At 43.1% G+C, this 72089-nt stretch overlaps 2 protein-coding genes across 7 annotated transcripts; one reads left to right on the top strand and one right to left on the bottom strand.

Moving 5' to 3' along the window:
• Nucleotides 1-13414: 13414 nt before the first annotated feature.
• Nucleotides 13415-62772, bottom strand: IFTAP (intraflagellar transport associated protein). 6 transcript variants are annotated; one of them, XM_081155616.1, is made up of 8 exons: nucleotides 62721-62772; nucleotides 61794-61904; nucleotides 46310-46465; nucleotides 31230-31387; nucleotides 29643-29714; nucleotides 28172-28238; nucleotides 20351-20490; nucleotides 13415-15025 (listed from the first exon to the last, which is right to left on the bottom strand). In XM_081155616.1, exons 3-8 carry the CDS (start codon nucleotides 46440-46442, stop codon nucleotides 14861-14863), a joined length of 735 nt encoding a protein of 244 aa, XP_081011742.1. In that variant the 5' UTR covers nucleotides 46443-46465; nucleotides 61794-61904; nucleotides 62721-62772; the 3' UTR covers nucleotides 13415-14860. The 6 variants fall into 6 exon arrangements, with proteins under 6 accessions (XP_081011742.1, XP_081011744.1, XP_081011740.1 ...); XM_081155617.1 differs by having other exon boundaries at nucleotides 13421-15025; nucleotides 62628-62765; XM_081155618.1 differs by lacking the exon at nucleotides 61794-61904 and having other exon boundaries at nucleotides 62628-62765.
• RAG2 (recombination activating 2) lies at nucleotides 61845-64743 on the top strand. The gene is made up of 2 exons (XM_081155613.1): nucleotides 61845-61909; nucleotides 63072-64743. The coding sequence occupies exon 2, from the start codon at nucleotides 63100-63102 to the stop codon at nucleotides 64681-64683; it is 1584 nt and encodes a 527-aa protein (XP_081011739.1). The 5' UTR covers nucleotides 61845-61909; nucleotides 63072-63099; the 3' UTR covers nucleotides 64684-64743.
• Nucleotides 64744-72089: the final 7346 nt, after the last annotated feature.

Genomic DNA, 72089 nt, shown 5'->3' with positions numbered 1-72089 from the left:
GTCTCAGGACACACAGGGACAGCGGCCACAGGGGCAATAGCAGCTCCGTGATATGAAGAGCATTCCTTCGATGGAATCTTTTTGTATTTCCTGAGTCTTTTTCTAGGAATAAAGTCTTATAACTGATAAAAGTTGTGGACATTTTAAAGTAAAAAGAAAAAAGAAATCAAATTCGACCAGCTTGGCTTCTAGAGGATGCGTCTCTGTGGCCACAAGAGCCAGTCTCTCAGGGCTGCCATTCAGGAGCCGGTCAAAGTTGAAGTACAAAAGCCGTTTTCCCACGGCAGGCTCCTTCAATGAGAAAGTTCCAGACTGCTCCAGATAACCCACCTCGGTCCCCATGCTAGAACTTCAGCGAGGTTTCTGAAACTTTGTTCTTTGCGGCCTACGTCCCGGGTGGGGTCCTGCTGAGAAGGTGGGGGTCCTGCTGAGAAAGGGGAGCTCACTGCCCGGGCTGCTCACCTGAACTCGTGCCCCAAAGAACCCCACTCACATCTTGCCCGCTGTTCTCAGAGCCTCCCCTGCTATGTCGGCTTTAAATATGTCTTCAGGTGATTCCAATTTGCATCCCAAATTCAGCCCTGATAAAGAAGAGACTTGGGCCCAGGAGAGAGCCAGGTGAACTTAAGAAAGGGTGCATGTCAGAAAATGGTAGTCATCTCATTTGCCTTGCCTCTTGGGGGGCTTTACTCAGTTTGGGTATTTTGTGATTTGCCAGAAAATCAGGGACTCTTCATATTTTAAACTAGAGAACGCACTCTAGAGACAAGCGAGCCTAAATGTTGGTGGGCGTTTTTCTCTACAGGGGTGGGCAAAAGTAGGTTGACCCTTGTTTGAATGGAAAAAGCCATGCAGGTTATGATTATGACAGTAGCTCTGTTAACCCAAAAAGCCTGTCACGACGGCAGAGTGTGACTCACAACTGTAAACCTCCTTTTGCCCTCCCCTGTATAGCTCATGCCTTTATTTTTGCTCCCCTCTATTATGGGAGTCGTTCAGATTTGACTGTCTTGGCTAAACTGAAGTTGATCTGATATCTTTGCATCAGATACCTTAATTTCTTGCCAATTAATCGAGGGTAGCATGTGCAGGCAGAGCAGCTGGAGGGCTCTCTCATGCAAACTGCAAATAGCTATTCATTCAAGTGCAATGAAATCTTTCTCTTCCCCCAGGTCCTTAAAGAGGGCCTGCTGTCGACAGTCCCCTAAGATTCTCCAGCTTCAGGGAACATCGGTGTCACCGGGAAACTGGTTGCTGGGCGCCATCCCCAGCCTGTCTGGATAGGCAGGGCTGGGCTGGGGTCTGAGAACGTAAGTCTCTATGGTTCCTATGTGATGTCGATGCTGTTGGTTTCAGGGTAAATACAAATTGAGAAACGAAGGGAAAAATATAATTCTCCCCAAGGTGAAAAAAATAAAGAGAGGCCTCTACTACTGTCTTTTTTCTTTGAGCTTTTACCTTCAAAAACTAGTCACTTACAAGCTCTTTCCGTGTCCCTTTGAAATGGTGTAAATCTTTATAAAAGCTAAGCGACAAGAAAAAGCATTCTGAGATGTTCTAAATTAAAATTACAGCGCCAGGGGAAGGAGAGAAAAAAAACCTATTAATAGCTGCAGGCCTGCTCCGAGAAAAGACTGCTCGCACTCCTCGGTGTACGTTGGAACTTCAGGTTCATTTCCAGGCGGTGTTTCCACTATTTTCTAAAGTGGGAACAGTCAGGCCCCACTTTGAAGCCGCGGAGCCTCTGCTTCTTACTGGCACATGGACTTTCTGGACTTGCCCACAGCCTGTGGGAGGAGCGCGCACTCCTTCCCTGGATTCTGCGCCTGCCCCAGGACTATGGCTTCACCTCCCGTCCCCGTTGTCTAGAGCTAATGTAAATTCTTTCAGGACTGACGTCTTTCTCCCCCTTACTCGATGTATAAAAAGGCTTGTAAAACTCTGGGGCAACCAACATGCCCTCTCTTCTACCTGGCCAAGCTGCAGCCGGGTAGGTTTCATGCCCCAAGACCCATCTTCTTTTTTGCTAGCAAATAAACCCCTTCTTTTAAAGACACTTCCAGCTACGGGTGTTAAAAAACGTTCGTTTATCATCAGGCTCTTGCCAATTTTATAACCCAGAAATGTTTCCTCAAGGACAGGGGAGCCATCTCTTTGAAGTGTAGTCATCCAGAAAGATAGTGCTCCAGTCTCTCAGCGTCCTGGGAGGACAGGAACCCAACTTCCCGGCCCTATGGCAAACCTGCCTCCTGTTGTAAAGACGTGAGAGATTTACTTTTCCTCTGGATACAGGCAATTCAGCAAGCACAGAATGTCACCCCGTTGCCAGGTGGATTTAGGAAGGACCGTGTGGCAAACAGTTCTGCGGGGCCCTCTCAGCTGGGGAACGGGTACTGGTTACCTTGAGAAGGTGTGTGTGATGGGCCGTATCTGCTGGGCTATGGAGACGTGTGAGGTTTGTTTCCGTCTTTGTCATCTCTTAGCGGGCTGCCTGTGACCCACGTCCCACTCTGGGTGAGCGCCTACTCAGTGATGAAACAATCTTTCTCTTCTGCCGCGAGGAGAGGGCTTCTGGGTTGGCAGGTTTTTGTTTTCCTATGTGGTTTTTGTATGCTCCAAGTTTTCTGTATTAAATAATTATTACACCTGCGATACTATGCCATGGAATTAACATGAGGATTAAATCTATCTGAATGCTATTTAGTTGTCTTGGATTTAAAGAAACAAATAGGAATTAAGTATCAGGAAGGAGGGATAATTCTGGAATATTCTGAGTAATCTTTAACACAATTGATCAACTATTGTAGGCCTTGGGTTCTCCATCGGAAAAATGAGGATTATGTAACTTGTATATTAATCAGTTACAGGTTTTGGAAGATATTCAAACATCTTTTCAATATGTCCCAAAATAAGGTACACATCTGACTTAATCACACGCCTGTGTCTCCACGCCCGCCTGCCTCCTATAAAGCTTTCTTCATATGAAACTAAGACTTCTTCTTTTCAATCTATGCCTCTCTGTTAAGAACACATACACACACACACACACACACACACACATTCAGGACTTTTCCTGTGATTTCCAAGTAGTGAGAACACAAAGAGTAAAGAAATGGGGATGGGTCTCTTTGACGTTGGTATAAAGACACCACCCTACCTCATCCGCATTACCTGTTTTATTTCTATCAGCAAAATACTCAAAGACCTGCTCATTGAGCATGTTAATTTTATTTTTTAAAATACACAATGTACTTCAAATCCTACAAACAAATATTTTCTACACTTTTACTTACATTTGAAGAATGCCATAGCAATGAATAATGGGCTCGTAACAAAGATCGTTAATACTTTTCATTGCATTAAATTTCCTATCAACCCTAAATTCAAGCCGGGTCGTGCTAAGATAACCATGAGCAAAGGGAACAAGAGGCTATTTGGTATCTAAATCCCTGCATTAAAACTCACTATTAGACTAAAACATTATATAGACCTTAGAAGGTAGATTTTGTTACTTATGCCACTTAAATTGAGACTAATTTTACCAATTTAGTATTTAACATTAATCACGCAAGAAGCCCCCAAACTCCTAAGATCCTAAGACCTGGACAATTTAACAGCATAGATCTGGATAAACAGATCTGGCTTTAAATCCAGGCTTAACCATTAACCAACAATGCAAACTAGGCCAGGTTATTTAACCTCTCTGCAAAGTTTCCTCAACAAAAAGTGAGTTAAAATTAAATGAGATAACACTCTCCGTGAGGAGTAGCCATTAGATACTGTTGTGTAACTGTCCTTTCCAGCTCTGTCATTCTCAGCTCTCAGGGTTCTAAGCTTCGTAGTTGCCAGTGTCTCGGTTTAAGACCTTGGTCATTTGTTTTGTCTTGTTTTTCAAAGAAAGAAAATAGGGGAAGTTGGCAAAATGCTCTCAGAAATTATCATGCAATCAAAAGCCAGACTTCCAAATAAGGCACAGATTCTTCAGCGTGTCCCTTTAAGAAAGGAGAGTTCTGAGTCCATCACAGCCAAAAATAAAACCAAAACGCACTGCAGCTCGTTCCTATCAGAGAGACGTATTGCTCTCCACACAATGGATCACCCTGTGGTACAAATCAGCATCACTGCAGCGCGCTTCAAAGTAATTAAAAGGCATCCCTTTCCATCCAAGGTGTAATCAAGGCAATTTACTCCCAACCATAATCAAGAAATTATGTAAAGGTAGATTAACGTTATGAGCAACTTTTTTCATATGTGAAGATAATTTATTTCCGTACCTTTTTTTATGTTTCAAATGAGGATTCTAAAAGACAAGGTTTTCCAAAATACCTCAACTCAGCAGAGTCTTGAAATATTGCAAAAGAGATCAAATTTTCCATCCAAAGCAGCTCCCAGGCTCCAGGGCGGACGGGGCACCTTGTGGATTTATGGGCCTGCAGCCGCGTTCGGAGCGTCTGGAGCCCTCGGGCAGCGTTACTTCTGAGCACTGGGAAGAGGTCAGGAGGAGTGATGAAGACGTGATGGCTCTTTCTTTCCGTAGAGCTTGGAGCCATGTATTTCAGTCCAGGTGAGGACAAGATCTCTAGCAGCTCTTAGAGCAGGAGAGCAGAGGGGAGGAAGAACGGCCAGCCATGTGGTTCATCCCCAACTTTCTGGGGGGAATCACTGTCCCCTTGCAATGCTCACTCCCATGAAGAGGCTGGGCATCCTCTGCTGAGAGCCAGGTAGGAGCCTTATTGAGACGGTAGACACAGCTGCCCCATTGTAAATGGGGGTTCTGAAAGGTTTCCTGGGTCCCACATCTCTACGCTAGCATTCCCCTGTCCCTTACATTGGCTCTGAGTCACTCCAATCAACCCCCCCTCTGATATGGAAATATCACAGATGGGCAACTTGAGCAGGCACGACCCACATTTACCCACTATCTTCACGACTGAGGATCCTTTTATCATGTGCTTCTCCACACCTCCATGGAGTCTGTGTACTGAAAGATCTTGCCAATCAAAGTTAGGGCATTTATTAACCATCCTTTGATCCCATTGTTTGCACGTATGAAGGGCACAGAAAATGACAGGCCCTGGTTGGCACGGGGCTACCAACATCATCACTACAGTGAGTTGATAGAATCCCGGCCGATAGTAAGAGTGGTTTGGAGCCCAGACTCTGGAGCCAGAGCACCTGGGTTAGAAACTCAGCTCTGCCAGTTGCCAGCTGTGTGACTTTGGGCAAGTTATACAACCTCTCTGTGCCTCCATTTTCTCATCTGTAACATGCTAGTAATAACAGTCCCTACCTGTAGGGTTGTTGGAGAGATACAGGAGAAATAAGTTAATTTACTTGAAGAACTTCTAACAATGTCTAAAATATACTAATTGCTAACTTATGATGGCTTTAATTTTTTTAACAGTTTAATTTCTAGAAGTATCTCTAGGAATCATTCCTGGAAACTTATGTCCCTGGATGTTTGGACCTAAGTGAAGAACTTCAAGACCTTTTAAAATTTCATCTTGTTTTCGTGTGGCCCACAGTTCAGCTCTCACCACTATAGTTAATCATAGCTTTAATACCATCCTTCTGCACGAAGCGAGGTGAAAATAAAAGTTATCTGTGATAGACTGTGTCAATAACACTAAACTCTATTTCTTTTACAATTACTGTTTCTTCATTTATAAAGTGTCACTGGGAAGTACAGATTGTTTCCCTTTCCCCCATTTTATTTGAAAACTCAAGATATGAGCTTTTTTCTGACAGAAGCCAGGGACTTTGAGGAGTAGTGGGTCATAGGGGGACAGGAGAAGTCACGGGTTCAATCAGAGGTCTGAGGAAAAAAGCTAAAATGCCCTAAATGGAAAGCTGTATCACTATGCCCACATGAAACGAAGAATAGGGGAAATTTTGGCATAAGGAAAATGGCACTGGCCCAATCTTTCCAGTGCTGGAATGGATAACTACCCAGAGGGTGAGAGAGCCGGGCTATACCGTGCCCCCACCGCCGTCCTCGGGGCCACCAGCACGTGGGACCCTGTAGACAGACGCCCCCTCCCCCATCGGTGCCAGTATTAGCTCTGTAATCTTGAGAAGTGACTCTGTGGCTCGATGTCCTCATTAGTAAAATAGAGATAACACCTCTCCCTACCTTACAGGGTTTTATCAGGCTTAAGTGAGTTAATGTATGTAAAGCTCCTAGAACGGTGCCTGGCACAGACTGTGTTACATAAATCTAAATTATTGTCTTTATTTTTTTTATTTTTTTAAATTAATAAAAAAAAATTTTTAAAAACACACAGGTTCCTAAACTTCCCAGTCCCAGTGAGTCAGAATTTGTAAATCTCCCCCCAGTGATTGGAATACAAGTCCCAACCATGGCCAAAATGTCATACAGTCTCTGGATTCCCCCCAACTGATCACCTGACCCCAACAACCTTTGCCTCCCTCGCCTGCCCTCGTTACACTCCAGCCTCACAAGCTTTCCTTTGTTCCTCTGGTCGCCAAGCCTGCTCCCACCTGAGGGCCTGGGGCCCAGCTACTGGCTCACCCAGAAACAACACTCTCTCCAGGTCATGGCAAGCCTGGCTCCATCTGGCCTTTCCGGCCTCAGCTTACCTGAAATGCCCTCAATAAGTTCCACCCTTGGCACCTAAAGGCTGTCTTGTACTCCGCCCAGACCGGAGTGCATCACGGCATTTATCGGAAGTATGTGCTGGGTCTCGGTCAGAGCGCCGGGGCCTCGCAGAGCATAAGCGCTCAGTGAATATTTACTGTCTACGGAAAACGCTCAACACTGTGCAGACGGCTGTGCCGAGCTGCTACTTAGCAATATGAAAAATAACTAATTCGCTTCAAACAAGGGGCAATAAAAGAAGCTGAGGGCTTTGTTTGCTGACTTACTTGGGATTTAATTACGGGGAGGATTTTGATGAAAAGAAGAAAGACTATTGTAGTACATTATGGTGTTAATGTGTGGGAGTTTCATTGTTTACCCTTGTCTCCTTCCTAGGGTTTTATTAATGAGCCAACTATCTTGTAAGGGAAAATGTATTACAATGAGCTCCATTTGGTTGTGGATCAAGATAAAAATAACACAGTGTAATTTAAACGAAACGATGTTTGCTTGGTGAGTGGCAGACCCATTTAACACTAGCTTCTCTTCTTCCGAACTCCGGCTGTGCACCCCCCAAGCTGAAGGGACTCGGCCTCCTTCCCGTCTAGCTTATGAGGGGGGAGATGAGTCAGCTGCTCAACAATCTAAGTTGACCTCTGGGGGGGAAAATCAAGGTGACCCCTCGAACAGCCACCCTTTGCAAAGACTCGCCACCTTGCCTGGCAGCTTTTGAATGTTGGTGGGTCTTCTGACAGCCACCTCTGATTTTCTGGGCAGGTATTCACCACCTGGTGGCTTCTTGGAAGCAGCTTCATGGACCAAAGCAGGGCACTGATCCCAGAGAGGTGGCAGAGAGGTGGCATTCCCCTTCAGCAGATACCCTTCAAAAGAAGGGCAGCACCTTACGCCCACCTGCGTTAACTGTCAGCTGCCCACAACAGAGCGCGCAGCGGTGGGAATGCCCCTGTTATCGCCGGCTTTCATCGCTGTGATAGAGAGAGGCCGCTCTTGTGGGCTGAGAGGCATAGATTTCAAGGGTTTCTTTGCCTTTGATGTCAATCTTTCACCACCACAAGATGAACATGTGCCACCTGTGGTGTAGCAGAGTGTCTGCCAGGGGAGTGGGACAGCAGGGGAACGCATACATGTACAGGTATTTGCCATGGGTGCTACATCGACGAGATGAGCCATCTCTCCCCCAAAGAACACTGAGCTCAACTTCTAGAAAGTATAAAGGATGTTAATGGACCTCTCTTTGTAGCTATTAAAGGTCAATACTTTCTTTGCACCAATGAGTGTAGCTGGTGCATGACTAGGTCACCACTGGGTTCCCTGGGATATTGCACTGACATCTCTTTCCTGTGTCCAGTTTGCCTCCCTCTGATGTTGTCCTTCACCCCATCTCACCAAAGATGACACCAGACATGGGACACTCAGTCGATGCTCAGTATGTCCTTAATACTTTGTTTTGATCAATTATTGTCCAAGATGTAATGACTGTCAGATTTTGGGGAAATGAGCACGCGAGCACACTTCACAAAGTGCATTTTCTCGTCCTGAACGATCGTGATGGCACTGGACTGGCTATTTGTCGACACGCAGCACACTAGAGCTTAATTTCAGCACAGTGAGAAGTGATCACTTTGGGTACCAACTATGTAAAACCCTTTTGTGATCCTTGCAACCTGAGGACACGAACTAAGATTCAATGGGCTCATTCATGCTGACAAATGCAGAAGCCATGATGTAAGTAAAGGAATTTTCCAGAAACACTATGACTAGCATTTCACACAGCCTCTGACATGTAAGGGACACACGTGGCACTATTGGTTTTTGAACACAGAAGAATCTCAAGTCCTACACCCAAGCCCTCATCCACAACATGCATAGATTCTTCTCTTTGTCTTAAATGAAAATGCCTTCTCCGGAGTTCTGTGCACCTGCCTGTGAGCAGCCAGGTGTTCAGCTGTTTAAACAAAAACACCAGCCAGCGTGCATCTCTCTGCTACACTCACACCTGGTGCATGGGGGGAGGCAGAGACCGGTGCTACAGGCAGAGCCCACGGGCCAGAACAATAGAAGGAGAGCTGAACAAAGACAAATGCTGCACTTTTTTCTCTGAGAAATGTCAGCAAACTCAATTTCAACAAAACAAAAAGGAGATGCAAGCTTAGCTAATCTATGAAAGTTACTCACATTTGAAAATAAGTTGGAGTCACTGAAAAATAATATAAATATATTTACACAAAACATATATATATATATTCATCAAAAATCATTAGAGTCAATGCATCAGTAACAGAATGACACTATAACCAAAACATTTAAAGAAAGGCATGAACTAGTCTTCAGGAACCAGTCTCTTCAGGCACTAGCTGACGTTAGTTTCCCAAAACTAAGCCCCCTGCAAAGTCGCAGACACTAGCCTACTTAAACCCAAGGGACTTAGAAAATCATTTTTGCAAAGATATCTGATACAGTGGCGTTTTTGAAGTCCTGATCCATCTGATTCAAATACTTTTGAAGGGAAGAAAAAAAAAAAGATGAGAACAATTAGGTTTTCTTACTGCCTGCCTGTTAAACACCCTAATTACTTCAAGCACTATTACCGCCACTTGAACATAAGCCATCCTTTGAAGCTACTTTTCAATCTAAACTGAAACTGATGCTAAGTTCTTCGGAGAATATAGCCAATATTAATACAATTTGGAGAGTTACTGGATTTACTTTTTTATCTTAACGGGAATGTCAATGTTCTAAGTGCACACAATGGAGATAATCTACTACCATCTGAAGTGGAACCAACACCACCAAAGACCTCTTTAAAAAGACAGCACAATTTATTTTACAAACATGAAAAGTATTATAATTATATACCATGTACCATAACTTTTATTACTGACTGCCATTACTTTGACACTAAGATGTCTTTCTATATCCCTTCATGCAAAATTTACTTACAGGAGAATTACACTGCTGGGTCTTTCTTCTCTCCTACTTTTGTACTGGATAGAATTACATTTCCTTCTGATTATTAACTCAATAAATCATTCTGGGGCAGCTTGTGCAGACATTTTTTGCATTAGTTTCTTTACCATAAATCCAATGGGCTAATAAATCATGGCATTAATTATTTGTTTCTAGAATAAACCAGACACTAGATACATAGGGGTTGAATACGAAACTGTCAACGTGACCCATTTCCGTGGCTCTCCGCCCAGATTCTGCAAGAGCAGGAGGTCAGTGGCAAGAACCATAACGTGCAAGAGACAGTGCTTAGCGCACGTTGTAAGAACGAGCGAGACGCGGCGCGTGCCTCAGGGTCGGGTGGGAAAACATGGGCACGAATGGCTATGAAACCAGGCGGAAGAGGGCGGGGAGCAACGGTGTTACCGAACCACAGCAAGGTTCTGGGGAAGATGAAACTACAGCGGGTTGGGGGGATCAGGAAGGCTTCCCGCAGGAGGTGGCCCCTGTGGTACATCTTAAAGGGCGAGTGGAAACTCACTGGGCAGACTTGAAGGGTGATCATCCGGAACGAAAAGAACAGTAAGGAGGAAAGCGTGAAGGGAGAAGGCGACATCCGGGAGCCACATGTGCTCAGTGTTGTCCGTGTCACGGGGTCCACGGCAACAGGGCCTCGAGGGCTCCGTGGGGAAGTTTTTAGAAATGCAACGGACAATGAGCAGCGAGCGGTGGCCTTGAAACAAGACAGCAACGGGAAGATGAACATGAAAGCAATGAGCCAAACAAGCTAGGATGGAGAGAAGGGAGGCGTTTGAAGACTAAGTGGGAAGTAAGAAGGCTCCCAGGAGGGGCTGAGCAAAAGGGAGGCTCCGAGAATGGCAAGGGGAATGCAGGGGAGACTGCAGTCAGGCGTAGCGCAGAGACCCGGCCAACCAACCGGCGCCGTCAGCGGCAGCAAGCGCATCGGCAAGAGAAGGACCTGCTTCTGAGGAGGGAGCTCCTAACACACGAATGCTCTGCGTGCACCAAAGGCAACCAGCCAGAGACTCTCCCCTCTCTGCGTCAGGGGTCCTAGGGCTCACCCAGCCATCGCGTATTCGCACCGGGCTTTCCACCACGGGGCAGAATCTGCAAAAACCTCTTGACATCTCACTCCAGCTCCTGTCGCTCGTTTATTCAACGGAGAAAACCCGAGTGCCAATGGCCATCAAGAGGCACCACCTCAACATTCTCGAGGGCAAGACCCTCCCGTCACCTTCACGGTCTAATGGTCCCACCCTGGTGCAAGGCTGTAGGGAAGGGTGCATGTGTGTGTTCTCCTGGACATTTCTTTACTGTTTTGTAGATTTAAAAATAAAGGAAATAATACATTGCAATAAAAATGGGGAAGATAAAGTTGCAAAAAATCTTAGAAAATAGAGGAAAGATAAAGGGAAAATGAGAGAGGAGAGTGCAAAAGCAGCAGAGTGGCAATCGCAGAAGTTCAGCATCCAAAGAAGTGAACATTCTAGAAAGGGGGGGGGGGGAGAAAGAATAGGAAGAAAATCATCAAAAAAATCCACAATAATCAAGACAACTTCCTAGGATGGAAGGACAGAGGTTTGCAGATGAAGTGGCCACTGTGTGCCCGGCGCAGAGAAAGGAAACAGGCCTCTGCCAACAAGTCCCTTTGTGAGTCGAGACTCTCTCAGTTCCCCGCAGGGTTATTATGAGAGAAAGGAACCCGCCGAACACGGGACAGTTCTACCGGTCAGGCTCGGCTCCCCAAATTGGCACTGGCCCTCAGAGTCCCAGGAGTCTAGGGAGTAAGAATGTACGGGGGCCCTGAATAACATAAAAAGTGCACAGTGTGTATCCAACCAGACTGAATTGATGGAGTGGAACCCCGGGTTCTTCTTATGTTTTCAGGTTTGATTCACTTGGTAAATATTTATTGACACCTACTTTATTGCAGGCACTTTGGGTGTTGGAGAGGAGGCAGTGAAAAGACAGGCTCGGTGAAGGCCCTCTTGCAACTTACGTTCTAGAGAGCGAGTCAGATAATAAACAAGACGAGGCAGGGTCACGGGAGGCACAGAGACGGGGCGAAGGGCTGTGAAAAGGGGGTTGACAGGTGTTCAGAGACTCGGGGGAGATGCTTTCCACCTGCGGCCTGAACAATGAGAAGGATCCAGCCTTCAAAGACCAAGGAAGACCAGGCACAAAAAAGCAAAGGCCCTGTGGTAGAAACAAGGTGGAGTGTTTGAAAAACAAGAACAAATACAAACTGGTCAGAACATGATATACAATGAAGAAGGTATGTTGACACTGGAAAGGTAAGTAGTGGCCACATTACCTAAGGCTGGACAGGCCACAGTCAGGTATGGATTTCTCTTCCTCATATTGGAAAATATTTTCCTAGAAAATTCTCAGTAAGGTTGCCTCTTTCATGTCATTTCCAATTCTATTGTCTTCATTTACCATCAACTTCCAAGTAACAAGCAAATGAAACGAAAATGGATTCTCTTTTTCATATTTTAATTTGACTATGCAGTCACCCACACATAAGGAACATTTCTTTATTTAAATGAAGATATAGTTCTATCTCTTTCATGGAGGGGAAAAAATTCTTGATAAGGAAGGAATCAAGGAAATTCAATACCAGGTCGGTATGTTTTCTCTCAGGTTGCTCAGTGTGCCACCACTCTCGGTGTGGCCGGCCTGACACCTTCACTCAAGCTAGTTTGTGCAGCAAATGCCACATTGTTTCAAGACACTTTAACATTTTCCACGTCTTCCCCTCCCACGGTGGTGCACACACACAGGGGCGCCCTTAGCTTCTGCTCTGCGTCAGCCTTGCCTCGATGGCGCCGGCGACTCCGCGCGAGCATTAGCCATCACCATGCGCGCAGGCTTCTCCTAGAGGCGCTTGGCCAGGGTTTGCCAGGCAACGTAAAACAAGCCATTTACATCGATTCAAGGGATCCATAAAGCTGAAAGTCGTGCAGGAGGAGCTGCTAGTTAGGGCGAGAGCAACGATACAACTGAGACAAAACTATTTCATTGAAAGGCTTTGAGGGACCCATTTTCCAGTGTCACTTTTGCTGTAACGCACAATTGCCCCAAATAATGCAGGAATCAAAAACTGCCGAAAGGAACAAAGCCTAAACACAGTACACCAACTCTACAGGTGAAATGCTCTGCAGTAACATTCACCTGCCGACTACCCGGGCTAGTTAATGAACTATGACACTAAAGTGTCATGCTTTTTAAACACTTAGAAAGACGGCTTTGTTTCTTCTATTAGAAAACTATTTCAGTCCATAAAACTGAGTCTTTAAAATGGTGGTGTCTTTTCTTCATTTAAAATACCAAAATGCTGTGTATTGATTGAGTCACAAGAGAGTCTCTGGCCTTGGGAACGATTATATCACAATGTGGTTGTCTCAAGTTGGTGCGTTACATGGATTGCATGCTAAAATCTTAACCTCACGATTGCTCTCTCCTTCCCACATTGCATCAATCAACAATCCTTGCTAGTTCTAAGTCCAAATCTCTAATCAAATGCATGCTCTCCACTTCCACCTACACTGCTTTAATTCAGGCTCCTATCATCTCCCCAGACAAGCTCTTCTAATGGCCTGATTTCTTCCTGACCACACTCAAATGCCACCTCCTCTGTGAAGGCTCCCAGCTCTCCACGGCACGATTAAATCACTCCAACTTGCTTTGTCCCAGGAGCTCTCGGTACACAGGACGCTTACAGCACAGATTACCCTCTACCGCAGAGCTGCAAGTAAAAATATGCAGGCCACGTGTGTGACTGCAAATGTCCCAGGAGCCTCATCTAAAAGGTAAAAAGAAATTGGTGAATTTAATAATACATTTTATTTAACCAGGTATATCCAAAATATTATCATTTCAACATGTAATTAATACAAAAATATAACAAGACATTCTACAGTTTTTCATATTAATCCTTTGAAATCCAATGTGTATTTCACATTTGTAGCATATTTAAAATGTAGACATAAGCTGTTGTCAAAAATAACTGATCTGCATTTAGATGTTATAAAAGTTACCGTTGAAAAATTCCCAAATTGTTCCAAATATACTGGAAACTTTTATAATAACTGCATCAAATATCAACTTTTTTTTAAATTAAAATAAAATTAACATTTAAAAATCAGTTCCTGTCTCACTGGCTGCATTTCAAGTGCTCAACAGCCACATGCATCCAGTGGAGATTCTACCGGGCAGCATAGCTCTACGGTGATTATTTGTGTATACATCTGTCTTCCCCACAAAATCAGACCATGTCTAATTCATTTGTGTTCTCCCCATTGCCTTGGCACATGCAAGGTGTTTTATGAAAGTTTGTTGACTAAATAAAGAAAAATAGATGTGGAAGTCACCTGATTCCACTGTAATGTTAAATCAAGAGAATTCTTTTGTAGGGAATATAAATGGCCATTTTTCTGAATACATATACACACATACACAAGCACAGGCCTGCATGAAAACTAATTAAGACTAAGTACATTTGATCTGTCACCGACTCCTTCAATAATAAAACTGACTTCATACAGACTATTTCCCCTTCACCTGCGCCTTCATCCAGCTACTCTCCTTTCCTTAACGCACGCCTGGGGTACTCTACACAATTAGCACTTCATATAAGTTTTTACATTCTCTAGTTGCTTTCTTTCTCTACGTCTTCCCTTTCCAAATTCTATTTTACGCTTCTGCAGATAGAGATCATTCCTTGTTGCCCTTTGAAGCTATTATCGCAATAACAAAGTACAGGAATTTAATACATGACATAGAATCGCTTCTCCGATGCCTCCTCCCAGCCAACCCTAGAGCCCAGCCGCTCAGCATTCAGATTCACGCCAACATGTCAGGATAGCCGGGGCCAGGTAACCTCCCCACGTAATCAGTACTTCTCCATGTGCTACAGTGTGTTTTGCAAGTGCAACTGTCCTTCACCCCCCACAAGGTGGGATGATGATTCCAGTCTTTGTTACAATGCCCCGCCTCTCATCAAAACGGACGGACCCCTGCTGGGCGCTGCTTCCTGCCCCGCTCGCGTCTCCATCGCCCCCTGCCGGCCGTGGGCTGCAACAACACGACAGAGGGAACCGCGGGGAGAGATCTCTGCGGTCTTGTTAGGAGCATCTCCCTACAGGCAAGTAACTCTGATAAATCAAGGCACACATAAACTTCCACAAAGGGAATTACAGTGGGTTTATCATTTATTCCATTTTTGCTTAAATAAGAACAAAATAAAAGTAAACGGAAAGATGCCTTGGAGAGTCAGTCGCCGGGTTCCTCCAAGTCTGTGCTGGTGTTCTCTCGCTTTTGCTTGGACAGCTCTCTGATGGCTTCTAGCTCTGCAGGAGTGAACTTGGGAGTGAGCATCACAGCGTCATAATCAAATTCTTCATCAAGTCTGAAGGGCTGAACTTCATCTCCAAGTATCTACAGGACGTAACAAAGGAGGAAAATCATTTACAATCATTGTAAATGAAGATAAAGTTGAAAACATAAATTCCCTATTAATATTTAATTAAACTTTTTTTTAGACTTCAGCTCTCTCGGCTGATTAAGCTCTTTTTAAGTAAAGGAATAAATTCAATTATTCAATTTGACCTAATTTAAGCCCCTTAATATGCCCCATTTGTACCGTCCTGCCTCTACAGGAATATCATTAACTAATTCCACCCACGGCAAGAATTAGAAAGTCTCTCTTGCACACATTCACTACATTTTTACCACCTGTAGTGTTAGGACTAGAAACATACAGAAAAATGAAGAGTTATATTAAAGTGTGGAAAAACATGCCTTAAAATTTTGATCAACCTCGAATACATTTTCACCATTTACTGTAAAAGACATTTTCAAAGTTAAAAATACTCTGCACTTAATGCATTAACTTCAAATTATACCTATAATTCCTGGTCCAATAACAGTAGGAATTAAAGCACATAGTCTCGCCTTAAATTAAAAAGCCCAGGATTCCTTTGTCCTACCAAGAATTTCTAAAATACTATAGAATTTATCTACAAGTCAGAGAAATTCCAACGAGGTATAATAATTTTGTATCTATTTATTCATAATCTGTGTTTTAAACATTTCCTAAAGGAAGGTAGATTTTTTTAAGCATATTTGCCAATAAACAAGAGAGAATGCCTTACCTCTCACAACCTCACCCCTTGAAGAGCCCCCCCAGAGCCAATGGCGTGTGCTACAGCGAAGCCTCCGTGCGGCTCTGTAACATGTATGGCGATGCTGAGATAATTGAAAACTACGGTTTATGCAAGAACAGGGGAAAAAATGGCCTGAAGCTATAATCAGCTTTAAATATTATTGTCTGGAAAATGATTTCATTGAGTGGATTTTGCAGTGTTCTTGAAAATGGAGCGTAGAGCTCAGAAACCGTGCTGTTATTAAAAGCGGAAAGAAAAAGAAAAACCACCATGGAAAGTACGCATGTCCTGTCTGTTCGGCAGGTTGAATCTCAGTCAGGGGTGCGGGGTTCAAAGCAAACACCCAGCCATTTATCAGCCTTTCTTAGTAAAACCAGCAAGAGAACCAATTTCAGAGACTTGCTTGTTTACTCCTTAATAGAAAGTGCACGCTTTCCTGACAACGGAGTGGTCACTGACGGAGTTCCCACCGAATGCCAGCCCCAGTGCCAGGAGCTGTGTGGGGTGAGCAGTGATCTTCGGACAGCCATCTCAAGAGGCGCTGAGGGGCTGTCCCGTGCCCTAGGCTGCACGGCCAGGAAGGAAGAGAGGGGACATCTGAATCCAGGGTCATCTGCTTCAGGTGAAGCTTCACCTCTCAAACATCACCAGCAAAAATCCACCTGGGAGTCTTCACGGAGCCGCGTCATCGCTGCCTGGGAGAAAGGCCCTTTCCTGAATGAGCTAAACAAATCCCGTCGCTTATAACAAACAGCACACGAGGCTCCGCCTCATACCCTGACATCTACGTGGAGAGCAGCTGCACGCGGGAAGCAAGTCAGCCCGCAGGGGGGCTGATCCATCAGGGCCACCTTCTGAGGTCAAACTTATCATCGCCACAAAGGGACGAGGGGTTGCCCTGTTGAGAGCAGCTCCAGCGAAGAAACATGCACACAAGGACGCGGGATGTTCGTTTCCTGAATCCTAAGCGTCCCCGCAGTCTCCAAGTCTCCTGGGCAATGCGCGCCGAGGCTGGCAGGCCTGGCCCCGCCCTGGGCCGAAGCCAACGGACACTGCCAGGGCCAGGGGGAGTCCCATCGTGCCCATGCACCAGCTCATGGGATCCTGGCTGCCCTTTCATACCTGGTCAAGGGAAGAATGCATCACGTCTTGCTCCTGATATTATCCGACCCTGTGCTAGGCAGAGGCGGGCAACGGTGCCAGAATGTACAGGCCACAGTCCCGGCCACCAGGCGTTTACCGTTACATGTCATAGGAGCACATACAAGGTGCAGTGGGGTCGTAGAGGGGGGCACGAACCCCAGCCTGGAGGCCAGGGAGACCCTGTGGGAGTAAGTGATAGCTAAACTGATCCCAGCTCTGAAAGGACTAGCAGAAGCTAACGAGGACAGGAGAGAGTGAGCCTGAGAGGACAGAGCGGACAGAAAACATTCCCAGCAAAAGAAAATGAGTATCTAAGAACTAAGGGCAAGAATATAAAACCATTTTAAGAAATTGTGAGTATGAGAAGTGAGAGCAAATGTTAACACAAAAAATGAACCCAACTGAAGATAACATTGACTTCTTACTAAAGTTAAGGTGTCCAACTTATTTTAGGACTTGGTTTATTTTACTATATAATTTCAAAAGTAAACGTTCTACCTAATATTCTTGAGAGCATGCACAAACATACACATGCAAAGAGTGGCTGGGGAAGGGAGGTGTAGATGGACTATTTGCAGGGCCTCGAAAGTTTAGCATACGTTTTTGTGCATTTGGGGCTTTTCCCCAAGCCTCTGCCATTATAATTTTGTATTAACTTATTCTTTTATTAACTGTAAGTATATTTCAACAGCTCTCACAGACTGAATAGAAATGAATCCATTCTTAGAGCAAAGTAATTATGAATACGTAATTAGGAATACCCTAGTATTTATAGATTTATAATTCAACACAATACTTAGAAATTTATAAACCAACACATGACTTAAAAGGTAACTATTATTTTACTACAGGGTGTCCCAAAAAAATGTATACATACTTCAACAGCTGATAGCTCAAGTGATGTTTCTTTCTTTTCAGTTTTAATCCATTGGAATTAATAATGTTTAATAAGTGTACATACATTTTCTGGGACCCCTATATATACGTTAACGATGCCATTTAAAAACTCTAAATATAAAGTATTGCAGTTTTTTATTTAGTATTTTTTACTATACACCCCAAAATGATAAATTTGACTTTGTAAGTTAGATCTCAATAAACTTAACTTTAAAAACAACAAAAAAGAAACAACTAGATACACACTGCAACTCAGAAGACATCACTGTGAACTTCGAAATGACAGCTTTCAAAAGACTGTAAAGTAGCAATTCTATTTATGTATTTCAGCTGTTGGCTACTGGCACACTCGGCGAATTCCCTTCTTTCAAGTTAGGTTCATTTTAAGGTCTTGAGCTAAAAGACTCCATGGTTTGTAGACTGCTAACTCAAATTCTGATTTATTTCAAAGAGAAGAACTTGTGCAATGGAACACCAAATCTCCCACTATTAAACAGAAAACAACTATGAATTAAGTTATTAACTTGTTATTTTTGCCTAAGGAGCTGAGAGAAGTGTGTGGATTTCAGGTGTCTAACTTCAAATCTAACTGAAATCTTTGTGTAGCCTCTGGGGGAATAGAATTTGTACATTAGCAAAACACTGCTAGATTCCGTAAAATTGCTCATGTGACTTATTCTAAGGGAGATTCTGCTACAAGAGGACTTGTTTTCATTCATACCACCACATAGACAAATCAAAGAAAACAGGACTAATGCTCAAATCAGTAATAGCAGCATTTAGCTATAGGCTCTCTTACAAAACAATATGGTAAATAAACTGTCTTTATAGGTGAAAATTTTTGAAGTCCCAATAGGAATTGAAAAAAAAAACAGGATATCTCCCATTAAAATACTACCAACGTTTCTTCTATGACCTCTTCTGTGGGTTGGGGGTAGGGAGAAGGAACTCACAATTTTTCATCTTCCTAATGTGAATTCCTTTCATCAAAATCAATTAACAAAGGTGAGAAATTATTCACAAATAGAAAGTGGAAGTTTCTTGGAAAATGTTTGATTTTAATGGGGGAAATGCACAATGTATAAAACCAATGATAAAAAAAAATTAATTAGTCCAATCTATACCAGGACGCCATGGATTCTTATTAGGCAATTATGGGAAGTCAGAGTGTCCGGGGTACACTGGCATCCTCTGACACTGAAGTCACAGAAAGCAGCTATCTCTAGCCCCTTGGTAGGTCCTGACAGGACACATTTGCTGGAAGTCGATGCGTAAGTTCTTTTACTGCTACTGGGTGCTTTAAAATACGATTGCTACTACTAAACCACACAGAGTTGGTCCGGTATTAAGATTCTAGACAGTTCTGAAAAGTTTCCCTCACAAGTAATGGTTAGAAATAAAAATCCCAAACCAAGATATTACTCTGGATGTTTAAAAAACAGCAAAAGTTATCCATCTATGTCTTATGAGTCAGCCAACACACACACACACACAAAAATGTTTATATCATTTTGATTCCAACATTTTAAAATGTTCACATTTTCTGGGAAGAAATTTATATTCTTTTTGAGGATACAGCCATATACAGGGTTCTAAAAAGCATCTTACTGGATGTTTGATAGGTTCCAGAAATCATTCAGTGTTTCTTAAAATTTTCAACTGAAATCATTTTACAAAGATTTCTATAATGGTACTAGGGGGCATGACCACTAGTTGGTCAAATAATTTGTATGGTCACAATGGAAGTCAAGATCATAAACAGGTTCTTGGAAAGAAACTGATTCCTGCCAGAAATAACCTTGCAATTTTTGTTTCTTACTATTCAACAAAAGCAATCCGTAATTCAGAAAGCACATAGAAAAGCAGCTGCCCCTACCAGTTTATCTGGTAGCCAATTTAGGGGTTTAACGTAAGCCTGCAGGTGTCCTAGGCATATAGGTGTGCACCCTGCTCTCACCCCTGCCCCTCCAGGGAGGATGGTCACCTCACTTGCAACATGCACTTGAGGACAATGTCCTGAGGCAGAGGGGAGTTCCAGAGAAAACGAGCAGGGATGATCCCAGGGAACCGAGCCACTGCTAACTGTGAAGACCCTCCACAGGCTGTTACAAGAAAGAAACTTCCATCCCCTCCAGCCACTGAGTTATTGCTGGGATTCTGCCCTGCAGCAGCCTGGCCTTACTTTAACTAACACCAAATGTTTACAGGACCTCAGGAACAGTGATACAAAGAAAAAAGGCCAGTTCGGACTAAAAGAGATAAGAAAACCGTCTGTCCTTTCTGCTGCGTTGTCCCCAGGTGGCCCTGGCCCCTAGCATGGCATACGTCATGAAACAAAAATAGTTTCCACACATAAGCATACTCGTTCTGTGTTTAAAAAGAAATATACACATTAGAGATAGATGGCGGTGAGAGGGACCCAGTTAAGCAACTTGAATTCTGAATTTTCCAAAATCTGGGAAAAATGCAAGAGCACACAGGTATGCCAGCATTTCCCTGAAAGCACAAGTTATAAAGGCAGGGCGATTCCGAGCCTGACCGAGCCCCTGTGGAGTACCTCGTCCCTGTGCCTGTCCGCTCCTTTCACCGTGGGCTGGGGCTTCGCTCCAGGGATCCCAGGCCGGGCCACGGGAGGAATGCAGGGAGGAATTCGGGGGCTCAGGTCCTGCTCCACTTCTCCGGGCAGCAGCAGCAAATCTGGTGGATACAAAATATTTCACTTGATACTTTCGAGGAATTTACAGTTGACCTAAATCATCTAAAAGCCCATAGTAGTCAAAAGAGTAAAGCAAACATGCTCAGGTAGAGTAGGTCCATCTCACAACGCTTGTCCTCGTTTGGGATGCCCCTTTCTGGAGAGTACAAGTCCTTGGTGCATCTCTTTTAACCTTCTGGTTGCAGTTAGATTCCACCCAACAGGTCTGGGAGAAATATTGTTCGGGGGTGACTTGTTCATGCCTCTCACCCCGCAACCCAATGTCTACCTCTACAGGAAAATAGGGCAAAAAGATGCTAGTTCTGCCCTATTTTCCCATACTTTCCTGAAGGGTGAAGAGAAGGTAAGTGGAGTGTTTATTTCACCCCATAACGACATGGCAATGTTTCAAAATATATATTTTAAAAAACAATGATGCCAGAAGGAAAGAACTTTAACTTTCAGCAGAAAAATGAACTACTCTGCATATTCAGAACGTGTGCTCTAATTTTCAACACCTGCAAACAAACAAACAAAAACATGTTTCCGGCCTGTCTGACACAATTACAAGAGTTCAATGGCCAGTCCTGGTTTCCTGATCAGCGCATTATAAGGGGACGGGTGCCCTTACTTTTGCATGTGTGAGAGAGCATGGAAGCAGGACAGACAGCCAGTGCTCCTCCACGGCCCCCTTCAAGGAGGAGAGGAAGCGAAGCGAAGCACAACAGGTTTCCCCCGCAGTCGGGGCCTCCAGGGGACCGGGGGGGCTGCTGGGGCCGGCCGGGAGCTTGCCCCGGCTCGGGACAATGCTGCCTCTCCTCAGCGATGACCCCAGTGGAGTCTGCGTTCTCCGTGGAAGTGATTCACTCCCAACAGGCAGGCCTTGGTTGTTGCCAGAGGCAGCATGTACAGGGAGGTAACTGAGCATGATTCGACATTCAAAAACGGAAACTTATCTGAAATACATCTCTCACCACTGTGAGATCACCTTCACAAAAAACATAATTACAAAGTTCGTAAGACTCCAGCCACAGAGAAGGGGGCCTAGAAGCTGAGCGGGGGGGGGGGGGGGGGGGGGGGTGCAGCAAAGAAAGTGGTGTTACTGTGATTAATTACTGAAACCATAAACGGCGACCTAATTAACTAGCAGAAATAAAAACAATGATAATAGTCAACTCTTACGAGCTGACATGTTATATGGGTTATTAAGTCAGCTAATCCAACAGCTCCGCTATTTCCCGTTTTACGGGCCTTGAACTCTAACCACTGAGAGTAACCTCATTCAAGGTGCCACAGCCAGAAAGTGGCAGAGCCGGGCAGTCTGTCTGCAGGGCCCATGATGTCACATTATAAACTTCTTTTAAATAAACATTCCAATTACATGTATTATTTAAATCTATCAGATTAACCATCCAAACCCAGGGCCAAGCAATGGCACTGCAGTAGCTCATTAGCATGGTTCGTCAGTGTTAATTGCACTCAAACATTTTATGCCCAGAAAAGTACTATTTAAACTCAGTACAGTTGGTGGAAAGGTTGCCTTCCTAATATATCTATTTATGAGTTCAAAGCCAAACTCGGTGTAACTGCCTAGGACTGGTACAAGACTGATCTGGGGCCTGCCAACAACACAGGCAAAAAGAGAAAGGTTCAGGCCTCTTAATGTAAAAACCAATATCCACCAGGCCCCCTGACTGCCAGTGCAAACGTGAGGACAAGTGTGAGATAAAAATCAATTCTGCCTTCAGAGCTATTTAAAATCTGACTGACAATATCACGCACCGAGGAGGACAACGCTGCAATTCCTCTGCTAAACCTCTTCACCTCCCTCTCTAATATTTTGCAAAGAATGTTTTCTTTCAAAAAAAATTCTAAGGCCATGGGAACAATTCCCTCAACCCAAGAAGACTCAGAATCCTCCACAGTTCTCTTGCCATTTATTTCTTCAGTGTAAAAGCAAAATGCACAAATGTGTATCCATTGGTGCCTAACACAGCATCTTATAACTAGTGTATTCTCAACACACACTTGGAGATAGGAAATGAATTTCCTGCACCTCCGCTTTTAAACTGAACAGCTAGTGTCAAGCGTCTACCCCCAGCAGGGGATGTAAAGTATGTGCAGTCCTTACCCTCGAAAACTAAACTCTGTTACAGGGATGAGATTTTCACACATCAAATCTGAGGACAGTCAGAACGAAATTAAACAACCTGAACTCTAAAGGGAGCAGATGCATAAAAGAATGAAACCACGATGGAAGAGAATAGTCTGATAAGACGGTGATGACAAAAGCTGCCTCGCTTACACCGGCTATGCTCTCCGGTGGGGAACCGATGGTAATCATTAACAGAGGGCAATGGAATTTCTGAAGTCTGTAAAACTTTCTAAACCCGAAACGTTTTAAGAAACTTAATCCTACCTTAATTGTTTGTGAGACTACCAAAGGCCTCGTTTTCATCGTACTAAATGCCACTGCCTTGGCTGATGTACACTGCAGGGTCAAGGCAACTCTCAAAAACGAGTCTCGATGTTGGACAGCAAGACTGACTGAAATCATTTCAGTCTCTTCTTTCTCGACTACATCATAAAGAATTTCCAACATTTATGAACTATGTGTTCATGCCATTTGTCTTCCTGTATTTAGTCAATAATCACCAAGTCAGAAACTGTAATCATATAACCTAATACAAAATTTAAAAGTAAGCAATCTATCTGACATCTAATAATTTAGATAAGAATAATATTTAATCTGCCTCGCATAGTTATTAAACTAACCAATCTGTTCCTTTCTAGTCACATAGAAATGGCCAAATTTTTTTGAAATTTGGGGTATTCCCCAAGAACAAAAAGGATATGAGTAAAAACAGCTTCAGTGATCCAGGCCCTTTCTGCACACAGCTGCCCGCGATGATAGTCTACCTCAGTGATTCCTATTCTTAAAAATGTTTGAAAATTCCAAAGAACTTTAGTTTACGCGGGTTATATTTATGAATATTTACCATATTAGAAATAAAACTGGGAATTTTTCAAATATTTTTATTTAATTATTTTAAGATATCATTATATATTAAAATAAATATTTACTGAAAATATTTATTCCCAAAACAAAGAAAATAGTGAGAAGAGAAGCATTGTTCTACATTTAAAAAATGTTTTTGTTTTCCTTAAGCAAAGAAAGCTTGGTTCTATTCTATATTTGCTTAAGCATTCAAGTTTGGAATATTGTTTCGCTTGAAGTAAATTTTAAAAATCTAGTCTCACACAGATATGTAACTGGAAAAGGGAGGAGTACTTTAATAGTCCTTCCATATAATCGTGGCTACTCTTCTTTGATACTACTCTAGATCTCAACAAATGATAAAGTTTTAAAAAATAGTTTCAATGTGCAATCTGAAACCATTTCAGTGAATTTTTCACACTGTCATGTTAAAATCCATTAGTCTGTCTTACACAGTGAATGGTTCTTTCTCCTATACATGATTTTCTAACATCATAAGTTGGTCATTTGGAATATACTGATTCACTGTTTTATATAGTTCTTTCAAATGTAGACATAGTTCATTATACAGTATAAAAATCACATTAGTTAACATTGCCAATTTTATCAGAAAAGTCTTTAAATACTGGGGAGGTGTCAAGCTCGCAGTACTGAATATAAGTTTCCAAAAATCTGTTTGTCACTAGATCCACTGCCAATTTTGTCATTGACAATGAATACTATCAGTTGTTTGTCTTAAAGAAACAGGCTCACTTCGTCCACTTTTGAGAACTATAGTTTGTCATTCTTTCAAGTAAAAATGTTGATCCATGAAAGAAAAAAAAACTAATTCAGCACACGACTCAGTTTCCATACAACCATTGTGTTTCAGTATGCAGCATTCGATGTTCAGCATTTAAACAAAAACTGCCAGGTACACAAAGATGTCAGATCAAAAGGGGAAGTTCATAATATAATATTAAAATTATAAGACATGAATTCTAAAATAGCTGATTAATATGACTCAAATAATACATCACAAAAAATGGAGAATTTCAGCAGAACTAAACTCTATAAAAATAGATATTCCATACCTCTTTTGAGAACTGAAATATTTAGGGCTTTATTAGCAGATTAGACCCAATTCAAAAAAGGATTAGTAAACTATAAAATAGAGAGTAGAATATACTCCAACTGAAGCAAGAAAGGAAATAAAAAAGGGTGGCAATGCAGTAAAGAGCATAAGAGATTCATGTGGAAATGTTCAAGCACGGGTAATATTTGAAGAGATAGCAGCTGAGAATTTCCCAACACTAACAGGAATTTCTACAAACTTCAAACAAAATAAATACAAATACAAACAATACCAAAGCCTAGTGAAATTACTAAAAGACAAAGACCAAAAAATCATAAAAGCAACCAAATGAGAGAAAAAATACCATATTGTCCTCAAAGGAAGAACAATCAGATTGACATCTGGTTCTTCAACAGTTTTCAGGAATGGAGATCAGAAAAGAGTGGTATGAGATCTTTAAAATGCTGAAAGGAAAAAATTACAATCCTATAATTCTCTACCCAGCAAAAATATGGGAATATGAAATAATAATACAATAATGCTTGATTAATACAAAATAGGCAACAAAAAAAGAACATATAACTGGCAGGACAAGTAGAAAACAAAATAGTAAGAGAATAAATTTAAAGCCAAATATACCAGCAACTATATTAAAAGTAAATGGACTAAACCCTCCAATTCAAAGAGTTTTAAAATATATATATGTATACATGAGTGTATATGTGTATAGATGCATATGTATAAATGATAGGCAGTTCTCAAGGGACACAAAATTCAGAATAAATAAAAGAGGAAGTGCAAAAGAAGAAAGATAACTGCTCCCCAAGGAGACAGTGGGGAAGATAGGGAAGACTTACTCCAAGGATGAGGTTGGCGTTTGACAACGATAATAAATCATACCCCTCTCCCTCCAAGTACAGAAATAAAAAAGAAAGAAATACAGGAGTCAGAAATATGGGGACCAAAATACGAACTTTTTAATGGATGGAGCTGCACTTAAAAATGCTGCTTGTCCTGAAGTCACAATTGGGCTTCTAATTTTCCCAATCCTGTCCTCCTCTCGGGAATGGAGTGAAAGTTCCCTCATGAAATCATGGGGCCTGGGCAGCAGGTTAGCCCTTGCGGTTGACATGGCTTTCGAGCTAGACCTTAATGAATTAAGTTTGCACATATAAATACTGGAGGAACAGGGATTGAGGAACATTTGGAAGCAAGAATTTTTCCCTGTCAGTGTTTTTAGTGATCTCCTAGGCAACAGAAGAAAGGCTTTAACAGTACTAAGCATAAAGTAAATGAAATGACTAAACTCTAAGTTGGCTGAAAGATGCCATCTCCTAACTCAGGCCCTTTACACATGCTGTTCCTATACTCTCCTACCCACCCCTCAGCCTCACTCCACCCCCTCATATAGTTAAAGGTTACTCATCCTTTAGATCTCAAGTTCTCAGAGAGTTTTTTCCTCTGATCCCACAGACAAATTTAAGTTCCCCTGCCATATGTATATCCTCGTGAGATCTAGAACAATTTGTAATCACATATTTGTGATTATCTGGTTAAGGTCTGACTCTTCCAATAAACTATGAATTTCATGAGAGCAGGAACCAGATTGGTTTTATTTTCCCTTATAGTCCAGGCACCAGTCACAGTTGTTAAATATTTGTTGAATACGGGTCTCAGGTCATTGATAAGCTGCATAAAGCTGCTTGAAGTCACGGATAAGGAAAGAATTCTCTTAAAACAAGGAAGAGCTGACTGATGCCTTTGTGAGAACTGGGAGTACTGGAGAGCTTGAAAGTGAAAATCAAGTAAGACCGCCAGTCTTTGAGCAGGAATTATTTGTCCATTCTTTCCAACACAATCAACCACAAAACAAGTACACCTACTGACTGACTAAGAGAGTTATGCAAGAGAGTATAATTCTGAGAACTAGACCTCAGTAGGTCTCTGTAGCCAACTGCACTCAGCCGGAGAACAGGCTGGGCCAGCCGAGGGGAAATAGATGGCCAGAAGACTCTTTCTACTCTCATGGCCTCAGCACAGCTAATGCCTCTTCCAACTAAATATTTTGCTGGGTAAAAGTCAGCGGTATGATGGTAATTACCCTGGTGGTTAATGACCTTATCTCAAGTTTGAAGGAGGGAAAAGTTGGGTAACTTGATTTCAAATAAACACAGGGCAACGTGGTGGCAACCACCACTGCTCAACACCACTGCACCGAGTTGGCTCCTCCGAAAAACTGTCCACCGGAGCTGCCAAAAAGATAAACCAAATACTGGGAAAGAACCATGTGCCTGAATCGTACAGATTATTTATGAAAGCAAGTAAGGTAAGCAAATGAAGTCAATGGTAGAAAAACAGTGTGCAACTCACTTTCTTGTTGCCCTGGGCAAATCTGTTGCTTAAACAATAACACCAGGATCTAATCAGTAAGCCTCTCAGCTGCCAAAATTATACAAGCAACTCACCTATTTAAAATGTCACATTTCCCATCTGACATAAATATTTGCCTTCTGCTCACATTCCTGAAGAGTAATACAAATTAGGCCCAAACTAAAACTCACGTTGGCACAAACTTTTTTTTTTCTTCCTTTTAAGTGACCCAGACTGTGCATTATGAAAATTGTGAAGCCCTGGTGGTCTTTTTGGTAACTGGAATAGGTCAATGAAGCCAAGATTGCTTCTCAGCTTAGGCTTTTCACATTCTTTTACATATAGGAAGGTACTCACTAGCTCAGGCCTGTGTAGACTAGACTTGGTTCAGGCCTCAGTAACCTTTGTACACAAATGCAAGACTGCCTGATATCTGATTTCTGGAAAAAAATCATACTAGTGAGACTTTTTATGCAATTTTTTAAACTAAAGAAATAGATCTGATTTAAAAAAAAAAACAAAAACTAAAAAAAAAAAACATTAAAAATATAACTTGAAAAAATGTTTAAGGAAAAACAATGTGAAAATAATGGAAAAGGTAAAAAGGCTAATTTAAGAGATTGCTACAACCAAAATCACATTCACTGGCTAAGTAGGTTTATGTCACTGTATATAGTTCCTCTCAGTACTAGCAGGAAGCAAGAAATTTAAACCATCAGAAAAAATGCCCAACCTGTGTATTTTTGTGCCCTCCTATAAGCATTTACAATATATGTTTAGTCTTAAGTGTTGGTTTACATATTTAATAAATATTTATGAAAGCAAAGGTTTGGATTTTGTTTATGATCAATTCTGATATTTTTATGATTTTTATCATCAATTGATATTTTATGTATCATCCCAAAATAATTTCAGTTTACAACATGGTGCATCTAAGAAATTGGGTTTGACTTAAATGACTTTACTTGAGACAATTATCCAAAATCAATCACATGGTAATTCAGTGCGGGGGGGAGGGGGGGCGCGAAGGCATCTTTATTTCATTTAAGGCACAAGACTTTACAACCTTCAACAGGCTTCAACCTTCAGCTGAAATCTTTGTAATTGAAAAAGAAATTGCAGAACTCCCATTTTTTCCTGTCTCAGGGAAGATGGAGGTGGGATTGCCAGAAAAAAAGAAAAGGTGCCTAAAGTCTTATTTGTAGCTTCTAGAAAGAGGCCAAGCAGTATAGAAAGGAAACAGGAGGCATGGAAGTCGTACCCTTGCTCATTCGGGGCTTAATGTCTTCATCCGTGTCCAAATCTTCCATTCCTAGGAAATTATCTACCTAGGAAAGGATTAACATGATTTTTATGCATATTAGACCTAAAAAAAAATGCAATTAAGAATCAATGAATCCACTTCCACAAAACTCAAGTGAGCAACTGAATCCAATTTTCTCATTAACTTTTGAATCCAGGCTAGAGGTCTTTGTGATTACACTGCTTTCCCAGAGACATCTGAAAGAAGCAGTAAATTTGGAAGTTGGCCTGGATTTTGTAGGCACCATGGTAAGATCTTTATACTGAAAGGGGAGAAAAACCATCTGGGGCATTTTTGAAAAGGGACTCTGTTCCAGGCTCTATCTCGGAATACATTTCACGAGCAAGACAGTCCAAAACTGTCTCTGTCTGCTGCTGCTGTTGTTTTTATTATTATTACTGTTGCTGCTGTTGTATTGCTTTTGCTTCTGAAGCAAATGATGGGGGTAGGTCTGGCTATTATCACCACAGCATGCTCTTCACACTGAAGAGCCAGAGAGAAAAAACTAAAGAAAGCAGGAGAGAAAGGTTCGTTCGGAACAAAATCATCCTGCCCCAGGTAAATCACAAGAGAGGTGAGCAGGGCAAAAAATCAAGTGTTCTCTCTTTTGAACAAATAAAACTGAAAATTACTTCACAGGTAAAAAGGAGAGCAAATGACCTTTACAGACACAATAGCAACATTTCGAGGAAAGCCTATTCCATGTGAAATAACTGCTTTCCAAGGCAAGCTGACAATGAGGCGTTTCAGATTAACAAAATGGTAACGGTATTTCCAATACCGAACTAATTCATCTCGGGTGAATATCAAAGAGTGTAAATAAGAAATAATTTCACCACTGGCTCCAAGGAGACGTGGTAAAGGCATAATGTCAAAACGCCTTTTATGCTTATGACCTAAATTATGTGCATAACAAAATACCTTCAAATTGAAAATTTAAATCTCATAATTGGAATTTAAAAGACAGCCTGGGTCTTTTTTCTTTCAGCTCTATTTGCCAGACCACAGTTCTTAGGTAGGAATTAAAAGTGGTAGCTTCCAGTGCTTGTAAGTACAAAACTGCAGTTATTTCCTGGCATCCAAGTGACAGGAAAAATTTATCTTCCATTATGCCAGTTTCAGTACTAAAAAGGGAAACTCTGTTCCATTGCCATTTCTCTTAAAGGTATAAGCTAAGGGGGGCTAGAGTCACGGTTCTCTGTGGAAGCACCCCTTCCATTGATTAAGCTTTGAGGAAAAAATATCTGGAGCCCAGCCAACCGTGGACAGTGTAACTTACTCAAACACCAATTAAAAAAAAAAAAGTGCAAGGACAAAATCTGCTGAATTCTCCAACTTGTATGAGACGGCAAATGAGTCCTGTGGGGTTTTTTGTTTTTATGGTTTTTGGGTGTTTCTTGCCATGGAAAAAAATTAAAGTATGCCTTACCTTCACTTTTCCTGCCCAGTTCAGGTCACCTTGGGAGGAACTGCCAACTTTTTGGCCTTCCTCCAGCACTATCTGAAAAATACAACGAGGACATATTGATGGGAAAGTGAAACAACTGGAAATAAAGAACTGATCCTGTAGCCCTTCAAACAGTAAAGCTCTCCTTCCAGTTTTTGTTAACTAGCTACGCATGAGGAAACCGACCCATCCAATGAACTTTGAAGGATAAATCCAAAAGTCCTAATACAACTTTTTCAAGTTACCAGAAAACAACGCCACTGGACAATCCTTTGCTTCCTAGATGCTGGTCGAAGACTCCATAGATAATATAATTCCAATTGCTAAAGATTGCCAGTAGTCAGTGAATTCACGAGGGGAAAAAGTTTCTGTCCCACAATCGTCGCTCTATATATAGCCTCTCCTTAGCTGTCGTTTTTAACTATCAAGGATAGTTAAAACACATTTCTAATAAACACATTTCTAATGCAGAGATTTTTGTTCCCTTGTATAAAACCACAATCCCAAATACAGTTCTGCCCACAATACCACAGGGATAACATGATGAAATAGAAACCAGAAACTCCAATGGCTTAAAAAGTGGACCATTTTCCATGACTATATCTACTGCTTTGTCTTGATTTATAAGCAAAACATGGAAAACCTACAAAAATGTATTTTGTGGTTTATCTAGGAAAATATACAGAAAGTATTGCTGTTACTTTTAATGAAGAAAATCAATTTTGTACAGTTTATTTCAACCTAAATAAAATGTGACTTTTGTTTTCAAAAATAAGTAGAACGGCTCCCACTTTGATTCCTTGATAGTTAAAAACCACAGCTAAGGAGAACATGACTAGTCTGCTAAGTCTTGAAGGTTAGGGAGAGAGCATGGAATATTTATTAACTAAGTCCTGGAAAAAACAAGGTAACAGCTTCTACTTTGAGTTCGAAAGAGATGAATCCAGAACAGGTCAAAGAAACCCCCATTTTACACAGAAGATTTCAAAAGGAATTCTTCTGTTCCACAGAGGGCAAATTAAAATGTATTTCAAGAAGAATTTGTAGATGGCAGATTCTTAAGAGTTTTTTTTAATTCTTGTTTGTTTGTTTTTTTATTCCTCACTCAAGGATGTGTTTACAGATTTTAGAGAGGGAAAGAGAGAAAGGTAAAGAGAGAGAGGGAGAGAAAGAAACATGGACCGATTGCCTCTGGTACACGGCCTGACCGGATCGAACCCGCAACCTGGGCATGTGCCCTGGGCAGGAATCGAACCCACGACCTTTTTGGTGTATGGGAGGACACTTCAACCAACTGAGCCATACCAGCCAGGGCCATAAGAGGTTTTTAATGAAAATTGGGGATGACCAAGTTAACATCAGAAACGTTGGCTGTTAAAATCATAAAATGTAATCATGATTTTCAATGAAGTATCTCAATGGCACTCCTAGAATTTGGAGTCTGAGTTAATGATCCAATAACCGTCCAGTGTCTCTTATGTTCTACGGACACTTTTTTTTTTTTTTTTTTTTAATTCATACAGAATGTTCTTTTCTCAGGCTGTTTCTGACAATGTGCCGTGGTATTACCTGCTCTTCTTCTGGACACTGTGATGAAGTCTGGAGAAAGACGGCGCTACTTCTCAGGCGGTGACCATGTGGCTCATTTTCATGAGTAAGTTGTACTGAAGTAAATGCGTTTTCTGAAGAACTGGTTCCAAATGCGCCTCTTTTGGTCGCATTATCCTCTGAAATGATAAGTTTCATAATATTGGAAAGCACCCACCACACCCAGTCTAGTTCATTTCCTGCTGAGAATCTTCCTTCCAAACTAAAAAATAATAATAATAATAGTTTTCAAAGACGTCTATAAATTGGATGCACTAAGCACTCTTAACTTTACAAAGTTATTTCTAAAACTGCAAGAAAGATAACACTATTTCATTTACTACAAAAAATATATATATTGTGCTTACTATGTACCCAGCGTTGTTCCCAGTCATTGTTAAAAGGTGGGTGAAGTATAGTATTTGCAAGACTCTGACATTACCTACCTCATTTTTTTTCTAAACTTGAGGGGGATTTTGCCTTATATGGAAGCAATATAACTGGGACAGGTGACCCCTGCCTTTGGCCTCAACAAACTCTTAGTGACTCTGATGTGAAACGCTAGCGGTGGCTGCTGGGGCGCAGGGGCTGGGGGTGCTGAGAAAGGTGATGGGAGTGTTGCTAAGGATACTGCTGCAGTAACCAGCACTATGACAGATCAGATAAGGGAACAGTCTTAGGACTTATCTTCCCTGACATCTTCTCTTTTACGGCCACAAAGACCTCCTGAATCACTCCTAGGGCAGCAGGGTGGGGCGCGATGGGCCTGAAAATGCTTGGAAACACAGACTTATCTGAGAAATGAAACGGTCCTTCAAACTTCATCCAAGTTAGAAGCGAGACTTCCTGTGGCCACCTGCCATCCTTCAGTGCCCTGTTCTATCTAATAAGAGGTGGAATTGTTTCGGTTTCCCCTGCTCATCCTGTAAGTTTTGAACGACCTAAATCTAGTACTTAACTAAGAAAAATACCATGTGCCCAGCACAGCACTATTGTAACAGTCTACTGACTCAAATACTTGAAAAGCATTTAGTCAAACAGATGTTCCATAAGGACAAATTCTATCTGTTCTCATATCACAGAAGGCACCCCTCTACCGTTTCCAGTAAAATAACGGATAAAATAACCAGGGTATCTGACAGGTGCCCAGATGAAACTCTTGGGAAGAAAGAGTAAAATATAATGAAGTCCTGCTTCTGATGCTGATGTTGAACTACTGGTGGGTTCTCAGATCTAATAAAATTTCTTGTTCATGCTTTTAAACTTCCCTCCTTTTGGAAACATAAATTTCATTTTTAAAATATCATGCAGGCAACAAAGGGATGCTGAAATGAACTGTAAACTCCTAACTGGGCAGATCACGGAGGGTAGTCATGCCCAGACCTGTAATTTCTTTAGTGAAAGGTGTGTAAGCCAGCCCTGTCCATTGTTCCTGTGCATCTAGGTCAACACACCTTCAAAATGCCAGAAGTAATACCCCTCAAAGGCATGACTGCCCTCCAGAGAGCACAGAATCTTAACTATCCCGTGACCCATTCCCTGCCTTGCTCTCTCCCACCTTCACATAATTTTCCTTAAGCTCCCTCAATTCCAAATGCATAAAAGAAACTGCAAACTGTCCTCCTGTTCTTCCGAGCACCTGGGATCTTGCTTGCCGGTAACTGTCATCAGTTTGGTTCAAAAAATTCTTATAAAAATTCTCTACAGGTTTGGACGTTCTTAGGTCAATAACCAGAAGATTCGGGAATGAACTTGTTTTCCCTCTGGCCCTACAGTTTGGGAGTTTTTTGTTTGTTTGTTTGTTTGTTTTTAAATATATATCTTCATTGATTTCAGAGAGGAAGGGAGAGGGAGAGAGAGAGATGGAAACATCACTGATGAGAGTCATTGATCAGCTGCCTCCTGCACGCCCCTGACTGGGGATCGAGCCCGCAACCCGGGCATGTGCCCCGACCGGGAATCGAACCTCGATCTCCTGGATCCTAGGTCGATGCTCAACCGCTGAGCCACGCCCGGCCAGGCTGGCCCCACACTTCACATGAATACATACCATATGATATCACTCCCAAGGCCCAGAAGGGCTTCTTCCAAGGCTTTTATCATTTTCATTAAAAAAACAACACATAATAAATCTCTTGGCAGAATGAGATAGGAAAGAAGTTCTTTTTAAATATGATAAAGTCAAAATGAACCCCAAGGGGTCTAAAGCCTGATGAGAGAGCCAGACGCTGTCTCCCAGAGTTGTCCTGTGTCCTGGTGACAGTCCAGATGTGCCGCGCAAGTGTTCATCTCATCTGCTGTTTGTTTCCCATCAGTCCTTTTCCAGCCTTTCAACTTATCCCTAATGTTTCTTGCTTTGAAATAAGCATCAGACCTAATACATTTTAAAAATCGAACAGCAATATTTCAGAGAACAAGTAGGTTGTTGAGACCTGAAAGAGCATTTCTTTGGGCATTTGTGAGTCAAAATTTCAATACAGATGAAACAAAGGTTTTTCTCTAAAGATTTTTCAAAGGTTTCATTATTCTGAAGTAATGGAATTTCAATTTTATTTTTACTTTTTTTATACCAAACAGACAAGCCTCCAACAGGTCTCCCTTACAAGGCCACCAGCTATACCTACAATGTCTAATTTCAGGCCAAAGAAAGAGGTTACGCTCCTTGAAAAGGCTGAAACTACTGATGCCTTGATCAATTAGATACTAATCGTACATTGATTATGTAACTTCCAGATGAGAGTGATCACTTTTGGAAAAGTCTGTTTTGAAAGAAACTCTTTAAAAATTCAACTTCACCCATACAAAAGCCAAACTAGTGCCCACATGCTGAGAATAGTCGCCGCACCTGCAGGAGAATTTTCACACATCACCACCATCATCAGAATTCATGGCCACGTCCTGTCGGCGACCTCTGAGGCCCTGTTCTTCTGCACCGCAGTCAATGGCAAAATAAATCAAGAGCATGCTCTCAGCCACAGAGAGATACTGAGTATGTCACTAGAAGGAACGAAAAATTCATGGGGGAAATTGTGGGCAACGCTGAGCAGTTGCAAAAGACTTTCTGCAAAGAGAACAAGGGATAAGCAATCATGCTTATGACAAGGTTGGGTACTGGGAAAGTCATGGGGTGATTTTCACTTTGTACTCCTAGCCTAGAGCAATGTTTCTCTGGGCAATGATACCCGCTCTTGACTTGTCCAGCCAAACCTCTTGGCTCAACTGCTTCTTGATCACATGCTACTGGATATCTGGCCTCCCCTAGAACAACGGCCATTAGGATTAAACAAGCAATTTAAAAACCAATCAATCACAAATAAGAGAAAATCCCTTGGCAGTGCCCTGAATTCCACCTGTTTTATGTTCTTCACTGAAAGGGCGCCGGGAGAGGGCGACCTCAGCCGGGCCAGCCGAGAATAATCGTGCTTCCCCTGAGGCTGAAGGACAACTGGCTCAGTATTCAGTCAGAGCCCTCCAGCTGCCAGGACGCAAATGCACAGCCCCGGCCCTGAAAACCACATGTCAGATGCCCAAGGTGAGGGACACAATGACAGGAAGTTAAATTTTTCAATGTCCAGTGTTAGGCACTTATAGAGAGAAAGATGTGATAAGTATAAGGTTGCTGAGAGTTTATCTTCAGGAAGAAAATCTGAGTGGTCGTTGAGCTAGGCAACTCTTTCAATCCAACAGTTATATTCCGGGCGACAACTACTTGCAAGGTGACAAAGACGGGTAAGACCCAGTCCTGCCCTTAGAGAATTTACAAACTAGGAGGCTAAGCCAGGTGTGGAAACCAGCAAACAGAACACAACTATGGCAGATGACATATGGGAGGTACAGAGTCAGAGGATGGTGAAATCACAGTGGGCCTGGGAAGTCACAAAAGGCTTCACACGGGAACGGGGAGTCTGAGCTGGGCTTGGAAACAGCTAGAGCCTCAACAGGTCAGCGCCGTGAGGAGCTCTTCCACAAACAGAAAGCCGCACGAGCGAAGCCCCCAAGCTGGGAAAGCACGGAGCCAGGAAGAGTCGCCAAGTATTCCAGGCAGAAGGAGTAACATTTGGTGACACATGGGAGGGCTGACCCTCGAAGAGCCTGAGGAAAACTCTGCACTTGACCCAGGCCCTCAGGAGTCACGGCACTGTGCCCTAAGGGGAAGTGGGTTCAATGAGACAGAGTGGTTCAGAGGCTGGAGGCAGAAAGTAAATGAGAAGTAAAGGGAGCCTCGGCAATGGATTTAAGATGAAGAGTTCGCAAAGTGAGTTCTTTTTGTGTCTCTGAAACAGAAATGAAGACATTGTCGCCAAGCGGTTATGTTCTCTCCCTCTAGATATCTCAGAGTATTAACCTTATCTGTCCACTGCAATCTGTACTATTCTTTTAGTTTAATTTGGCATGACCTAGGTAACTTTTTTTCTTAACAATCTCTGTGATGGTGGAAGTAGATAACACAGCATGTTTGCAACCTGTCAAATGGGTTACAGGCTGATGCAAAGAGGCCACACATATCACCCCATAAGATAAGCTCCTTCCCAGCTGATTCAGTCAAGGCCACAGAAGGGAGGTGGCGCAGGTGGGGGCAGATGCAGCATGTTTCTGCAGCTTCCCTTAGCTCCCAGAATCCCTGAGAGTGACCGCTGCTGGTGACACTGTCCGCATAAGGGGAGAGCTCGCTGCTTCTAAGTAGTTCATTTCGTTTTGTATGACCATTCTTAACTACGTAACACTTTCCAGTCTATCTATGCACAAGTGATTTATTTTCTTAATAGGAAATATTTACAACAAACGGGACCCTCCTATTTCAGAGGCACAAGGCCATGTGCTCACCCGGTGAAGAACACATATCAGTCCCCTCACTTCTTATAGGCAAAACTTAGTCAAATGGCTACACTTAACTGCATGGGAGACTGGGAAATGCAATCTGTATTCTGAGCAGCCACAGAGTAGCTAAAAATTCTATTGCTATTGAAAGACCATGTCCTTTGTTTTGCTGTTTTTATGTGTGTGTTGGTGCCTCTCTCTAATTTCTCTACCATGACCAAAAAATAAAAAATTTATTTGTAGTCTAGGGACATACTTACATGCAGCTATTCCTTCTTAAAAAAAAAGAAAAAAGAAAGGGAAAAAAGGTCTTTCTTGAAAATACTGAAGAAAAAAAATACATATATAATATTTTACATTTACATTTTTTTATATTTTAGAGTCAAGATTCCTTTAATATTTAACTTTGATGTCCCTCTCTTAAATCATAGTTACCCTAATCATTAGATTTTACACTTGGATAAGTTTTTTGAACTCCCCAAGTACCTTCATGTACGAAATATACAGGAGAAAATGTACCAAAAGCAACAAAATTATTGGAGGGGCATTTCCTAGAACTACATCAATAAAGTGCCTCCATAGCCCACATGGTCTTCCAAGACTCTCGCCTGTGCACCTGCTAATGGCAAATGTTCACAAAGAACAGCTCTTCTGGCAACAACAGAATCAGCCAGAAGATTTTCCTGTGATGGAGTAACTTTGGCCTACAAACACGTGAACAGTAATCCTTCAGACTTGGGACAGAATGCATGCTGAAACAAAGCCCACCCTAAAATTCTGTAAACTATTATATTCTAGCCTCTGTATCAGAGATGAACAAGGTCACACAAAAATTATTCCTGTAGCCCATCACACTTTCTCACTGTCAAAGTGCCTTTTAAAAAATATAAAATGGTAACATGAAATGAAATATATATTTATAGTAAAATAACTGTTGTGTGTTTTTAGTTAATTTATCTTTATTGTTGAAAGTTTTACAGATGTCCCCTTGTTACCCATTGGTGGAGAACACAAAGAATTTCACAAAAGCCTAGAAAAAAATGCAGTATTTAAAAAACACAGAATTTTGAGGAATTCCTGCATCTCCCCATACCCTTCCTTGATCTCATTTAGGGGGTACTTCTCAAAGCTAGTCCGAAAGTCAAGATTCCTGGGCTGCACATGAGAACTACGAGATCAGAATTTGGCGCTTGGCCCCCAGGAATCTGCATTTTAATAAGAGTCTCCCAGGTGATCTTTACATATACTTAAGGTAAAAGTCCCATGTAAAGAGTCCATGGAGTAGAATCTAAAGACTGACAATGAAAAAATAAGAACCTGATACCTTATCTTTGTCAGAGCATACAAAATGCCCTTGCCTGAAGGTCGTGCGTAGACATACTATCTAGTCCATCCACCAGAGGCCAGCGTAGGATTATTCCCTGAACCGTATAGTCTTACAATAGACACTATACATGGATACTCTACAATACATACTATACACAGTTGGTTTTAACTACTTCAAGGAATGTGGTGTGGATTACTAACATCGTAGATAGTATGTTACATTTTTTATACTGTAGATGCAAGATTTTTTACATTTTTTTATATTGTTATATTTTTTATATTGTAGATGCAAGATTTCTTTAATACTTAACCTTCATGTCCCACTCTTAAATCATAAAGAGGCCCAATAACCATAAAACTTTACACTTGAGTACATCTTTAAAACTTACCAAGTACCTTCATATATATATATATATTTCATCTGATCCTCACCACAACCATACGAGACATCCCGAGCAGGCAGAATTATCCCTGATTTACAGATTCAGAGAGGGTAGGTGGCAGGCCGGTGATCTCAAAGAATTTATAAATGCCGGAACTAGGTCTTCTGAATCCTAACCCAGGACAGTACCTTTTCCATTACTCTGGCCCTGCCCACAACAAATAAGAAATATAAGGGCACTAGACTAAACTCCATAAAACTAAATCCCATTGATGGAAAAAATTTCCCTTTGCTTGGAAAGCATGCCCTCCTGCCTGCCTGCGCGAAAACGCATCTGCTGAAGACACCCTCCTTTACTCACGGGTGTGGAAGAAAGTTAGAGGGAGTCAATTTTTTCTGTCTCCTTTACAAATAAATTCTTCTTAGGAGTTTTCAAACTTTAAGAGGTAGAATAACCTCTTCTGCACAAAACTGTCATAATCCAGGACTCATACGCCGGCATACAGCGTTGGGGCAATGCGAGAGCAGATAAATACTACACGTCGTTCACATTCCCTCATTTTTTCAGGGCACTCCAGAACATCCCTCGGGAGGAAAATGAAGTAAAAAGAAAAAAAAAAGAAGAAACTCTAAAAAGTTCACTGTTCTTATCATTCTTTTTGGTCTTTTATTAACTCATTAAATCATGTTTATTCAATCTAAAACTGAGACAACCAAAAACAAAAACAAACAAACAAAAACCAGTGGCAATATTCTGGACGTTGCTTTATCAGCACTACACGGAGTAGTTAGCGCCGCCTGACCCATCAACCTCTAACCACACGTCCATAAGCATTTGCACAGCCACTGTGCCCCCACACATCCCGAGCGCTGGGGACACACAGCGCGCAGAAATAAATAGGAAAGGCACGTCGGAACGGGAAGCCTGTCCCCTTCGTCTTGTGCCCCCGGATTCCAGCTCAGTGCCTAAAACAGAGCAGGAACACAGTCAACGCTGACACGATCTCAACGTTAGGAAGAAAACCGACTGACGCGGCAATTAGGGACTAAATGCAACTCCCAGGAATTAGATGGCTGGCTACAAGTCACACAAAACATAGTTTATGGGTAAGGAGGGGAAAAAGAAAACACGGTACATGATTCGCAATCCCTTTTTTCTAATCAGCAACTCATACACCGTAAAATCCGGAGAAAACACACATGAGCACGGTGTGAGGACTCCCCGTGCGAACGAAGCAGCGGGCCTCTCCCTCATCCCGAAGGGATCCAAGTGGGGAAAACAGACAGGACACTAAATATCTCACACAAGACAGACCGACTTTGCCTTTCATAGAAGGAAGATGCGAGTATTGGTCAAGATGCCGTTTCCTGTTTGCATCCTCTGGGTTCAGCTGACCATTGCAAAGAAAATATTATTGCTTTACGGCTGAAAGGACATTTTGCTAAAACCATCCGGATTTGAATACGTGCCCATTCAACTGAATCGGGGGATGCAGTCTAATGACCACCTCAGTTTCAAGTCCAGTAATTTACTATTTTCCATCGAGTATAACACCGTCTTTAACAACAGCGAGTAAAAATAATGTTGCAAGTTATGGAGAAGTGCACACAAGGCAGATGGGCACGTACTTAAAGGTTGTATTGTTCAAATGGGCATCTTAAAAGGTTGCTAGTGAGCATCTTAAAAGTTTATTTGGCTATTATGAAGGTCTCTGCTTGTGTTTTGGAAAAGCTCAGAATTCCCTTTGCTAAGAAAGTTCGCCTCTCTAATCCATATGTACATATAAAATACAGTGTATAGTATGTATTTGTGTTGAAAAGATATAGATAATTAAAGGAAATAATTATTCTATTTTTATATAAATCAAATTTAGAAACTTCTTATAATATCTTACGTCGCTGGAAAAAAAAATACTAGAAGAGCTATTTATTGTAACAAAATACTACGCACTGAAAACACTCCTCAAAATAAATGTAATGATCGTAATTCAAAATGTTGTAAATTACTTAAATACATTTTCTTTCCTCATCTGATTACACCTAACTGCGGCAGACACAGAAAACAACCGCACATCTACGGACCAGATACTCCTGGGTAGACTAAGAAGCGAACTGTAGCCGCCGCAGCTGGATTTATGCTAATACATCTGAAAACAACACGGTTCCATCGGCTCCAAACCCATCATCATTCGAGGGAGGAAATTTCCTTCTGCAGCTGAACCAGCATTTTCCTGTTTCCCAATTTGTCAGTTTGTCCCCTAAGTGCAGTGATTTAGTGATGACAAAAGAAACAGAGAAACAAATGAAAACTGCTTAATTACAGTTTGCAGACGTTCTTCCAAAGGGAAGAAACGGGTTAACGGGGCCGATGCCGTCTCCGCCGCGGGGCCGGGCCACGCTCAGCTCGCTCCGCTCGGCGCTGCTTTCCCCCCTCAGCGCTCCACGCGAAGTCGCACACGGTCAGCATAAAACCATAAGAGCTATTTTCTTTTCCTTTCATCCTTTGCAGCAATACCAGTAAAGAGAGAAAGAAAAAGCCCATCAATAACAAAGAGCTTTAAAATCACTCCCTTCTCTCCCTTGGGACGCCAGGATAATCAGGTGAGTTTTCTGACTTCCTCGCTGCTTTTTTTGGCAAGTCCTCATCTGAAGCCTTCTACGAATTTCTCTTGAGGTTAACATCCCCATAGCCTATGTCTTCAGTTAAAAGACCTCTCACTGCTATTTGCTGTGTTATTTTCAATTGTGAGCTTTACTGTTCAACTCGCGTTAGCAGGAGTGCTTCCAGAGTTGCCTTTTTTGTTTGTGTTTTTTTTTTCTTAATGTGGCTAACGAAAAAAAGGAAACAGAAAGACATTGCAAGTGGCCTGTGAACTAAAAACACCACTCGATATTCAGTGGGGAATTGAATGACTGATAACAACCGCGCAGAACATGTGGCTCAGGTGCCACCTGGAAGGGTGAAGCCGGCCAGTTCGTTTCCAACTTCCTCTGGCAGACAATCTGCCGGGTGCAAGGCCATCAAAACAAGGCTAAGCCCGCTGGTCTCTAGCTAATGCTCCGCCGAAAACAACTGCAAAAGGCTGCCCAGCAAGGAGTGTTTTTGCTGTTGTTTTCTTTCGTTGAGAGAGGGCCGTTTTTATGCTCCGCTGAAATTCCTTTCCTGCTATGAAGTTGGTAAGAGGGCCAGCTGCTTTCTACAATTTCCTCTGCGGTGTTTTCCTACGGCAGATTTTAAACTCCTCCCGAGTGGGGAGAGACTCTTCGTACCCCGGTGGAAGCGCAAAGACGCATTTCTAACGATCAAGTTCAAACCAGCTTTGGGGACCAGAATGATATGTCAGCTTCGGAAACGTGTTGTTTCCTGCGCTGTCACCAGTTTCATTTTTAATTACATTTTTTGGAGGCTGTCGAGTGATATTCCTTTGGCTGAACTGACAGCTGAGAATCCATCAGGCCGGGAGCACGAACCAAATCCCAGCCCAAGATTCCAGGCTCTGGACAGAACATGCGCTCAGTAAGGAAGAAAATAAAAGGCGCCTGTAAGGAGAACGGTGGCCTCCGTGGGCCTCGGTGTCTCCAGGCAAGACGCCTGCGGCAGGTCGTGGGAGCGTCCTTCCCCCTAATGCTCTGTCCGTCAGTCGCGTTACCGAGGGCAGCATCTCAAAGGCCCCTTCGGCTTCCCAGGGCCCCCTCCACTCCCTAGTCCGCACCTCCACGCGTGGATTTCCGCTCAGCTTCCTAGCTTGCCGCCTGACTCCAGATGTCTCTTTCCTTCTTGCCTCTGCCTTTCCCAGTCACGTGTGTGAGCGTGTGTACGTGTGTGAGTGCGTTTAAACTCTACCGTGGCTCCCGGTTAGCTAGTATATCACATCCAAACAAGGGGCGTCATGGCACAGTCCACCCCACAGCCTCTTCTTCCTGGGCCTGCCCATTAATTGCGAATGTTCTTCAGGGCACAGTATGGGGCCCTCCTGTCTACCCGTCATTCTGAATTCTGTTTTCTTATTTCGTTTATTCAACAAATGTTTATTAAGCGTCTACTTAGTCGGCATTAGCAGGCGCTGCTTTAGGCACCGGAGCAATAATGGTGAACGAAACCCAGCAGCCACCGGGCCTCGTGAAGCCCACACTCTGGGAAAGAGAGAAGGGTCCTGTTTTGAAATTGTGCGTCCATTCCTACGGCCCATTACCTACAGTGGCTTCCGGATCCTGAGACCTGCCCAGTGCTTTAAGTCAGGCAGAGAAGTGAAGCGGGGCGGAGCATGGGCTCTGCAGCCACTCCGACTAGGCCCATAATCCAATGCCTCCCCTAACTAGGGACGTAACCTTGGGCAAGCCTGTTAGGGCTGCCATCACGAAATACCACAGGCTTAAACAGCCGAAAGGTACTTCCTAACAATTCTGGAGGCTGGAAGTCCGAGATTAAGGACCTGGCAGGTTGGGTTTCCCCCGGGGCCCCCACGCGGCTCCTTGGCTGCTTTCTAGCTTTGTCCTTACACAGCCTTGTCTCTCTGTGTGCACGTCTCTGGGACATCTCTCTCTTCTTATAAGGACACCAGTCGTATTGGATTAAGACCCCACCCTTATGACCTCATTTAGCCTTAGTTACCTCTTTAAAGACCCTAAATCCAAATACAGTCACATGGGAGGTTAAGGCTTCAATGAATAAATTTGGAGGGGACGAATTCGGTCCATAACAGCAAGTTACTTAACCTTAAGCTTTGGTTTCCTTATCTGTAAATTGGGAATAATAAAAATAATAAATATTAAAATGTAAAAAAGTTCACTAGGTTATTATAAGGATTCATTGAGATGATCCGGGTAAAGTATTAAGCATAATATCTAGTACTTAATAAATGTTAGCTGCTTATAAATAATAACATTAGACTAGATTTCTTATAATCTCACAATCCCAGATGTTCCTGTGGGGTGGGGGGGGTAGTGATACAGAGGAGGGCCAGGAGCCTGAAGTTTGAATGCTTGACCGAACCTCTGGCAAATTGCTAACCTACAACAACTTTCATTTCTCTGAGCTATAAAGAGGAACAGTAATAGCTATTTGTTTGCATCATTGTGACAAAGAAGTTACTCAAGACAAATACTTAGCAAATAGACCAATGAATGAATCTAAAATAAGGAGCACTGGACTGCCTCTTCCAAGTCTGCAGTTTAAACAGAAACAAACTTTGAGCGGTTAGCTGGTGTCTTAAGGGAGTGCAGGCCGTCCTGCTTTCGAAGGGACTGCAATATCAGAATTTGTCGTCTAAACCAGTGGTGCTCGAAACCAGTGGGGCATCAGAATTACCTAGAGAGCACTGTGAATATACAAATCCCTAGGCCCCATGCTATAAGGTCTCTTGCTTAATAAGCCTGGGATAGTGTCTGAAAATCTGTATTTTTATAAAAGTTTGCTATTATAAAAGTCTTTCTGAGTATCAGCCAAGTTTGAAACTATGGGCCTATAGCCACGCTGCCCAGTAGAAGTATAATGGAAGCCACATGTGCGGTTTAAAATTTCCAAGCAACCATGTTATAAAAACTTTTAAAAAGTGAAGTTAATCTTAATAGTATATTTTATTTAAGCCAATTTTCCAAAATACTGTCATTTCCAACGTAGTCAAAAAATATTATTGAGAGATTTACATCCTGTTTTTATACCGTCTTCAAAATCCTGTGCACATTTTGTACTTATCACATATCTCAGTTCAAATGCAAAATTTCCATCAAAAATACTTGATCAGTATTTATATTTCATAAAATTTACATTTTAAAAAATTGATTCACAAGTTATCCCAAACACAGTTAAAAGTTTTCCAATAATTGAACTGAGTATCAGTGTTCTCATTTAAATTTAAATTCATTAAAATTAAGAAAATTTTAAAACTCAGGTCCTGGGTAGCACTTGCCCCATTTCAAATGCTCGGTCATCACCTGTGGCCAGTGGCGCCTGCGGTGAGCAGGGCAGGCCCAGCGACCACAAGTCACGTGATGAGTGCACATTCCTGAACTCTGCCACGGTGGCGGACAACTGGCAGAGCTCCTTAAAGAATTCAGTGTGAATACGGTAAAAAGTATAGACTAAACCCTCTTGTGATTACGTAAGGTTATTAAAATCTAAGAAAAACTGAAACCTATTTAGAGGTTTTGAAACTAAGAGTTGCAAAGATTTTAATTGGAAGAATCCAAGGTCAAGGCACCACCAGCGAATAAAGCCACGGGCATGGCCGTTTGCGCGGGACATTCGGACACGCGGTGCTCCACTCACCGGGGAATTCAGTTCAGATATTAACAGGTACGGAGGGAGAGAGAAAGGGTGAGGTGACAGGAATTTTTTTCAAATATATATGAAAAGAACAGTAAAGTGCTAAAAGCACAAAGTACTGCAAGTGAAATGAGACTAGAAACAAAACTAGAAACAAAATCAAACATCAAAATCGGAAACAAAATATCTGACCCGGACATAAGAAAATAGGTTAAAGTGCGTAAATACAGCGGTGACAGAAAGCTGCTTTGCGCGGTAATCTAGAAACTGGTCGAATCCCTTGGGGCACTGGATCCTAAGTATTTTAAGGACGAAGTGGGGGAATGAAAAACAAAGACTTAAGAGTTAATCATAAAATCACAGTAGATTCACTGCAATTTCCAAACTATTTTAAGATGAATAGCTGATAAAATGGGAAACGTTAATGGAAGCTCATCACTTAGCCTGAAGCACAGGCTCAGAATAATGGTGTGGGGGGGGGGGGGGGTACTATATGTGACAAAATCGAGTTGAAAAGGTTGAGTGTCAACTTCTAAGTCACCGGCTTCTGACATATATAACATCTGTAATTTCTGTGTGATGGCAATGTGAGCGGCAACTACCACTCTAAAAGGTGGGAGCAAATGCTCCCCAAATCGGACCGTGTGGTAATCGCGGGGTACAGGGAAATTTTAAAAACCTGCCTTTTGCTTTCAGCAGTTAGAAATAACTAAACCTTACTAAAGCAAGGGTGTATCCACATCTTGAAAACGTATTATTTAAACCTATTATTAAAATTACATACATATATATTTACATCGGTACTAAAACAAACGGAACCATGATCCAAAAGGGCCGTCACCAAGGACCGTCCTCAGTGGAAGCATTTTCACATCTTTTGGATTCCTCTCTTATTGACCAAACGTCCCTGCACTCTTAGTGGATGTTTCAGGACCCAGGTAAGCTCTGGTTCAGTGGTTACCCCAAGCTCACCCGGCATCCTCTCCGGGGGGTGGCCTTTGTTTCCTTTCCCTCAAGTACGGGCTGAACGGCCCTCCTAGGAGCTTCCACAGAAGCCCGTGTTCCTCTGCATTACAGTGCCTGTCATACATTAGTGTAATTTCTTGGGCGCACGTTAGAACCACCAGAGGAACTTTTACAAAAGTACCGATTCCCAGGCCCCAGCTAAGATTCAGTGACCCTCGTATCGATATGCTCTAAAAGTCCCTCCCGTGGCTCCCGTGCGCAGCTGAGTGGAGAACCAACGGTCTCACAAGTGCGGATCAATGACCCAGACTGGACCAAGGTTGAGATCAAGCCAATGACGATCTGAAAGAGAATTTACTATAGAGATTACAGCTCAGAAGCCTGCAGGAGCCACTTCAGTGAATGGAGCAGGCGGCGTAGACACACATTTTTAGATCGTATGAGCGCCAGAGAACATGACAAACTGGGGAGCTCGCAGGGCAAAGGCCCCTGAGCTCTAGCTGACATTGCCACAAGGGAAATAACAGGTAACAGATCTTCTCACGTAACCAGAAAAAACACAGATCAAGATTTTTATGTAAAAATTCCCAACGTTTAAATGTTGGCTCAATTTGAAAAAACAAAAAAACAAAAAAAAACAATACTGTAGGAGGCAAGTGAAACACACGACACGGGGTTTGGCCTTTAGGCGTCAGTTCATCACTTCTGGTCTAAAGTGTGTTCCCATTCTATAGAAATCATAGCACCATCATCATCATCGCAACACCAGCTTTCATCAAGTACTTGTATGTCAGCCACGACGCTAAGAGTCTGACACAGATTATCTCAGTTCACCTCCACCAACCTCTGAGGTTCTATGACTATCCCCGCTTCCTCTATAATACCCCCCCCCCAGGGCCACAGAGCCAGAAAGCGGTAAAACCAGGACGAACGTGTGCAGTGTGGCCCCACAGCCTACGCTGTGCTACATGGTTCTTAAAAGTTTTAAATATGCTTTTAAAACCCTCCGTTGTTTACACTTGGGTTTCTTCAAAAATAAAATGAAGGGATTATGCTGACTGATTTCTCAGGTCTTTTTTGGTTCTCAAATTCGATAGTTCTGACTCCGTAACACAACTCTTGGTTGCATTAAAACGGTGGTATTTACATGTATCCGCTGTGAATGCCCTGATAAGAATTTCCCGATCGAAAGAACACAGTGAGTGAATGCTCATTAAATAGACTTTCTGAAAAGGCAGCAAAGACATAAAATCGTAATAAAGCCCCTTATCTCTACTGCTGCAGAGCGTTTACTTTCCATTTTACCTCCTGAAAGATGAGTGAAAGTGCTCAGAAATTCTTCATATGTTTGCTCGTGACAATTAACGAACTTATCCAAGGCTTCGTCAATGATCTGGTCTTCGCCCATGATCGCCAGCTCTGGTATTTGGGCGGGCATTCCTACTCCCGAGGCCGCTCCATCTATGAAACAAAGAAACACACGAGTGGAGAGCGTCACGCAGAGCCACCCGCAGGGGGAAGAACTGATTCCAAGGCCCCAGAGGGCGGCTCAGGGTGGCTCCCACAGCAATACGCTCCGGTGCGGGAGACCAGAGTTTACGCATAGCTTGGCTTCTGAATTGCCACCACAATTTTATTTTTCCTTCGGTTTCCTCATTTCCTTCTCCTTCACTCATGTGTCTTTTCATCTTTGTCTCCCAAATGCTTCACAGCTCAGGAAAGGGCACAGAGCTAACAGTCAACCGATTATCAGGCCAAAATTACAGACAGTCCCCGACTTACGATGGTTCAGCTTAGGATTTTTCGACCTTACCGATGGTGTGAAAGCAATACGAAAGCTTTAATAAGAAACCGTACTTCAAATCTGAATTTTGGTCTTTTCCTGGGCGGTATGACCCTCTCTCGGGATGCTGGGCGGTGACGAGAGGCCACCACGCCCAGTCAGCCTTGTGACCTCCAGGGTGAACAACGGATGCTCGACAGTGTCGTCCTAAATGCATTTTCAACTGACAGTATTTTCAAAACCTTACGCTGGGTTTATCTTGATGTACCCCTATCGTAAGTCAAGGAGTGTCTGTTCTCACGTGAGCAGGTGCCATGGTCTGACAGGGCTAGGACCTGGCAGAGCGCTCACACAAACTTGCCCAGTTTCTCCACCGGGCCTTACCTGACATGGCTTCAAGTCCTCCCACCCCCCGATGACTCTGCCTGGAAAACGTTCCACACCACCTACGCTCCTTTAAAGCAGGCCAGCCCGACATAAAGGCAAGACTCCAGACGCGGCCCGACGCAGCGAGCTAGGACTAACTCCCGCATGCTGAGTGTCGCGCTCCCGCTACGGCTGAAGGCCGGGTTCCCGCCGCAGGTGGCCCCTCCGCGGGTCAGTTCACTTAACGGACCGCTAACTAGACGCCTGCCGGCCAAGACGCAATGCCTCAATCCACGCAGTCTGAACTTTGTGTTCATATTTCACCTTGTTAAGTTCCATTCGTTCTGTATGAAATGTCTCACACGGCTTTGAGAAAACTGCTGTCTACAAAAAGCAGAGCAGGAATTGCTGCCCGAGTAGCTAGTGTAATCCGTGGGAGACAATAAGAGGGAGGGGCGCTCCAATCCTTTTATGGCAGACGGAGAGAGCACCAAGATTCTTACATTTTTCTAAGACAAGAGTAAAAATCTATTGTCTGTTATTAACTGTATTTATTTGCTATTTACCAAAAAGCTCAGAAAAAAATTAAAATGTTTTCATAAGATGATGCCCAACCTCATTGGGTGGCAAAACCTGACCCAAAATAACATGAAAGTATTTGTGGCTTTTACTTATTTCACTCAGTGTAACTAACTATTCATATATTTCCCTGCAGAAATACTGTCTGGCTTGCCTTTGAGACGCTTTCCCAGACCCCACTCGGGATTTTGTGTAATACGTGGCATTTGTCCTGACTATCTTTCTCAACCCCCAAAAATTCCAAACTCTGAAATACATCTGACCCCAATCATTTCAAATAAGGAACTGAGAAGCTGCAGGTGCCTCGCAGGATTGCTATGAGGATTAAACGAGTACACAGGGCACCTCAAGAAACGTTAGCCTCGATGTTCATGGCGGTGACAATGGCTCCGTCTCAGCATTTTGTCCGTCGCCCACACAGAGACCGCTTTTGACGGTCACTCCTCTGAGTCTGAAGGCGCTGCTGTTACCTTCAGATAAATCAAGATGATTCCCCGTGCATTACAATCCCAGGTAAAACAGTGTTGCAAAAGACGGGGTGGAAAAAAAACGTGTAGCTCTGGGCCAACTCAAAATGAAAGATACTGTTTCCAACTAGTTGTAGCTATGAATTAGATATAGGAAAAAGCATTAGTTAAGGCTTGTGCCAATGTACCTGTAACACTGCCGAGCTTCAGCAATCCAAAGTTTAATCAGTTATGTTTGGAGTTGCTGCATAAAAAATAATGATAAATAAATTCCAAGGTGGCTATTATTTCAATATCCGTAGGACATGTACTGTACTTAATTTCAAGAACGTCAAGGTCAATCTGATTTTCCAGAACTGGACCCCAACAAAATCCTAGCACCGTACTATATCAGTCCTCCTCAGACCATCTCGGGTAATCTACTTCGGCGAGCAAATGCCGCAGAGCAGCCGTGGCCTGTGGTTCGCATCGCTGTGAGTATCTCCTTGAAGTGGCAATGGGACAGACTGATGAATCTCAGAGGGAAGGCGGGGGTGGGGGAGGGAGTGGGGGAGAGATTAATCGATGAACAATAAAGATAAATTAAAAAATTAAAATTAAAAAAAGAAATTCCTTTAAACATCCCTCCTAATTCTCAAGCTGGAATAGTTTGAGTATTTAGCCTCAACACACGTCAGCTTTACTGAGGCAAATAATTAACAGACTGCACCCGGCACACATTCAAAATCCTTCAAGACCTTTAATTTTCTTCATGTGATGGTCACAATACAGAAGAGGTGACGTCTTCATTGACTTTTTTAAGAAAACCCAGTTTCGCAGGATGACACACTGAAGCACCTTCAAATGCAGAACTCTCCCTGCCTGTGAGAACCCTAATAACCTGACCCTGAAAGTCCCCGGGGACTGACAGAGCAGATCGCCGCTCACCAGACAGCCGAGTGGTTTATGCAAATCCTAGCGGTTTTCTGAAAGGAAGCAACGCTCTTTCAGTTACTATTCATATGTGTTTGTGTTTTTATCACAAAGTATTTTTATAAAAGGGAGAGAGAGACACTCGCCTGGATAACAAGATTCTTTGTTTGGGTTTGGGTTTTACGTTTTTAGGGGCTCAGGAGCTCCACATGAAAGACCCAGAACACAGGACGAAGATAAGTCAATGTGTGTAAACATCGACTGGTGGATCACAAGTAACACTCGCACAAATCGCAGCCTCCAGGAGGACACGCGGGAGGACGCGTTGCTCCGCTCGGACTATACGCAGCGCGGGAGGCCACAGGCGTGGCCGGGAGCAGGGCTCTCCTCCGTCGAGTCACCGAGTGGCAGCAAGGGACCCGCGTAACCTCCCCGGAGTCCAGTTTTCTGCAACCACCCCCGCCGGTCCGTGTCGTGTGCTCTCTGAAAGGGTATTACTGTGAAACATGGTACATGGACCCACCACCATCGATTCAGAGCGTCTTTGACGTTTACCTTCAGATCCCTGCTGGATGCAACTCGCCTGCACAGAGCTCGGCTTTGGGAGAGGAGGGTGGTGAGCCTTGAGAAACAGGACGCCATCGGCCAGTCTCCTCTCCGCGCGCACAGCCTGCTTTTTAACAGCACGCAGAGCTGTATGTCCACAAAAAGGCTTCTTTCAAACAACTGGGAGGCTTACCACTGATACTTAAAAACAGTAAATAACACATTTTTGAAGAGTCGCGCCGGGGCTATCAAAACCCACTTTCTCAAATTTGCACAGCTCTGCTCAACAAAAAATCTCTTGCTGTACTAAAAAGTAAGATGGGATGTTGTCAAAATAAGTCTCCCTGCCTAAGGAAATGAAACCACCACCCTCGGCACGTCGCAGGGAGGTCTGCTTTCAGAGCCTGGACCACGGACAGATCTCAAAGGGACCGGGCTGCCCTGGAAGTGTGCTGGTTTATTTATAGGACGGAAGAGACCCGGCGTGAATGGATTTCTTCCTCCTCGACTTAACCACACCTACTGGCATCCTCTAAATTATTTTAGGTGTCTCAGATCCTATTAAGGAGAAAGAAGTCCGACGACAGAAGGTGCCACAGGTTCTCAGAGCCGAGAGAAACCGAAGGGTCACCTAGTCCAACCGGAGCGGATCGGCGAACGAACCTGGGAAACTCCGGGTGGGGTTTCTGTCATACAGTGAGTGGCTCTATTGATGAGGAGCACCGTGGGGCGTTCAGACCACGAACGGCAATGGCATGCTCACGCTCGTGAACCTTCAGTCACCCACGAAGTCAGCGGGGGGCTAAGCAAAAGCCCTCTCCCGGCCGGGCGTATCTGCGCCTCCGCCTGCACTCCGCACCAGTAAGACTCTTGGCTCAGACACTTACGAACACAAACGAGAGAGCAAAGGAGAGGCTGAAAGGAACGAAGAGGAAGGCTCCAATGCAGACCTTACAAACAGAGAAGGGGCCCACCCCTCCACCGTTTTTCATAAAGATGAGAGAAAGACACACAATTCTGACATCAAAGAACCACCGCCCTTCAAGTTATAAGCTTCTCCCAACAGACCTACCCGAACCCTTAAAAGGCAGGGGATTTTTTTCATTCTCACCAAGAACGCTGACGGCATAAGCGCCTGCACTTCTACTTACAGCTCCGAGGCGCGCCGCGGGGGCGCTGAAGGGGGCGTCGGGGAGGTCTTTAGGAAAGAGAGGCTGTGCCCCATGCAGACGGCTCAGCAGCAGGCACCTCAGCTCCACTCTCTTCCTTGACAAAATCTCATCTTAAGGAAAAGAGGAGGAGGCGCCCTTTCCAAACACTCCGCGAAGCCCGGCCGGCATGGCCCAGTGTTTGAGCGTCGACTCGTGAACCTGGAGGTGACGGCTTGATTCCCGGTCGGGGCACAGGCCCGGGTTGCGGGCTCGATCCCCGGGGGGGCGTGCAGGAGGCTCTCTCATCATTGACGCTTCTGTCTCCCTCCCTCTCCCTCTCTCTGAAATCAATAAAGACGTATTTTAAATAAATAAATACATACTGCTTGATATAAAAAGCGTGGGCTCCCCACACGCTCACCATGAACGCAGATATCGCGACGTCTGCCTCAGCAGAGCCGGCCCGCTGGCTGCCCCAAGAGGAGACGTCCACGCGTTCAACACGGGGCTCCGACCTGCTCCACGGCGAGCGACACGGGTGGAGGGAAAGCATTTTGAAAGAAAGCGTGTCACAGGGCCAAGAGCAACAAAAACGTATCAAGGCAAAACAGTGGATTTTATACAGGAAGCAGGAAAAAATATATATCGACAACCTTTAGGACGTGGGACTAGGCCAAACGTTCTCGGGCTTGACACCAAAAGCATGATCCAAACGAGGCAAGACCGATACATCAGACCTCAGCAAAGTTAAAAAACTCTGCTCTGTGAAAGATCCTGCTAAGATGAAAGGAAAAATTACAGGCTGGGAGAAAACACTTGTAAATCACACACCCAACGAAGGACTAGCACGTCGGATGTATAAAGAAATCTCGAAACCCAACATTCAAGAAAAGCCCAGCGTAAAGCGGGCAAAGGCGCACCCAGACGTTTCCGCAGAGAGGGCACGTAAAAGGCAGGTGATCTCACGGAGAGATATTCGTTACCGGCCAGTAGAGAAATGCACGTTTAAAACCCCAGTGAGATACTCATTAGAAATGGCTTAAGTGAAAATGCGATCCCACCGGACGCTAAGGACGCAGAAACACTGGGGAACGCACACGTTGCGCAGAACGACTCAGCCGCTCTGAGAAACGGTCCGGCAGTTCCTGTCAAAACTGAGAACGGCCCCACCGCGCAAACGGTCGGGGGCACCCTTCGCCTTTACCCCAGAGGACTAAAGACTTATTCCCCTGCAAGGACTCGTCCAGGAACATTCACAGCAGTTACATTCGTTAACAGCGCGAGACAGGAGACCACCCACAGGCCCTTTAATGCCTGAATACTTAATGAACATGGTACATCCCTACCATGGAATATTACTTGGCGGTAAAAAGGAACAAACATTGGCTCATTCAATAACTCTGACGAGCCTCAAAGGCATTATGGGGGGGGCTCAGAGTGCTGTACACAGGCTGTGTGATCCCGTTTACGAGACACTCGTGAAGTGGCAGAGAGCAGGGCAGTAGGCGCTGGGGTCACAAGTGAGGCGAGGAGGTGGGGGGACACGGGTGGGGGACCGCAGCGGGCTCTTCCCGCCTCGCCGTGGCGGTGGTCACGCAAGGCTGCCCGCGTGACGGAGCTGAGCCGCGCACAGACAAGTGCCTGCACGCTAACTGCTGGGACCGGCATGTGCTCCGCGGGCCCCCAGCAGCAGCTTCCCAGTGTTAATGCTACGGCCGCAAAAGGCTGGACCAGGGGTACGTGGAACCTCCCTGCACGTTGCTTTGCAACATCCTGCGAGTGGATCCTGTGAGCCTACGATCATTTTCAAAATTGGGAGTTTAAAAAGGCGGGGAGAGGTGCAGAAGAAGGGTGAGCCGGTGAGGGCAAAAGAGACTTAGGGAAAGAAAACATCATCACTGAAAGCTTCGCCGAGAACGCTGGCACTCGGGCGCGCTGGCTGCTCACCCGGGAAAGCTCTGGGGGGCGGGAGTGACACTAATCTACAAAATTACCTGTTTAAGCAGAAACTTCCCTCGAGAAACTTGCCTCCCTCTCCTGCTCTTTACCTGAGCAAGTGTAATCAGGTTTCTTGAGGCTATCGTTCATTAAGCTTTGCTGTTCATCAGCAGACTGTATAAAATCAATTCCATTTCCCCAAAATGCAAGCCGCTCACGTGAACCCAGGAGTCCGTGCCCTGGCTCACCGCGGCAGGCCAGCTGAGCGCGGGGCTCAGTGCCCCGTGCCCGGAAACAACCGCGTCTCCCTGCTCACCCCCTCTCGTTTTTAAATAACAGGCTGCCTGTGGACATGGGATCTGACAGATATAACCGTAAGACAAGCTTTCAGAAAGTCCACTGTTTTTTGAAATCAGAAAGAATACCTTTTCACCACCATTTTTGTGTCTTTTATTTGCTTTTGTTGAGAAACCCAAGAGTTTGTCTCCATCCCCTGACGAAACTCCTACGGCGCCTGACCTCTGGACCAGCACGTTTATTCAGGAAAATGTACAGCACACCTTGATCAATCAATATTCACAGCTGACCTCCTACGCTCAGAAATGGGATCCGCCACATCCGTGAGTCGTGGACCGTAACAGTGGGTGTCTCAGGGAACGTTCTTTCAAGGCCCCTGACAAAACTGGGAATCCACAGGGCAGAAGTTTCTGAGCCAACGTTATAGCTCTATAATCACGCAATAATATTTCAATCATGAAAGATTTACTAGCTCGTTGTAATCCCACCTCCACATGGGACGCAATGCCCCATTAATGCTTATTTTATCTGTACTGCACGACCGTAACTCGAAGGCGCCCGCTCTTGATTAAAGGCGCCCCCCTAGCTTCCTGAGCCCGTCAGCCACCTCGCAGTGTGCAGCACTTTTACACCAGAAAGCCTGTTTTAAAGCAAAACCTGCACAGTTGGTTAGAAGCAGGTGTAGACCAACCAAACTAAATCAACTCCGCTTGCAGGAATTCATTTCTAAGCATTTCAAAATGCCAGATCTTGCAAATAAAGTCGACCTTTTCATCTGACATTCTCTTAAAAGAAACAAGATTTTAAAGATATATTTCCCAACTATTTTTAATTCTAAATTCCTAAGAATATGAAATTATAAATGGGCTTTAGAGATAACACAGTGATTCCCCAGTTTCCAGCTACTCTCAGCATTTTTATTTGCAATTTTGCCTCAATGTACACCACACACACACACACACACACACACACAATTTCTTTTCACCAACATGGTTTCTATATTCAAATGTAGAAATTGAAAACACAAATTCCCTCCTCTAAAAGTAAAAATTTTAAGTGAATTTTTTTATTTTCACAAGCATTTCACACTGTAAAACGCCTGTGAAATTTCTCCCCATTTAACTTTACAGCAAAGAGTGCACCTTAAATCAGAGAACATGGAATATAGAAAAATACCAGTGATTCTGGTCAGGTGGCCATATTTAACTAATTACTTTAAACAAAAAAAAATGGCAAGTCACTTGTCATGTTCTCCTCGTGACAATCCATCATACTAACTGTAGACTGCTTCTGTCCATATATTTCTTTTTCCTTCCTCTTTTCTCCTCTTTGTCGGTTTCGGTTGTGGCTCCTATATTGTGGGATTCACTCAACAAGTCAAACACCTCCCTCTCCTATACAATTCATATTCTTTTCTTAAAAATCAACCACCTATTAAAAGTTTTTAACTGTCTATGCCTATCCAAATGCTATGAAACCTTGAGGCAGGCCGTGTGTCAAACACTAAGTAGCTCACTGAGCAACAATGTAATGTAAGCTGTTTCTGAGCAACAATGTAACGTAAGCTGTTTCTGAGCAACAATGTAACGTAAGCTGTTTCTCCGCTTATAAAACAGGGACGGAGATGCCTGAGAGGTGCCCTGGGCTTCTTGGTTAACACTGTCCTGAGTTCACGGGAGAGCGTTTCTCCCCTGCCTCGCCTCAACCTCACGCCTGCAGCTCTCTTACCCTGGTCAGGTTATTTAACTTCTCTGGTAGTCTGAGCGTAAAGTTAAAGGCCTGCACTTGAAGCTGTCTATCATCTCTGACATTCTACTTTCCTCCAATTATGCTTGCTTTTTGTTCAATTACTATGTCAGCATATCTCATTACTTTTATCTTCCCTGTGGAATAAAAATTATTTTATTCTGTAATAACACTGATTTGTATCCTTTAATTGTCCGGTTTCTTGGATTTAAGGTAGGCAAAATCAATATATTTCAGGAGGAGTTTGCATTTGATTCTGCCTCAAGAACGGGCTGAGTAGCCTGTAATTGTGATTTCTTGGTGAACTTTTAAGAACTTGCGAGGGTGAGTATGGGGAGAATGTGGGGCGTGCTTATCCACAATCCAAAGTTGCTTCATCCTACTATCACGTATGTCCCTTAAGGGCAAGATCTATGTCTATGTCTGTGATTTTTTTCCCCATTTCTCACCATGACTGTACATAGCGGATACTCAATAAATATTGTCTACTATTTCTCATGTAGCTTCTATGCCGAGCACTTTGGTAGACTGGGACCTTGACTGGGGTCACTGCAAGTCTAACGCTCTCCTAGTGGTGGGGCAAGGCTCAGAGTTTTAAAACCCATTTCCAAATGTGTTGCTAACGTCTAGCTTCTTCAGGAGACAACTAACCCCTTCAGCAACAAACTGCCTATTTGGGGTGTTAGTAAAATGCAAAGGCTAAAACACTTGCCTAAGCCTACCCATGGTTTCTATGTTGCAGTTCTTATTTTATATTTACCATGGTGATACCCAGTATGTCCACTTGATGCAAGCTGGTGATACAGGAACGTCAAGCACCATAATCCTTACACAGCACCATAAGTAGGTTAGGGAACTAATCCAAGGCTCTTTTTCAGACAAAGAAAGAACTGTCAAGTAAGCAATTAGAAAAGATGAAGATGCTTTATTAAAAGATGGACCAACATTTCAAATGAGAATCAGCCAACAACTGAGCTACTTGTTGATTAAAAGAAAAAAAAAAAAAAATCAACCCTGAAAATATATCCTAAAATTTTGCAAAAAATGAAAATAGTCATTTATACAAATAAATTTACAGCATCATTACCATTAGACAAGATTTACTGAGTACACTTTTTATACCAGGTAGTTTATATCCATCAATCCTCACAATAAGGCAGGTATTGCTCCAGTTTCAGAGATAAGGAAACTGAACCTGAAAAAGGCCATCCAGCTAGAAAGCAGAAAAGCTGAGACTCAGATCCAGATCTGTGAACCTCTGGCCACTGCATTCTGTCATCTAAGCCACATGGAAGATGACTTAATGACCAACAATCATGGTCAAGTAAATTATGTTACATTTGCTTAATGGAATTTTAGGCAACTGTTAAAATTATAAAAGTTAAAATGAAGTATATACCTCATAGTATATGTGAAATAATGTTCTATTAAAGAGCTAAAACAAAATTTAAATATATTCTCATTATAAACTAGGTAAAAATGTGTATATATTTGAATAAATATTAGAGCACAAAAAAATTAAAAATTTTATGGTTAGGTGACAGGCTTAATAGATGGTATATATTTTTCTTGATGTAACTGTTTTTAATGAATTGTTTTTAAATTATGTCAGCTACAGTAATTAAGACCGTAGTATTGGTGAAAGAATAGGGGAATGGATCAATGGGACAGAACAGACAGCCCAGAAATAGACCTACACAAATACAGTTAACTGGCCTCTGACAAAGGAGCAAAGGCTATACAATGTAGCATAGACAGCCTTTTCAACAAATGATTCTGGAACAACTGGACATCCACATGCAAAAAAATTAACCTAACCACAGACCTTACACACTTCACAAAAATTAACTCAAAATGGACCACAGACCTAAATATAAAATGCAAACCGTAAAATTTCCTAGGAGATAACGTGGAAAAAACCCTACATGACTGTGGGTGTAGCGACAGCTCTTTAGATATAACACTAAAGGCATGATCCATGAAAGAAATAGTTGATAAGACAGACTTCATTAAAATTAAAAGCGTCTGCTCTGTGAAAGATACTGTGAAGAAAATGAAAAGACAAGCCACAGAATGAGTGAAAATATTTGCAAGAGACACATCTGATAGAGGACTGTTATCCAAAATACACAAGGAACTCTTAAAATCCAAAATAATAAAACAATACAACTTAAAGAATGGGCTAAAGACCTTAACAGACACCTCAACGAAGAAAGTATACAGATGACAAATAAGCACATGAAAAGATGCTCCACGCTGTGTGCCATCAGGGAAAGGCTAATTAAAACAATGAGGTACCACTGTACAAACATTTGAATGGCCAAAATCCAGGACACTGACAACATCTGACACTGGCAGGGACCTGCAGCCACAGGAGCTCTCATGCATGGCCGGCGGGCATGCAAAATCACACAGCCACTTTGGAAGACAGTTTGGCATTTTCTTACAAAACAAAACATACACTCACCACAGGACCCATCAATCACACTCCTTGGTATTTACCCAGAGGAGCTAGTAAAAACTTATGCCCACACAGAAACGTGCACAGGGCTGTTTATAGCAGCTTTATTCATAAAGGCCCAAACCTAGAAGCAACGGTGATGTCCTTCAGTAGTAAAGTGGATAAACTGTGGTCCATCTAGACAATGGAATATTATTTAGCACTAAAAAGAAATGAGCTATCAAGCCAGGAAAAGATACAGAGTAACCTTAAAAGCATGTCGCTAAATGAAAGCAGCCAATCCGAAAAGGCTACATGCTGTGTGATTCCAGCTCCAGGCATGCCTCATTTTATCGGGCTTCACTTTATCACTTTATTGCGCCTCACAAATGTTTCATTGTTTACAAATTGAAGGCAAATGGTCATTACAACACTCACTTTATTACTTACAAAACCACAATATCTCCAAGGTATGCCTGTATATGACATTCAGGAAAAGGCAAAACCATGGAAACAGTAAAAAGGGGGAGGCAGGTATGAACAGGCAGAGCACAGAATATTTTTAGGGTAGTGAACCTACATTTGTCCAAACCCATAGACTGTACCACACACCAAGAGTGAGCCCTGATATAAACTGGGTGATAATGATGTATCAGCGTAAATTCAGCTGTAACAAATGTACCTCTGGTGGGGGCGTGGATTATGGGGGAGGCTACGCATGAGTGTCACAGGAGGTATATGGGAAATCTCTGTAACTTCCACTCAATTTGCTGTGAACCTAAAACTGCTCTAAAAAATAAAGTCTGTTCAAAAATTAAGTCAATTCTTGCCACCTTGGTTCATTCTTCCTTTGATTGTGAAACTGTGGGGTGGGAGCGGGAGAGGCGACCAGCATAACCGGCTGAGCACTCTAAAGACATTACCTCTAATCCCTGCAACAACCTTTTGAGGTAAATATTTCTATTATCCCCATTTCAGAGCTGGGGAAAGAGGTTTAGGGATTAAGCTGACTCCACCTGGAAAATGGCCGAGCTGGCAGAGAAAACCAGGTCAGCTTGACTCCAAAGCCCACTGTCTCAGTCATTCCATTGTAAATACTACAGCTCCCCGGCGTAAGGCCAGCAGCAGACCTCCAACAATCAGAACTCCTTCTGAGCCTTACATTAGAGAAAACGAGACCGCCGAAGAACACAGTCAAAATGACTGGCAATGGTATTAGTGGTCTCTGCTTTAGGAAAAATAATTTCCCATTTAATTCATAATCGTATTTACTTAAGTCATAGCAATGATACTCCTTTTCTTCTGTGTTTTTCTAAAATGCTTTTACTAAAAATGTAAGGTTTCAACCAGATTTTTCTTTTGTCTTTACAGATGAACAGTGGACAGTTTCCACTGTTTGTCAGTAAGGAAATAGTTAAATCTTGAGGGTACACCCTGGTGGATATCTCCCTCACCCATCTGAAGAAAAGGAACAGTCACAGTCGGTTACTCCCGTTAGACCAGCGTTCGCCTGAACATCTGTAGGCACCATACACGGTCTCTTCACCGCCCGCCTTCTGCTGCCACGGTCAGAGCGGGCAGTCAGTGCATCTGCCCAAGGGCTGCTGACATTTTACACCTGGTTTAGCGGCAAAGATTCAGAGAGGGGTGAGCAGCCCCTCTGGCATTCAGGTAGGTCCAAAACCTTCATTTCTACCAAAGCTAGCATGTTAGCTAACAGGTGGGCTGGCTGTCCGGATGGGGAAGAGGTGATGTCGAATTTGGAAACCCTGGGGCTTTTCTGGTTTCAAGCTGCTGCAAGGATTTAATTCCTGTGGCATCAGAGCCCGTGTATTAGTCTTAGTGCATATACGCTCCTCTGGCCTAAGTGCCAGAATGAAGACCTAATTTTGGTTTTACTGCCAGCAACAACAACAAATATATCAAATAACATTTGTCTCAAATCTGATTAACCGCACAAGACATGGTTAATTCGTGCACCAAACGACTGCAGTTACATGAGGTTACCTATTTGGAAGCAATCAGGAAAACACTGGCAACACTGATCAGTAAGTTTTCATGCCTCAGAGTAAAGTGGTTTTCTTTGAAAGAATAAAGGGTCAGTTCAGACACAGGAAACTACAAACCCAGACTCACACTTTAGCCCTCTCTCGATTCTCAGCTATGCCCCAGCTTCACAGTGCATAAATGAAAATCTCCCTGCCGAGAACCGTCAGCATGGGGTTGGGAAAACTGTATGAATTTATTGGGCCTATGTTCTGTCTTTTAAAAAGAATCTTTAATGTGTTGACTTTGAAACTTCCTTCAGTGGAAGAACAGTGTCGTCTTTTCAAAATCTGCCTGTTTTTATCTAGCCTATTTAAAGAAAGTGTATTATTTTAATTCTAGCATAACTTTTTAAAAGCTCTTACCAAAAAAGGTGTGACTAATATAGTCATATTAAAACCATGGAGAATATATACAATAGTCTACTCTAGTGAAAATATATTTAAGTTAATAAAGCAAAATTTCAAAAACTAAATAAATATTGCAAAATACTGTGAAAACACCTTCAGTTGTTCCTGTTTGTTCTTTGAATACCTAAGACATCTGGTCATGGTTTAATAAGAGGCATCTAAAATTGAGTACACTAATATTTGAACTGTGTTACAGGAGGGAATAACTCAATCTTAACAGTAATAAATGTAAGCACTGTTTTTAGGTCCCTGAAATTATGAGGTGTGCCAATAGCAGAGCATGAAAGGGAGGACAAGTCAGAAATCTTTAGGCATCCGAACAAAGCTACAAAAAAATGGGTAATATTTCTTACGTCTTACACAAGAAAATCTTTCTGTTTAATCTATGATAATCATGTTTTCACTTATGAGAAGTCAATAGCCCTGTGACAACCTTAGCATGAAGCCAACAGGCTACAATGAAAACACTTTTTTAAGGCCTGCTGTTTAACAGCCCGTGTTCTTGCATGTTCACCCTGGACGGGTTGCTTTGTATCCCAATAACAGTCTTCATCAGTGTTTAAAACAAACAGGCTTTGGCTTCAGCATGCCCTCCACCCACAAGTGGACAACTCTCTGAAAATCACTGCACAGCATGCTGGGTGTAATCACTCATGGTTTGCATTTACTGAATTGGGGGTCAACGGTGTTCCCTTTTAGTTCCTATGGAGAGCATTTTCTCAGCTGCACAGATGCCTTCTCTTATGCATACTTGGATAGGCCGCAAATAAAGAAAACACTTGCCCATGTTATTTCAAAAGCAGGGCAAGCTGCTGAACCTACAAACCACTACAGTCCGAGGAAGAGGGAGGACTGCTTTCAAAACTTCAGTAATAGTCTGTCTCATTCACCATTTCCCACTTGGTTTAATAACCCACAACATGATTATTAAAATATCACACCTTGCCCAGCCAGATGTGGCTCAGCGGCTGAGCATCGACCTAGGATCCAGGAGATCGGGGTTCGATTCCCGGTCAGGGCACATGCCCGGGTTGCAGACTGCAGCCGATCAATGACTCTCCATTGTTGATGTTTCTCTCTCTCTCTCTCTCCCCCTCTCCCTCTCCCTTCCTCTCTCTGAAATCAATAAAAAGATATATTTTTAAAAAATAAAAATAATAAAAAATATCACACCTTGAGGATTCTCCCAACAAAAACTGACAGGTAGAAAAGAATATTTACCAAATAATTACATCTATCTACAGAAGTGCTTCAAGGCAAAAAGCCCCACCAACGTCTCATTAGACTGACCATAGATCCTAGATGGTCCAAGGAACTTTTGCAGGGGGATAAAAATAAATTATAGTATTAACACTTATTGACTACTTATTATGTGCCAGGCACTGTGCTTTGAGATTTACACAGACAGGGATTTACATTAGCCCATTTATTCTTCAAAACAACCCAATGAATAGGTACTAATATTATCCCCATTTTACAGATATGAAAAAACAGAGAGAAAACAACTTGTCCAAGATGGTAACAGAGCAACTAAGTTTTAGAGCCCAGACTTGGACTCAGACTATTCAATTTATGTCTGCATATTTAATGAGGGGTTACAGAAATGGTAACAAGAAGAATGAATTATTTCCTGTTATGTAAATTGAACACACCACTAGCACCTCCATTGTATATGGTTATCCAATTCTCATTAGCCTAAAAAAATTATCAGTCTATACCTACTGACCAGATTCCCAGATCCTAAAGCCCTTCTAATCATCTCCAACATTATAAATATCATCTGCCACAACCAGCAGGTAATTGTGTACCAACAACCTTCCTTTGATAAGTTCAAGCATCATCATAACAACTATCACTTCCCGTGTGCCAAGCCCTGTTCTAAGTCCTTTACATGTGTTAATTTATTAATCATAACTTACATCAACCAATGAAGTAAGCAAAATTATTATCTCATTTTACAGATGAGGAAACTGAAGCAGAGAGAGGCTCAATTACTAGCCCAGGTTCATGTATTTAGTAAGTGACAGAGCCAGGATTTGAATGCAGCCAATCAGCCCTCAGAGTCCATACTCTCAGCCACTGTTTTATGAAACATATTAACAATTTACCCTTAAAAGTCAAGGAATCTGTGCTATTTTGTTTCCTTTATCCTTTTAGTGCCCAGGACTTCCGCTCTGCAAACAGTGAGGGTGCTTCTCATTGAGGCTCAGGACATCTCTCTAAGGTAAGTGATAATAATAAAAATTAAAATTAATCAAGCGTACTTCCTCTAGTAAATACCTTATTTAGAACACACTATAAATATTAAATCCTAACTAATTCTGGCACCTCCTCGCTTCGCGCCTGCTTACTACAGAGCTACTAAAGAGTTAGTTCAAATGTCTGGGGAGGGGAGGGGCGGCGAGAAGTGAGAGGGAAGGGGAGTGCGAGGGAGAGCGGTTTGGGAATCTCCTCGGCTCCGCTCAAAAGCACCCTAAACACCGGAGCAGGAGCAGCTGAGAAAACAACGGGCCTTGGACGCGGCGCTCACTGAAGCCCCGTTGCTGTATTTTCATTACTAATACCGCAGCGGTGAAAGTCATTATCGGGCCGCTTCCCCCTGCGCTCCAGGTACGCCGAGGCTCAGCTTTCAGTTCTGCAAAACCGCCGCGGCCCGTCTCGCCTCGGTGCCCCCGGAGCCCCCGCGCCCCAGCAGCCTCAGGTCGCTCGGGGTGCAACTGCGAGCGGAGCGCACGGCCGCGGGCGGGAGTCTGCGAGGCCGCCGGCCGGGCGTCGCCGGGCGCCGGTTTCCAGGCAACGCGCTCGGGCAGAAGCCAGCAGTTTAATAAGAGTCCCGGGGGAAGCCCCGGCAGCACCCGGGCCGCGGGCTGCCTGAAGCCCCCATCCCCGGTGCTGCCGACCTCGCGAGACCCGGAGGCTGGGTCTGCGTTCCCCACTCTCACCTCCCGTTCCCCAGTTCTCCGCGTTGGCTCCCCTCTAGTCACTTCGCACTTTTGACATCCCCATTCGGAGAAACAGCCTGAGAACCTCCTCACCTGGAGCAACAAAAACTATCGCAGCCTCACATCCCATAGAGAACTGATTCCTGGGAAGTGTAGTTCTCTCCGACGTCAGGAAGTGAGTCCTTAAGAAAAAAGGACTACAATTCCCAGAAATCTAAGGGGGGACGGTCCGTGTCTGAAACTCGTCCCAGCTGCTTGCATTGTATTCGACGGGAAGGTTCTGTGGCTCTTTGCTTACCTAACTACCTGGAGTTTGCTAATTCAGTCCCACGACAAACTTGTGGGAGAACTTTTTTTTAAAACATGCTTTCTGCATGTGAGGGGTAAACACAGTGATTTATATAAAGAGATATAGTAAGTTAAAATTTTTTTTAATTCTTTCAGATAAAAGATCTATCCACCATCAGAAAACATGTCACTACAGATGATTACAGTCAGTAATAATGTAGCCTTAATTCAACCGGGCTTCTCACTAATGAATTTCGATGGGCAAGTTTTCTTCTTTGGCCAAAAAGGCTGGCCCAAGAGGTCCTGCCCCACCGGAGTCTTCCATTTTGATGTAAAACATAACCATCTGAAGCTGAAGCCTGCGGTTTTCTCTAAGGATTCCTGCTACCTCCCTCCCCTTCGCTACCCAGCCACTTGCACATTCAGAGATGGTTTGGATTCTGAAAAGCAGCAATACATTATCCATGGAGGGAAAACACCAAACAATGAGCTCTCGGATAAGATTTATGTCATGTCCGTCGTGAGCAAGAACAACAAAAAAGTTACTTTTCGCTGCACTGAGAAAGACTTGGTAGGAGACGTTCCCGAAGCCAGGTACGGTCACTCCATTGACGTGGTGTACAGCCGAGGGAGGAGCATGGGTGTCGTCTTCGGAGGACGATCGTACATATCCTCCGCCCAGAGGACCACAGAGAAATGGAACAGCGTAGCTGACTGCCTGCCCCACGTTTTCTTGGTGGATTTTGAATTTGGGTGTTCTACAGCGTACAGCCTCCCAGAACTTCAGGATGGGCTATCTTTTCATGTCTCCATCTCCAGAAATGATACCATTTACATTTTAGGAGGACATTCACTTGCCAATAACATCCGCCCTGCCAACCTCTACAGAATAAGGGTTGATCTCCCCCTGGGTAGCCCAGCTGTGAACTGCACAGTTTTGCCAGGAGGAATCTCTGTGTCCAGTGCAATCCTGACTCAGACAAGCAGTGATGAATTTGTTCTTGTGGGTGGCTATCAGCTTGACAATCAAAAAAGAATGGTCTGCAACGTCATCTCTTTTGAAGACAACAAGATAGAAATTCGTGAGATGGAGACCCCAGATTGGACCCCAGATATTAAGCACAGCAAAATATGGTTTGGAAACAGCATGGGAAATGGAACTGTCTTCCTTGGTATCCCAGGAGACAATAAACAGGCTGTTTCAGAAACATACTATTTCTACATGTTGAAATGTGCTGAAGACGACCTGAATGAAGAGCAGAAAACACTCACAAATAGTCAGACGTCCACCGAAGACCCAGGGGACTCCACTCCCTTTGAAGACTCAGAAGAATTCTGTTTCAGTGCAGAAGCTACTAGTTTCGACGGTGACGATGAATTTGACACCTATAATGAAGACGACGAGGAAGATGAGTCTGTCACCGGCTACTGGATTACATGCTGCTCTGCGTGTGATGTGGACATCAACACGTGGGTACCGTTCTATTCAACGGAGCTCAACAAACCGGCCATGATCTATTGCTCTCACGGAGACGGGCACTGGGTCCACGCCCAGTGCATGGACCTGGCCGAACGCACGCTCATCCAGCTGTCAGAAGGAAGCAACAAGTATTACTGCAATGACCACGTGCAGATAGCGAGAGCATTGCACACCCCAAAACGAGCTCTGCCCTTGAAAAAGCCTCCCCTGAAATCCCTCCACAAGAAGGGTTCTGGGAAGATTCTTACTCCTGCCAAGAAATCTTTTCTTAGAAGGTTGTTCGATTAGTTTCGCAAAAGCCTCTGGATTCAAGTGTATCAAATTTTTAAACCTGTTTTAAAGAATCGTCGCCTGGCCGGGCGTGGCTCAGCGGTTGAGCGTCTTCGACTTAGGATCCAGGCAATCGGGGTTCGATTCCCGGTCAGGGCACAAGCCCGGATTGTGGGCTGCAGCCGATCAGTGACTCTCTCATCATTGATGTTTCTGTCTCTCTCTCTCCTTTCCTCTCTCTGAAATCAATAAAGATATTAAAAAAAAAAAAAAGAATCGTAACAATGATAAAATTATATTCCTATTTTCATTTATTGAAAATGTTTGCGTTTTGGTTAGATGAATTCAGTGCCAGTATAAAGTGCTTATAATACAATGCTAAATACCTGAAAATATTTTACTCAAAGGTATCTTAAATGAAAATTTCTGATCTGAATTTTTTCATCCAAGGAATCTTAAATACAGAAGTAGTAATAATAAGGTAGATAGACTCCACTGACATGAATAAATAGAAAAGGAATCTGCATCGTTTGTTACATTTTTATCAAGCTATCTGCTCGCACTGTCTTCGAAGGATCCCCCATCATATGGTGAACAAATGATGAACCAGAGCCGGTCGCTCGAACTGATTCTCCGAGAGATTTAGTGAAAACAAGTCCACTGATGCTTAGCACTCTGAAAAAAAAAAGCGAGTGAGCACACACCAAAAAAAGGGACCAAAAAATAAATCTCGCAGAGAATAATTGTATTATTTCCCTGAATAATGAAAGTTTAAAGGATTCCCTACAGTTAACAGGTAGAAGATTTCAAACAGGGGAAAATAAATTTGTGTTTATGTCTAGTTAACATGGGGAGGTTGCTGCCAGTGAAAATTATAAAATTGGTGAGCTTGCTAAGGTTCCATTAAATACTTTCTAGAATGAAACTTAAAAGGACTGTTAATTTTGAGGCTTTGAGACATCAGTTGATAATTAGATGACCTTAGAAACAAGTATCTTCCCCCCTGAAGTTTTTTTCTGGAAAAGCATTTTACCTGATCCCAGGAGCCTAAGCCCCCTAACCTCTTACCCACCAGTCTTCCCTGAGAGCCCACAATGTGCAGGGTATTATTGCAAAATTTAGAAAAACATGAACCGTACAAAAGATAAAACCCTGGAACCCAAGTTCTTCCGCTAACAGTTCCATGTCTTAGATTCTAAAATTAACTTGAATAAATTCATTTATGTTCAATATGTTCCATGAATGTTGTTCGGTGAATATGCCTTTTGAACAATTTGCATTGTTTTGATTTTGTTGTTGTTTCTGTCACCTACATGAAACTAATAAAATATTAAAATGCCTTCTGTTTATATTGACTTACTCCAATTATTAACATTCACAGTTACCCTTAATTAAGAGAAAAATTATACTATTTCATTTTCTCAGGATCCATGTAATTTCTTTTCTATCTATGAGTAGAAACTGGCATAAGTTAGAGCTGAAATATCCTTCCCAGTTCCAAAGAATGATTCCTTCTGGAGGTATGTTAAGGCAGGAAATCATTCAAACCCATGAAGGGTTTTTGCGAGTTCGTTTGATCCAAACTGTCGACAATTGCTGGGTTGAGATAATGCTCCGGAGAATGGCAGTTTTGCACTTTGTTTTATACATTACAATCAAAAGAGGAGATGTAAGTGGGTTACATGAAATTCATTGGTGATAGATTAGGGAGGCGGGAGAAAGCAAAGGGGGGGCCTCTGGGATTGGATAAAAAGTAAAGTGGTAGACACACACTTCTTTTACTTAGGTGGGTGCAGGATAGTTAACAGTCAACAATTAACTCAATAACAATGAGGGGATTTGTGGCCTCCAAAGAGCAGAACCTGTGCTTGGGGGGGAGGAAAATTACTTTGACTTTGACATTCCAATGATATGTTATTTAGATGCAAAAAGACAATCGACAGGCTTAGTTAGGGTGAAAATTAACCTTTGTTAGGGAAGATACCAGCCTAGGACATGACTGCCCAAAATAAATGGGTCTTTAGTTAAAAGGTTTTCATTTCAGGCCGGCCTTTGTGGTTATTTTAGGTCTCTGAATTTGCAAGGCTGCCACGCGGGCTTTCCCTGAGCTTGTCAGGTTTAGCATGTGGCCCCTTGTCCACAGGTAGGTAAATACTCTTATCTTAATTTGTCTACAGTGACTAACTAAAAAATTATTACCATATTTGTTTTTTAGTCAGTGAGATCAAGATACGATAATCCAAGTGATTTAATTCTGAACTCGCTGGACTCCATAATCAAGCTGAGCTCTCATCAGCATAGCTGCTTTTGCAGTGTACGTGTGTGGGAGTGGGGGAGGCAGGGGGTAATGTGTTTCAGGAGCAGTACTTTGGTTTCACTTACCATATATTTGAGTAAAAATAGGACTTTTTAAGTCATCTCACCAGTGAGTTCATCAGGTGCAACTTTAAGGTGACGAGGCTTCTTTTCCGCTAAGCATGCGCAAACATCCAAATGAACCACTTAGAAGGAGAGTGCTCATCTTCCCAACAACGCACGGCTTTGGCCTAAGACATTCCTAGGCTCACAGTTCAGTCACTTTCAGAGCCTATGGCTCATTCCTTTGAAGATATCTAACAGTTGTTCCTACCCCTTGCTTAGAGATGGAGTTGGTTTCTGGAAACCAGCGCCGTCCACGGCCTAGTATGGTGGAATTCTCAGGATTATATCAGCACTTTAGGTCAAAAGGAAGTCAGAGTACAAGCTAACAGTGGAGTTTATGATTTCGCTCATTAATTGGTTCTAAGGTAAGTCCCAAACTGTTTCCACAAGAATAATATCAATAAAAAGTGTAAGGCATTCCAAGGCGACTGTTTTAAGGGACTACACTCACCTACAAGTACAAGTGAGTTTCATATATTAGGAGAAGGGAAAGAGTAATTAGAAAGAAATCGTTGGTCTAAAAGTTCTGGGGTGACATGAGCATGTTGTCGGGAGGTTAGTCTGCTCAAAACACAGCCAGCAAGGGGGTGGGGAGTGACATGAGCGTGGGGAGATGAGCGGGGGCCAAGGCTCCCAGTTTTTCATCAGTAAAATAAAATCACATACGAGTTCATATCGTTTGGACCTGTCTCCTCCTGTTTACCTTTGTTTCACTGCTCCCTGCACACTTTGTGTTCAATCTCCAAAAATGCTGAACTAACAGCATTTCTAGTGAGCACCCCTGGTTGTTTCATCACTCGGGGTCTGTGAGCAGCCCATTCCCTCCGCAGGACTTACCTTCCCTCTTGCACTTTGTAACTCCTGTTAATACCCTAGTCCACCGGGCCCACTCCTACCCACCCTTTCCATGCCAGTCCGAACAGCTGCTCGGCCAGGAGGCCTTCCCTGCACCCCACCTCCACCCACTCCTTATAACTGTAGTGCTCACAGGTCTCTGCGTCTATATTCAAGAGCACAAGAAATAAAACTGTATTTTTCTATAACTCAAGTCACATTATGTTCTGCATTCCTTTGGCTATGGGTCAAAATTTTAATTTGTGTAAATTTAGGTTCTCTGTCTTCACCTAACTTTGTAGCCAGGTTCCAGGGAGAAATTTACCGCTGAGCTATCAAGAGGGAGGTGGGAGAGAAGCAGCCATCCCATAGGGCCATCGTTCCTCCCCTCTAGCTTCTGCTATAACATCCAGACTCCACCTGGCCTGACGTTACCAGCTTGAAGATGACTCCGAGTTGCACCTCAGCCTTAACCACAGTTGTCTTTAGATCCAGCTCTTTCTCTCTCGGCTGTTTTCAGAGTCCAGTGCAGGGTTTCATTATTAGGTTATCCACCTGAGTGACTCTTCTCCAAGATGTGTCTCAGGGAATCAGGCTTTTTCTACTCAGCAGCTCTGACCATCTTTTCCGTTATTGTGTGTCCTCAAGACCTCAGATACAAAGGAAAGAAAGAGCATGGAGAAGGCACACCTACTTGTGAATGTTTTAGCCTGCAAGGGATCCATCGTTTCCTCTGACATGCCATGGCCAAAAGCTGGACACATGGCCCCCATCTAGATTCAGGGGGACTGGGAAATACAGTTTTAGCTGTGTGCCCAGAAAAGAGAGATAGATGTTGTGAACACTGAGCCAATATCTGGTATAGTATGTATTTAAACATCCAGATGCAATAGGCCACTCACCTTAAAAAGTAGTGAAAGGTACTAATATAGTTCTTAAACTGGAAACAAAACCACATGCTCTGCATACCCAGCGCTACTGTGTGTATTATCTTGTCCTTAGACTATTTAAACAACCTCCTAACTGGTCTCCCTGCCTCCACCATGGCCTCCTCCAATCATCTGAGACCACAGCAATCATCCCAAAATAAAAATTTGCTGTTGGGTAGATGATAACTCCCCAGCGATTCCCCAGGTCCCATAGGTATGACCTGATTCCCTAGGCCCATCCCTCCACTCCCATGACCATCTTGCACTTGATAATCCATCAAAACTGAACTTCCCCCCCTCTGGAAAATCCTTTCCTCTGGTCAATAACTATCATTCTTCAAGATTTAGTTCAACCTTGAAGTTCTCTGTGAAGCCTTCAGCCCAAACAGAGTGACACAGTCGCCTTTGTGGCCAAGCCATCTCTCTTTGCCCACTGTTTTTTTTTTACAGCATTTACCAACATATATGACTTGTTTATATGCCTGGCTTCTCCATTTGACAGTGGTGTCCTTGAAAACAAGAACAGCTTCTCCTTCAACTTTGTGTCTTTAATACCAAGCACGGTTTCTGGTCCATTATAGTTATTGCTCGATAAATGTTCATTGAATTGAATTAAGCTCACTGTGTGTAGGCTGAAATGTACTCACTTCTGTAGCTGTTGTTTCACTAGCCTTCTGATTCCTTAATAAATGAAGGATGAGATGTGGAAATACATCGCATGTGCTCTAAATATCTTTACCAATCAAAATATCTCATCTTACAAGAACTTGGAAACAAAAAGAACAGTGTACTGCACAGAAAATGAAGTGAGGTCTTGGGTTAAATTTATTCTCTTTTCTAGTGAAAAGAGGTCACACAGGTATAGAGTGGATATCATGGTGAATTTAGATAGAAAAGGCAGCCATTCTAATCCACAGTGACAAGAATTCCAAATAATTTATATGCCACCAAATTCCACCCTAGCAGAGAATATTGCTTTTTGACTTGGAATTTAGCATAGATGATGCCACCTTTTCCCAAACCTAATTCTGTCAGGAAACAGCTAATATAGAATTCTTATTTCTAAGAGAACTAATACCTCATTCTGTCTCCAGATAGCAATCTACTAAATGTGTATTTATTTAAACCATAATTTCGTGAGAATAGAAAGGAAAAGTTATCAGTAACATTTCTTTCAAAAAGCTGATTAGTATGCCTAGCTTAAGGATAAAGATCTTTTGAATGGCCTCTTTGGGAATGTCCATCAGTAAGTACTTATTGAAAATCCAAGGTCCACACAAAATACTATGGGCCCTGAAAAAGAAACATAAAAGATGAGTCCCATCTTTAGGGAATTTACAGCCTCACAGTAGAACGAGGCAAGGGGGCAGGAAAGTTACAGAAAATAAAGTAATACACTTTAAGCAACTGGTGACAAATTTAAAATTGGGTATCCATGCAGTAAGACTTTACTTTTTTTGTAACAGTCAGTCAGTATGTATTTTGAGAAGGCAGAAATATGTTGTCACCATCCCAGGGGGGGAAATGATTATGTAAAAGCCAGAGGGAAAAGGAAGTTTCCATGAGAAAGAAGGAAAAGAGTCAGGGGAAGGAAGGCTGACTTCATGAGAAGGTGGGTCTGCCAGCGAGGGTCCTGCAGAGGGGTCCCCCCTCCTCCTGGTTGGGCGCCGTCATTGGAGTGCAGTAGGATGTGTTTAACTGATGTCAAACTGTTTGAGATTGCTACTCCATGTATGCATAACCTTTCTCTCTCTTGGGCAAATCCTCTCACACTTAATACCTTCCACAAGCAATCCGCTTGTGCCCCACTCCTGGCTGGCCGTGGATTGCACCAGTTGCCCACCTCAAACTCTTCAGTGGTTTCCATTTGCACTGGGGTAGAACTGAAGGTCTTCACCCAGCCCACCTGATCCTGAAGCTGAGGCCTCTGCCTGATCCTCCCCAAGCACACGGCCCTCCCTCAGCTCGCTCAGTCAGCCCCTGCCCGAGGGGCCTTCCCGCAGGGTGTCTGCCCGCAGGCTGCCTTCTCCAGCCTGTCACCTCTCACCTTCCCTCAGGCCACTCATTCTACCAGCCTCCAGCTAACTGTCCCTCCTTCTTAGGGGCTTTCTTTGATTCCTCAGTTTAAATTCTATTGTCTTATTGTATTTTTTTTTTTAAATCTGTCTTTATTGATTTCAGAGACAGGAAAGGAGAGGGAGATAGAGAGAAACATCAATGATGAAAGAGAGTCATTGCTCGGCTGCCTCCTGCACGCCCCTGACTGGGGATCGAGCCGGCAACCCGGGCGTGTGCCCTGACCGGGAATCGAACCGCGCTCACCCGGATCCTAGGCCGATGCTCAGCCACTGAGCCACGGCCGGCAGGGCTGTCCTGCTGTATTTTGATTGCACTGGGTATTTCCCCTTCCTAATGGCTGCTAGAGTGGGTAGTCATGCATTTATTAGGTTTATTGTTGATTGATGTCACCTCCCCCTAACTCTTTGTGAGCAGTAACCATCTGTGACGTCCGCTACTGTATCTCCAGGGCCAAGCACCCATTGCCTACTCATGGAAGGCATTCTATAAATACTTGTTTAAAATAAAGGCTGAAGTCCTTAGAAAAAGTATCAGGAATGATATAGAACTTAGCTGGGCCATCCAGGGTAAGGAGATGCTTCACTCTTAAATGCAAAGGTAACACTCAAATGCTTGGCCAAAGAGTACAAACTCTCAGTTACGAGTTTTAGTTCTGAGGAACTAGTGTATGGCACGGTGACTATAGTTACTAATATTGAATTGTACACTTAAAATTTTTTAAGATAGTTGATCTTAAGTGTCCCCACCACACCACACCACACACACACACACACACACACACACACACACACACACGATAACTATGTGAGGTGATGGATGTGTTAATTACTTGATTATGGTAACTATTTCACAACACATTTGTATATCAAATCATCATGTTGTCCCCTTTAAATACATATCATTTTTTTTGTCAATTATACCTCAAAAAAGTTGGAAAAAAATGAAACAAAGCAAGGATACTAGTAAAAATAAAAAATAAGATCAATCAAAGAAGATGCTAGCCTGGTGCTGGATCCCTCAGGCCCCCGCCATGCTGGGATTAGCCTGTCACTTACTGGACTGTGGGTTTGCGGAGGAAGGGACAGGGCTGAGGAAATAGGGAAGGGTACTTGAAGCCTTGGAGCACAGGTCATTTACCTACAAATACGAACGTATTTCAGT

This window comes from Miniopterus schreibersii (genome assembly GCF_964146895.1).
Source record: "Miniopterus schreibersii genome assembly, chromosome: 12".
Taxonomy (NCBI): Eukaryota; Metazoa; Chordata; class Mammalia; order Chiroptera; family Miniopteridae; genus Miniopterus; species Miniopterus schreibersii.
This window is presented reverse-complemented; position numbering and strand designations above follow the sequence as displayed.

What these genes read in the sequence shown, in the direction of transcription:
- IFTAP (XM_081155614.1), bottom strand. Translation starts at nt 62,757, where the DNA reads ATGGGATGTGAGGCTGCGATAGTTTTTGTTGCTCCAG. An exon ending in ACTGGGCAGGAAAAGTGAAG is followed by an intron (nt 28,239 to 29,642) that starts GTAAGGCATACT and finishes ATCCTTTCCTAG; the next exon opens with GTAGATAATTTCCTAGGAAT. An exon ending in TAAGCCCCGAATGAGCAAGG is followed by an intron (nt 20,491 to 28,171) that starts GTACGACTTCCA and finishes TGTATCCACCAG; the next exon opens with ATTTGCTGCTGCTGCCCGGA.
- RAG2 (XM_081155613.1), top strand. Translation starts at nt 63,100, where the DNA reads ATGTCACTACAGATGATTACAGTCAGTAATAATGTAGCCTTAATTCAA.